This window comes from Carya illinoinensis, chromosome 12, assembly GCF_018687715.1.
Source record: "Carya illinoinensis cultivar Pawnee chromosome 12, C.illinoinensisPawnee_v1, whole genome shotgun sequence".
Taxonomy (NCBI): Eukaryota; Viridiplantae; Streptophyta; class Magnoliopsida; order Fagales; family Juglandaceae; genus Carya; species Carya illinoinensis.
Genome location: NC_056763.1, coordinates 28,515,286 through 28,586,242, shown reverse-complemented (window position 1 = coordinate 28,586,242; position 70,957 = coordinate 28,515,286). Strand labels below are relative to the sequence as shown.

The following is a 70,957-nucleotide window of genomic DNA, read 5'->3' as shown; positions in this document are numbered from 1 at the left end:
TTAAAATAAAATTGTATATGGCTTTTTGTGGATACTTTCAATAAACCAATTGAGATCACTCGGTTAGTCAGTTTGGTGCTCAGTGCCCTAAAATCAACACTTTCTATTAGGTGATCATGCTGACTCAAAAAGAATTAATAGAGTGAATATTTTTTAAAAATAGAGTGATTATGATATGTGAACATAATTGTAGGAGTAATATTAGATACAAATTTAAAGTCTAACTTTTACGCATTTTTTTATATACTTCATTGATGTGATTGGTTAAAATAATTATTTTATATTAAAAAAATGATCTAACTAATTATATTAGTGAAATGCATAAAATTACGTAAAAGTGTCTGCATGTAAAATTTTTATTTTGTTAAATAATGGACAGATAATTAATTACAAAGAACTCTAAGCAAATAATCATAGTGTAGCATGATATTATGTAAAGATAAATTAAAAAAATATATATATGTTTTGAAAGTTGGAAACCATGTCAGATTGTTCCTCATTAGCAATGAGAATTGTCCCGACATGCAAATCCCAATTCATCATTTTATTGCATAAGTGGCCTTTTCGATCGATCCATGATCAATATATATATAATACATTTCTGCCCAATCTCTAATCTCTCCTGGATATATGGACGATAGAGTTGGATTACTACCTTTCTTCCCCTATCTAGCTAGCGAGCTCGCTCTATGAATAAATATTTATAAATTTTCACTGCTCCAAAAAGGAGTTTAAATTAACGTGTCATGATGTTGATACTGTTTTAATTTATTGAATAATAATAATAATAATTAAATTAAAATATAGTTATAGAATATATAAGTATCATATAATTATATATATTTTTTAAAATAAAATTTATTATTAAATATTTATTTATTTATTTTGTTTTAAATGATTATACTTGCTTGCTCTCTTTCATATCATTTTTTAATATATATATTAAAATAGGGGGCTAAAACCTCGTTAAATGTCATGATTTGCTCTCAATTATTGCATAGGAAGTCGTCTCCTGATGATCACAAATTTCAAGAAGCAAACAAGAAGGATATTGAGGAGATCAGATATAGCAGTAGCGTGTCGAATTGATGGCCAAGTAGACTCGAATTAAATAATTAATGTATTGATCAAACATGAAGGTAATGCTGCTGTCACACCCGGTGCATCCATTGCATGCGTATTCTTGTGGCCGCAGCTACTCCACTACTTCACCAAGATTTTGGGTGGCCCATTAATTAATTAGGTGAAATAAGAAGATTCCTATGTATAAATCCTATTACCTTTTCTCAAATTAGGGTAATAATCAAGTTTAACATTGCAAAATTCACTTTTTACTCATCGGATGTTTTACAGCATTTTTTTTTTTTTAAAACAAAAAATAAAAATTAGGAGATTTGCTAAGTCCCATATTGAAAAAGATGAAGACTGATAGAACTACTTATCAGTAAATATAAATTATTCAATTAGGAAGATATTTCATAAAATAAATCAATAAATTGACGTAATCTGATATGATACGTTAGATTTTAAAATTATTTTTATTATAAAATATATTTTACGTATTATATTAAATCACGTCAGTTTATGAATTTATAATGCTTTTATCGTGTGATAGAACTTTTCATAAATATGGTCATTAATATGCATGCAATATATATAGAGTGTCTAAGTCTCACATTAATTCTTTAATAAAAATGTAAATGGAATTTTATAGTGAATTAATGAGAATGATACATGTTTTAATTATTTGCCTTTTTTTCCCTTTGTTTCTGGTTTGTTTGTTTTTCCTACCGTGCTAATATACTGTTTCTTTTTTTAAATTTTAAATTTTATGAGTCATATTAATTTGATACACCGATGGCGGGGAAGTGGAATCATATCCTATTATGATTATCACTGCAGAGAAGACAAATAATTCGAACTGTTAAGTATACTGACAAATCTAATCATAGACTATAAAACACAGATTAATGTAAGTGATCATGTGTAGGTCTTAATTAATTAGATTCTTTTACTCGTGTTGAAGATCTTGTGCACCGCACTTGTAATGAGTTCATCTCGTGACTGACCAACACGATCAGGAACATAACTACTTAGTTTATATAGGAATTAATTAAAAGAATAATGATATATGTAAAATTCTTTTTTTTTTAATTATTTATATAATTATATTTTAAATTTAGCTTTGGGTTCTTAAGTACCATATATATATATATTATATTATATAGTGTAAAAAAAAAATGCATATACAGGGAGCAAAATTATGTGACATCCACGTCAGTTGCTTGTTGGTTTCAACTTAAAAATTAAAAAAGAACTTGGAGTTGGCTGATCTACTTTATCTACAACCTAGCTATGAGAACAGCACGATGAGCAAGGCAGCACTAGGGTTAGGGATTTCCATTATATAAATTATAGAATGAAGTGCAGTGTAATTTTTTTTAAATAAATAAATTAATATAAGATTTACATAAAAAAAAAATTAATTTTTATTAATAAATTCTATTATTTTTTAAATCAATTGTATAATATTTACTTACTTTATAATTATATATAATATTATTCTTAAAATTATAGCGCTATGAAATTAAACTAGTACTACTGCTTCGATCAGACCTGACTGCAGCATCTCTATATGCATAATAAATGGAATGAAAAAAAGACTACTCCGAATATATGACACAATTTAAAAGTAATGTTTGTCTCTTAATTTATAAACAATTCATTTTGCCATCTTGATATATCAATTATCAAATGTATGTCAGATTATCAATTTCGTTTGTTTAGAGTCATGTTACTCCTTTCAAAGAAAGGAAAGAAAAGAAAAGAAAAGAGAGTCATGTTACTGTGTTTTTAATTTTGTATGTATATATATGTATATATATATATATATATATATAATTAAAAAAAAAATTGACTTTTTGCCTGCCAATTAACCTACTCAGCTGGCTAGGCTACCTTTCAAATGTGGAGGAGGGGTAAAGAGAGCACAGTTAATTCAATATTCTCTCAAACATGGTCCTCCCACGTCATCCTATAAAATCAAGAATTTCGGTTTCCCAAAAGCTAAGCCAGCTGATTATATATATATATATATATATGTTATTACCTATATATGATCATGATCTTAATTAATTCCTAGTCCGCATTTCCCAGCCTCATAATTGGAATTATAAATAATATATGCCAGACGTCACCACCAATTATTGGAACAAATCGGTGTTAATTAATCTAATTAAACAATGGGCTTGGTAAACTCTTGGCTTCCCCATCCCAAGGGGTTCGCCTTGATTGATAAATGCAATTATGTGCTCCCTCACGCTTTTTTGTTGAGATCCTAATCCCCTAGCTGCTGACTCGATTCCTAGTGTACAATATAAGATTCATTATTAAATGATAGAACCCGTAATCAGTTATTATATTATCAAGTTGATTAGTAGAATATATTATTTAAATAATAAGATTATTTGATTTATAATATTTAAATGACATTTATATTACATAAATAAAATTTTTGAAAATGAGAGATGATATATAAATGAAAAAAAATTATTTACTAGCCCGTTTATTATATAAAGGAGAAGTGTTGGTCCGTTGGATCTATTAAAAAAAAAAAAAAGGAGTACTAGCCTAGCTTAACGTCCACGCAACTTAATTTCTCATGTCTTTTTTCATGTTAAATCATTTGTTCATATTTTCTCGTAGTTCATGATCTAATTTGTAGGTTCTTAAACTTCTTACAAAGCAATTTCGTTGTTAATGGTAAAGAGGGTTTCCATGAATTGTTGGTGGTCTAATCAAATCTATTTAGATGATTGAAGCTTTTCAACAACAAAAATTAATGCTCGTACGTATCCACAACCATATAAAAGAATTAATTTCCGCATGAAATTAAATCGAAAGATCTAAGAAGATCTATTTAAAGACAGCTTTGAGCGTGCTTCTGTCACAATCCAACAGCTGTACGCGGACGTGTATAGTATAATATTGGAGGACAGTTTTTTCCTCTCTTTTTTGTTGTATCTAGTGAGCATGCAGCACTAATATTTGTAATATGAGTAATGTTATTTTTTATTTTAATTTTTATTATTAAATAATATGATGTTAGATAATTAAAAATTATTTATTATATTTTATTTGTAAACTTATAATCTAATATCATATTAAAATTATAAAAAGATTATAAAAAAATAGAAAATGAATAGAATTTTTCTTATAATATATATATCAAAAATTTTATATATAGTCACTTTTACGTATTTTCTGTACATTCTATTAATATAATTGATTATTTTATTTTTTTTAATATAAAAGAAATATTTTAACCAATTACATCAATAAATACATAAAAAATATATAAAAATAAATATATATAACGTAACTCAACATATGTATTAATATATATATATATATATATAATGATCAGAATTTAAATGCGTCCAATTTTGAAACACAAGGCCACCTGATTTGAAAGAACGCGTTTGTTTGAGATTAGACCCCGTGTAAGGCAAGCGATTTTGGAGTACTTAAAGAGGATTGCTCATATCGAATATATATATATATAACTGTACAAGATTATAATTGGCTTGATGATAAGGGACGTTGTACGGCCGTCGTGATCAAGAAGATGTCGTGGTTTTAAATCCTACAGTGATCATGGGGTAAATCAACAGATAAAAATGGCTAATTTTCACAGACGTACACTGTTTTGTTCACCCCATTTCCCAACCTACCCCAATCCCATTTATTTTCACAGTTAAATTGAGATTAAAATTAAAAATTAAATAAAATATTTTAAGAATATATTTTTTAAATATTATTTTTATTTTAAGATTTTAAAAAATTAAATTATCTATTTAATTTTACATAAAAATTTTAAAAAATTATAATAATTAAATTAGATAAGAGGAGATAAATTGAGAGAAGTTGTAAAAATAAACATAAAAGAAAGAAGGGGCTTCTTCCTGACTCCAAGGACTTTGTAGTTTCGGTTTCCTTTATATATATGAATGAAGCTTGTTGGGAAAAAAAACAAAAAAATAAAAAAAATAAAAAAGTAAAAGAAAGAAGGCAATTCTTCGTACCCAACAAGTTAAGTTTTTGAACTAAGTGATTATTTCATATAATATCATATAATATCATACTAGACGTCTTCAATTTAAACTATAATTATATATATTATCTATTTGATTGAATATTTCACTTATTGAGTCAACTTATTAAAAGAGGTTTTGACCTATATATAAGTGGAGTATTAAGATCACAAGCACATATATTAAAATTTTCATTTTTTTTATCATTTTAAATTTTTGAAATAAGTGATGATTTCGCATACAACTTTTTACTTAAGGTAATTAAACTAGCTATATATAATCTTCTTTGTAGTAGGAAATTCGGTTAATTTCTTTTCCAGTCTAAAAGCAGAGAAATCCGTACGTAAAATTGATGTTACGACCCATTTTTTCTTACTTTTCTGGCCAGATGAAGACTTTTCCTACCAATGATCTCTAGTGGCTAATTTTTAAGGAGACGGCCGGAATAGCTATGTGGGCAAAATTGACACATATGTTTAATATGGGCAACTTATGCGCATTAAAATAAAATACGAGGTACTAGAAGATCGATGACGATCGACCTGCTCAAATAAAATTCCATTACAGTGAAAGTGGTGAGATGGAGACATTTTTGGCCTCTCGTGGAAGATTAATTAACCATATTAAACATACGTGATGCGATGCGTATGAGAGTACCTTGTAGCTAGCCGAAAATAATAAAATCAGAACTTTTCCGACCTGGAGATCTAGAAAAAAACAAAAAACAAATAAATCTTGTGAAAAATATTTTTGGGTAATTAATACGTGCAACTTTGATCTATGTGGATGATGACTTCATATATATAGTCAATTAAAGGCCACGTACGTATCTAAACTATATATATTTTTTAAAAAGAAAACGGTATCTTAATTTTATTGATAATTTTTATTTATGGTGGATGAAATTAAGATTACAAATAATCAAAAAATCCAAATCCAAATCCAAAGTAAAAAAAATAAACAAAACCATGAACCAACGCACATAAAATATGCGCATATATACATATCTATATACGTATGAATAAGATCGATCACAAGGTCTTAGCCTGCAGAAAGCTGCACATATAATTACCTCAAAAAATGCAAAGAAATTAAGAATATTAAATTAAATATTATAGTTTATGTAATAGATTAGAGGATAATTAGAAAAGTTTTATTGGTTTAGAATTAGAGATGAGATAATTTTAGATGAAATATAAAAATTAAATAATATATTATTAAAGTATTATTTTTTAATATTATTATTATTTTTAAGTTTAAAAAAAGTTGAATTATTTATTATATTTTATATAAAAATTTTAAAAAATTATAATGATAAGATAGAATGAAATGAGATATTTTTTTAATTTAAATAATATTTTAATTTAGTGATACAAAGATCTGTGCAAAAAGTAGTATTACTGTTGTGATTGTAACATCGTACGTTGAAGTAAACTTAATTTGTATATAATAAATATGCCTTACATCACATACTAATAATCATGATCGCAACACTAATTACGACAGTGGAAGAACAGGTAAAGCAATTCCCCCCCCTTATTCAATCATCATTTACCACTCTACCAGATTTAACCCTTCTGTTAATTATCTGTCGTTTGATGCACTTTATATATATATATATATATGAAAAATGCTGTTGTGCCAACTGGGTAGTACCGCTCACTGTTTGAAAATTCTTTTTATTTAATAATTAAAAAATAATTTTAAATATATTGATATATTTTTTTTAAATATTTAAATCTATTAAAAAAATTATAACTGGGCGGCTATTTTCAGTTGTAAAGTAGCCTTGCCTTATATATTTATATAGGAAAATGTTATTTTTTTTGTGGCGGCTATTATTAAGAATTTTTATTTATTAATTTATTATTAATTTTTATTTATGATTAAATAGGTATTTTTAATAATATTGTAAATTTTAAAAAAATACATATAATAAAAATAAAAATAAAAATTTCACAAAATCGAGTAACTGGTGCTCCCAACTATGGCAGTAAGGAGCATTAATTTTGTTTGCTTCTCTAGAAACACGCCAACCGTACGTACCTTCACTTCTTCAATGCTCTTCAAAGTCTTCCTAAAAATTGCAAGCTATAATTACTAGCTCATGAGGTCGCATCGTATAGAAATATTGGTGGTTCGGCCATTGTCATGGGTACTGATATGGTATATATAATAGCTAGCTTTGGATGGATACGTATGAAAGATAGTCCAAAACATTTTATGTACTTTGGGAACAGATTGCAAGAGTACGTATCTGAAATCCTATGGAATGTATGCAATGTTTTGATTTAAACTCCAAAAGCTAGGAACGGTATAGGAAACCAGCAACAACAAAAACGCTATACATCGATCACTAGTACCTGTGGTACTTTTCCATAGGAGGATTTAGTATTTATCACTAAGCACTACTAGCAGTGAGATGGTGCTAGTCATGATGGTGGTGGCTTTTACACATGCATTGAGAAGATTTTGCTATAGATAAGGTACAAGTCCCCGACGGACTATGATAGCCAGGCCAATGGTGGTAATGTGCGCACACGAAGGCAAGTTTGTACATTTTGGAGTACTGCATAAGGGTGTTGGCCAGTTACCCGTACCCGCCGGTGTCTCGACTCTTGATCACCGTCTCTCTTCTTTGACTCTATCATATTCTCTCTTCGTCTATTGTCTTGTCATTGTGATCATTTACTAATCGTTATACTTGTCAATTTTATCTCCTATGTGACTCTCTGTCTTACTCTTTATTCTTCGTCTCACCATCATCGTCACCTATAATCTATTAAGGCTTGGAAAATGATAAACTTATTTCTAATTAACAACTTGTGTACAATTATGAATAAAATAATATTATTTTAAGTTTTATTTTGACTTATTTTATGATTTGATGTGTTTAAATATAATAAAAAAAATATTATTATATTTAAAGTTATTTATAAATTGTGAATGGGTTGTTGGCATATCATTACCCTATAGCGAGGCCAAGCGGCAATCAAAGACAAAAATAAAACCCTTGCCCAAGAGCTGGCTGCCCGCCCGCATAGGACAAGTATCAGCCCTAGACTATGTGTATATGTATTTAGCATTTTATCTAGCTAACTACCCACGTACGGGAGCACACTAAAAGATTGTTTGGAGTTTCTCAACTGTTATGGTATTGCTGTTATATAAATACAGGGATTTGGATATTCAGAGTCGAAATCAAATTGCTCAACATATATAAGATCAGTTTATGATCGAGTTTTGAATGATTGCAGTTCTGTACCATTGTTATATTTATATATATGTTACTACTTTCATTGGAGCCTATAATTAGTTGAGGCTAGCTATCCGCTTGGAATCAGGCATTGCCTGCCTAAAACTAGTCCTAGTTAATTTTAGCTTGAAGAAGCATACTGGTCATCATCTAGATCTAGACGTTTTGAGAAATTAAATTCAATGCTTTGAAGTGATAGCTACTGAGGTAAAGGGCGAAGTAGGTTTATACATATATATATATATATATATATAGGGTCTTCTTTTTAATTTGATGGATCGAGTTGATTAATTAATACTGGACTTTACATAATATTATTAATTGATGGACTTGTGTCTTGTGCCTATGCACACTGGACATAGATAAGCTATAGCTAGAGTAGTGATATTGTAACTAATTAAACAAGAACAGTACTGTTTGATCACGTCCGTGCTTCTATTCACATGGAGCCTTCAATATTGGATGCATGTGACGATCGATCGATGACTGTGTGCATGAATCGTCTTATTTTTGCTATTCATCATCATCAGATCATAGTATATATAATAGTAGATCACTGTTCACGAGAGTACATAAGCTGGAAGAAGATCGATCGAAGAATAAACTCGATCCTTCACACAGCTAGCTTGTGACTATTTCAACTCATTCTTCAAGATTTTCAAATATTTTTCCCATCATATATATTAATTGCTTTTAAATTAAAATGAAAACAGATTTCTTAATTAAGCTAATCAGAACCTTTCAGGCAGCCCCCTTCCGTCTAATTCCTTCTGCAGTATGAGTTACATGCATGATCCATAGAATTGAATTCTTCTATTCATTAATCATTTACTAAAAGTAAAACATTAAAAAAAAAAAAATGTGGTGTGTGCATAGTGTGGAGGATTATGAATAAATTTTTTCCTTTTATATATGTTATTGGAGGCTAATTATATATTGTTATTCATTTTCTGGGCGCGCTAGCTCCTAATTTCTGATCGATAGAATTGTAGGTAGGAAAGGAATCTATCCCGTCCATTTTTTGCTTCCCAAAATGGTAAATCCCAGATCATGATGATCGGCCCACCCTAAACAAAGGTAAATTAATTAGACAGCTGGTTAGCAAGTCACAACTCGCCGGCCATATGCTTTAAACCATAGTATTAATTACGCTAATGTACTAGAAGATGATTGGTTGAAAATGGAAGCGTAATAATAAATATAAGAAAAAAGAAGAAGTATATACTTGAGGCAAATAGTACGATTAATAAAGCAAGAAAATAATGTGAGAAGGAAGAAAAGAGGAGCTAAAGCACTTTAGGACCCATACCATGTCTCCTCAGTAGCCCCATGATGTGATCTACAATTTTTTTCACCCACTAATATTTTGTTCTCTTCTTCCTTATATTTCTTCCCTTTCTTGCGATCAATTAGAGACTGTTTAGAAACTATTTTGCAGGCTAGCTTGATGTCAAGCAGCAAAGGAAAAGATGTAGCAGAAGGATCAAGATCTTCTGCTGGTGGTGGTAGTAGTACTGGTAGTGGTGGTGGTGATCAACAGCATCAGCCACCTCAACTGAGCCGCTATGAATCACAAAAGAGGCGGGACTGGAACACCTTTGGTCAGTACTTGAGGAACCAAAGACCCCCAGTGGCACTTTCACAGTGCAACTCCAATCACGTGCTTGAGTTCCTGCAGTATCTGGATCAGTTTGGAAAGACAAAGGTTCATTTACAAGGTTGTGTCTTCTTTGGACAACCTGAGCCCCCTGGTCCTTGCATTTGCCCACTTAGACAAGCATGGGGCAGCCTAGATGCCCTCATCGGCCGACTTAGAGCTGCTTATGAAGAAAACGGTGGCTTGCCTGAGACAAACCCTTTTGCTAGCGGTGCTATCCGTGTTTATTTGCGCGATGTGAGGGATTCTCAAGCCAAGGCTCGAGGTATCCCCTATAAGAAGAAAAAGAAGAAGAGAAATCCAATGAAGGCCAGCGACGATAACTCCAACTTTCCTATGCAGTAATTTTGGTTTCCTTGCCTATCCTAAGAAGTGGTAATTAAATTTTTCCTCTTGCTTAAAATTATATATATATATATATATATATGAAACTTTGATTCGAATCTAGATCTAAAAAAAGTACAAAACTCAACATGATGATGCAGGACATAATCCAACAACTGAAGAGTTTACAGATTGTAATAAGTCTTGAATTACTTGATTTTAGTTGTTTAATTTATTAAATTCTCCAGTTCGAGATCGTAAGTAAAGAAGAATTCAAGAAACACGAAGGAGACAGCTCCTTGGCTAGCTAGAGTGTATCACAGTATTGATCTTAAGATTTAGAGCATCTCTTTCCTTTGTAATAAACCCTAGGCCAAGGGCTTTAAAACCTAGTTTTCTGCGGTTCCTACTTTGGTCCAAATAGCAATATCATTATACCAGCATCAAGTAACTTTACCTCAACATCGGTGACAATATGGGAAGTCGATCTCTCTCTCCCTTCCCGGCCCCCCCCCCCCCCCCCCCCCTCTCTCATGCCGAAGTACTACAGTTTTCTTATCTTGGGTTTTCCAAATTTAATAATCGTCATTAGCATGCTTTCTTTTACTGTCCTAGCTAGCTCCTTTATAAGGACTCTGCTTAGGATCTTATGCCTGCCATGAATGGACACATTAACATCTGATTGCCATATATATGTTTGTTTATTTTGATTATAGTATATCAATGAAGGAAACGCCTCAAAGCTGGCATAATCTTAACAAATTCTCGTCTTTGAAGATCTCAGGACAGTAGATGATGAACCAAATACCTGTTCACTTTGTTGTCGGGCTCTTATGTACAGAATTCTCTTTTGTTTATTTTTATCTTTTCTAATTCTATGAATTTCTGTCTTTGGAATGCCATATATATATATGCAACTGACCTCTGTACATCAAGTTGCCTTGTCTCCATTGGATTTGTACTGATATTGACATCATAATATACATACATAGATACAAATATATATATATATATATATATGTGTGTGTGTGTGTGTAAAAGACCTGATATTGTATACGGTCTGTAGTTGACAGCTAGCGTTTTAAGGATGAGTATCTAGATCTATTCCTTAGCGAAAATAGTCATATGTAAGATGTCATGAGCATGTTCATAGGAGTACCGTGTAGATGGGTGACCAGATTTGTGGAATAACTTCTAGTATCAGTACCATAAGTACAACATGCAGTTCAGCACGTCCAAATTATTGACAAATACGATGCTTCCTCGAAATAGCTAGCTAGCAGTACATTTATATCAATTTTTCAGTGCATGGCATTGTATACTCTTATCCATCAAATTTTCCTTGAAGTCATAAGTGTATAACCCACCCAATTTCTAAACTCTGACATATTTCAGGTTCCTAAAATAATTAACTTCGATTCCGGATGTTTTGAAGCTCTACTGTACTGGATTGCGATATTCAACTCTTCCTTGGATCGAATCCTTTGATGTTTTTTTATAGCTCAAGCACTGTATTTAATGTTTGAATCATGAGTTAGCTTGAAGTTTATGGGAGAAAAACGTAGTTATCTGGTAAGTTCCTCTATTTCCATGCACCATATTTTGTTTTCGTCGTTAAGTCAGTACTACACTATCTTCAAATGTTAATTAGTATACTTAATATATATACCGCGAATTATCTCCCAAGCTGATTTTTATTGATTGATGCATTGATAGCATTTTGCAAATCATTTGAGAGTTTTGCAAGATTGGTCGCATATAAAGCACTGCACTATTATATATATATATATTTATATGCATTTGAAGCACTTCGATCGGGTTTTTTAGAATTGGAAGGATCGACCACTGACGAACATAAGGATAAGTCTCGAAAATTAAGGAGTCATGTCACATATGATTTTATGTTCAAAGAATATTAATGATAATGGAAACCAGACTGGTGGAGACAATTTTATTTCACCTGGCCTGCAGATTCCAGCAATTGGAATTGCCCACTAATAATTGTAATGTGGGACAATGTAGTAGTTTTATTTACCTTAATATCATTGGATTCTTCTTTGACCTTCTCAATAATTCCACCATATTTCTTTGACCCAATAAGAGATTTTCCTCGATTTCCGTAAAAAAAAAAATTTCCCATCTTTTCAAAGGGATGTAATTCCCACAAGTGAGATTAGTTCCCTCTCTGATTTAGTGAAACTGCAACTTGTGATCAGCTGAGATCATGATAGTAGATGAAAAGCAGCTATCATTTTCAAGTATAGAAACATCATATTCCTTTCAAATATTAGATTTTTGTATTGTCGTGATGATCATGATCTATAGGATATTTCAAGATGCAGCATATATGTTGAAGAATTCTCTTAAGATTTGAGGATGTTTTGTGCTAGAATAGTCTAGGCAATACTATAATGCCCTTTAAAAAAATTAGAGATATGCTTATTTGTCAATTATTGATGTAGAACCAATACCTCGATTAATATAGTTCTAGATAATTAAGCTACTTATAAGGAATGGGTATGCCTCTCTTAATTCCTCTCTCCGCTCCATAATTTTCCCTTATTACCAACCACGCACGTACCCCAAAAAAATACTCAGAAGACATAAACTAAACAAGAGCTAGCACATAAAAGGGAGCTAGTATAGCTAGTTAACTCTCGACTCACTGGCAAAACTAGACCGAAGTCATGCATATATTCTACTTAGATACGTATGCATGATATGACTAATTAAGGAGTAGTACTAGTCAAATTATAGCTAGGATTTTGCAGAAACTTGTAGAACTCCAACCACGGTCGATCTATGGCTGAATACGAAGAGAGAAACCGGAAGTCATAAGACTGGTGATCGTAGGAAACGAGGAACAGATTAAAGAGCAAAATAAGGGTGTGCGACTAAGGCTAGTGAGAACATAACTATATATATAATTAACAAATTAAAAAGGGCTACATCTTGTAAAATCTCGAGAACAATTTCCTTATATATATACCCAGGAGATCGTAGTCATGATGGGCCATGAAACATCATGGCCATAACCCAACTTGCACAAAACTTATAATTAAAAATTGCAAGTACTTTCTATCAATAATGAGTAGTTCAGCCAGTTGTATTTCGTCAAAAGATAGTTAACAATCTCTTCATGAGTTACAAGCTGACTATATAACACTGGCCCTCCTTCTGTTCTTTGAGTTCTCAATTATCTTGATCTTCATTATATTGAAGAGCCCCACTTTATAACAATGGTGACTGATTGGTTATGTGCACTTGATCTGTTGCATATATTAATTCTTTCCCCAGCTAGTTGATCTCCTTGGTGGCCCAATAAGTAATCCTCACTTGAGACTTTCTTCCCATCGAAATCCATTGAAACTATTAGTATCTGATCTTCTAGAGTACTAATATTGTTATTAATTATTAGCCAATCGGCTGAACCCAAGCAAGAAATGATCGGACTTAAATCTGATTAGCCTCTACTAGCACTGCAGAACACTAGAGAAAAAAGACATTGTGTTTAACTGGCGGAGCCCTAGTTCATGTGCGTGTGAAATTATGAGCAAATAGCCAGGCTAATCACAGAGGTTTGAAGACAAATTATAGGTAGTCTCAACCCTGAATATAATATTTATGTACACATTTGGATTTAAAGATTCATGATCCACATCTCTGACCTAATAATTAAGGATGTTGCGATCGAAGCTACCTAGCTAGTTGGCTGAAAGGCTACTGATCGATCGATGAAACCGGCCTGGTCTGTCTGTGATATATATTTATATATATCTGTGTCTCTATGTGAGTGTGTGTGTGGGGGTGGATTGTGGTCCTATTAATTATAGCGTTTATGATGGCCGGCGGATCCTTTCAAATTCTAAGTTGCATTTGGCAATGGAACCCTACACACATATATATGTATATATATCTATGTATCTATATATTGGCCCATGATCTAGTCCTGGAAAATGTTCACCAGGTAATTTGGGGAAAAGCTTAGCCGTTGAAAACAGTGGAAAATCGTCCTTAATTATATTTGCTGTGCGGATGGTTGGAAAGTAATGGCAACATGCTTCATTCCCTTATACAACCTATTAATTTATGAGTTTTGTTATATACAAGTAAAGTCGCATACTAATCTACGTATCAATACTGATTCCTTCATACTTAAAATTTAAATTAATATTGTTTTCAATAAAATCTATTTTTTGACCAATCACAATAAATTAGTGTACATATTAGTACACAATTATGCTTGTAACTAGATTTTTTTCTTAATTTATTGCATTTACTTCAGTGTATGTGTAGTTTGGGTGAAGAAATCAGATCAGTATAAGAAATTAAATATGGGTTTTTCATAGCCACATCAGTCTGAGTACGTACTTTGGAAACTCAGTGTGCAAACACATGATGATCGTCAGGACGACATCATGAGTATTTCCCAGAAAAAATGAGGTTGCACATTTCAATATGTATGTGTCTGTGTGCGAGCAAAATCTTGAGTATGGCAACCAAATGAATGATGAATATGCATGCATGTTAATGGAACGTGCATGAGACCATATCTATCTTAATTCATAAGTGGATCTTGTTCCATCGGGAATTAATTAATATAAGTACCCGTACGTACGTACTGTTAGGGCTCAAATATACATTGAAATTTTACTTAATTTTATCTTTAGAGAAAGAGTACTGAAATATTGAAGCCATATATCTATATACAAGCAGCTCAAACCTGATCAAGTTTTATTTCGAACTGATCATTTGCAAACCGGAATGAAGACAGTACTACTCACCCGGATCACACACACACAAACGCACACACTAATACTGCAATTAGACATTTGGTTAATCAATTTAAAAAATTAAGAGCCTGCATTGTTAATTAATTTGAATGATCTAGCTGAAAATTAAGTACTGGAAGCTGTACGTGGGAATTAAGCCCGGAAAAGTAATTAACAAGCTAAGCTGAGCTTGTTTAAAATTATAATTAATAAGAATTGAATCCATCGTACGTATACACACACACACACACACATATATATATATATATATATATAGAGGTAGCTAGCTAGCTGGATGCAATTAATTCATGACTGAGATCCAATTAATTTAGATTTAATTACGTACTAATTCCTTGACATATATATGAAAATTGTTAGTTTCTCATTAATTTATTAGCTAGCTAGGTCGCTTTACAAATTAATTAAATATAGGGCAGGTTTCAAAGTGAGACACAGTACTGAAAATTAAAAATAAAAAATTCCGCGACGCTAGGACATTCCATAATTATCAATATCATTTCTTATAAACATCATGATTTCATGTTTCGACTATGTTTTTTTTAATATTTTCATTGTATATATATATATATATATTCCTCAATTAGGTTCGGATATCCGTAACCAAATATTACTAGCAGGATTAATTAATAAAGCAAAGCCTCAAAAATACCTAGTACTATAAATTAATTGGTGATGAGACATTTTCCCATTGATCAAATTAATTAATGTTTCCCATTTAGTTTCTTGCTTCTTATATATGTATATATATATATATATATATATATATATTTATATATGTACGTACGTACGTACGTCGTTATAATTTTGGAAATTCAAACTAACGTACTGCTGCATGGTACCTGGATACCCTTATTTGCAGTACCCGGAGGCCTAGCCTATTGATTATCTAATTCAATGAACTATATATATATATATACTCGGATGGATGCAACTACGTACGTACGTACGGCCGGCCTTTCTTTTTTGTGTTTTTAAAAAGTGAAACATGATTCTAGTTAAAAGGCCTTTGGAGAACATATTTGTTTGGAATCCATATCTTCCACATGACCATCAACGGGAATCCATATCTTCCACATGACCATCAACGTCGAATTCACTTTTTGTCTTCCGCTTAAAGAGGGAGCGAGCGAGCTAGCGGTGGCATTTGGGTCACTGATCAGACAAATTCCTGATCATCATCTACTTGGATTCTCAGACAGCAATCTTTTTTGTCCTCCTTCCACGTATCATTTTTTCTTTTAGTTGGATGTATACATTTTTACACAATCTTCAAACTCAATACTACTCACTTTAAACTATCTTAATTAATTAGCCAGGACGCTGTATTCTCAAAGTATCAGACATATAGGATCATTGTTCAGTTCTAACCCTTGTGATAAATAAAAAATAGATGATATATATACCTTAATATTGACGGCTGAATTTAATAAAAGATCAATACACAGTGCAATTTTTTAGTAGTTTGATCAGTGGCAGTTAGAGTTGAGTCATTCAGGTTTGTATCAGATCATCTAGATTCAGATATAAACTCAAAATTCAGATGTAAAATATAATTAACTCTTGAGATCCTTTATTGCATAGAAGAAACACCAACTGAAGTGGACTTTAACCATAAATATATATATTTAATGGGATTTCAAATTCCAGACTTCCATTTTGGAGGCTGTAGATTATGACAATCAGGTCACAGACCTTTGACAAACTTTAACCATATATATTGTTGCAATAGCACAACAAAATATTGGGATTGAAGTTTTGCAATTTGGTCTAAAGGTTCTTAATTTATAATAATAAGAAGGACAAAAGGTACCTATGAAAAAAATAAAAAATAAGGACAAAAGATTATTGATTAGTCAAGGGATTTTACTTTCAATCATTTTAAATTGGAAAATATTTTAGCCACAAAAGAATTATACAAAAATAATCTCACAAACTAATGTTGCTTAATATGATTCGTCATATTGTAAAATTACTTATATAATAAAATAGATCTAACAGATTAGATGAAATCATATTAATTTATAAGATTTTTTTTTGTGTGATTCATTTGTAGATATAATAATACTCTTTTAAATTATTTGAAATCGCTTAATTAACAAAATAGATTGATTAATAATGTATTTTATATGATTTCATCAATATATAGAGATAAAACAATCATTAAATATTCATTTCTAGACCACGGAAAGTTCATGTATTAAATAAACAGGTCAATCGTGTCAACTTGCGAATGATATAATGATCATAGATTTGGGTTAGTCCAGCTTATGAATTCATGGACCGTTCAAAAATGACCAGCACTTTGATAATTTGTAGTATAAAGTATCATTCCCTTTCTTTTTACACAAACTGAGCCTTACCATTCATATACATTACCATAGATTCCAGTAAAATATTAAACAGTACAAACTCGGGTTGTGGTTGCTTTACCCAACTCGGTCTTCGAGCGAGGCCGGGCAAAAACCTTAAGCCTAACCTTCAAAGAGTTCGGCTGCAAGCCCGCCCGTTGGTTGTGCTGTAGAACTTCTTTATTGCATTATCATTAGAGAGATTTTTATCTTCAAAATGCTGTGACAAGGATGAAGATTTAGTCAATTTAAGTAACCGCATCTTCAATGTTTATCTTCAAACCTGGCTTGCGCTTGATGATTATTATCATCAAGCTGCCAATTTAGAAACCTCCACCTCTTGATCGAGAGAAGGTGCATCATATATAGTTCAAGCTTCTTGCAACGTTAAAAAAATGTGCAACTTCTTCAGGCGTTCTAGCAAGAACACCATTTCCTAAATTAAGAATGTGTCCCCTTTGACCCTCACACCTCACGACCCTGAGAAACAATTCTATCAGAGCAGGATTAATCGGCAAACACAGGATTAGCATGCTGCATTAATGGATGCATACACTATACATGAACACTCCTTTTTGTGAAGTTACAAAGTTGGGCACGTCGTAACTATGTCTACAGATGAGATTCATGCTGTCCTTGTTACACAAATCTTATCTAAAACAATCCATGCTTGCACACTCAGGTGTCATTCAAAATTTTTTGCTTAGGAATTTTTGTCAAGAAATTATTAAATCTTTATCTACCCTGAGGAATAAACAACTCCATTCCTCGCGGTTCCGTGATGATGTATACCTATCCGACTCCTATTTCTTGAATGAGTAGAGGTACAATCTGTATAATCTTAGGCTACACCACAACAGGAAAGCCAGTGGCAAGCACATACTAAAGATCAAAGATGGGTCAAGAGTCAAGACCAATAACAGTCAACAATGAGGAACAGGTGAAAGAAATTTGTTAATAAAACCATCTCACCAACCTTTTATTTTCTTCCGCCAGAGTAGCAAGAGGAGAAAATAAGCAAGTAGGGTTAATGTTGCCCTGTACGCTGATCTCCCAACACAATTGTTTCCTTCCATCTTCCATATCCACCGTCCAGTCAAGCCCAATCACATCGATGCGAGTCCCTTTCATAAGCTCAAGAAGGCGACCATTTCCATTAACGTAGAGAACAAGTGTTGTCTGAGGACGCTTATTCTTTACTGCACTTACAATCTCCAATTTAGATAACCAAAGAATAGAAAGGACAAATCAATTGTAAAAAGTACAAAGCATTAGAAATCCTGCAATTTTGTCAACTATTGAACAGTACAAGGCATGGAGTATAACATATATAGCACTATTTCATTAAAATGTTAAAAACGCAGAGGAAAATGATGTTTTCAGTCTCTATGAATCACTTTTTACCTGCTACAAATTTGCTCTAAAATTTTCTTATACTGCAAACTACAATAGTAATATAGATATGATCTACAATGTATGCAGAAAAATTGAGAATTAAAAACTCCACAAGTATGCATATATCATGGCAAAATTAAGTGAAACAACAAAGTAAAAAAGAAGGGGGATAGGGATAAAGCTTTGCTTCCAGTTAATTTGTGCATTGAATTTATTGTTTTTTCAACAAATCAAACATGATTTTTTTTATAGGTAAACAAATCAAACATAATATGAAGTACAGAGTGTAAGAAAATCTTGCAGCTCTCAGATTATCATAATTAATTCTATCCATGACTACAGCAGAAAAACCATTATTGTTCCAACTCACATCCTCAATATATGGCTTTGACCAGCATTCCCACATATAAGGCGGTAGTTGTGCACCCCATGAATCAAAAGATTTGTATGCAATGAGCCCCAGCACTTGGAAAATAATGTAGTCTGATATTGCCCATGTCAAATGAGAAAGAAGAGCCCTCAATACATGTGGTGCTCTATACCACATGGTCTTTATGGTTGTGTAACTTGTATATGTGCGCGTTGTACCCCCTTCCACTATATATGTAGCTATCGTTCAAGGTACTTCTACAAAACCTAAAACAGCAGTGTGTCCACCAACCTACCAAAAAATGACGAATAAATAATTCAATAGCTTAGAGAAGCAAGAATAGTAATAAACAGTTACGATTTTAATAACCTATAAAATCCATTACTGAACAGAAAAGTTGGAATTCTTTCTAGACGCTTTATGAACCTTGAAGTTACCTCCCACCGCAATAACCTGAGGGATTCCCCTACAAAATGAAGTTTCTCTAAATATATGGGATGCAGAGTCTTCAGTCTCGCTTCAGAATGAATTAGTGTTTGGATTATAGGAACCCTTATTTCTTCTATGTCAAATGGGAATCCAAAGGCAGGCAGAGGGGTCAGTATGTCGGAGAAAATAATAACTCCATCAGGACGGAAAGCTTCCCAAGGCTGCATAGAGATTTCAACAATGAGATCGGTTGTCTCTGACCTATCCCTGAAGGAAGGATATCTCTCTGCAAGCTTTCTATCAATGGCCATATACCTTCCTGCCTGATGCATCATCCACACTGGAGGTCGACTTACAGGATCTCCTCTTGCAGCCTTAACCAAAAGCAGATCTGGAATATAAGTAAGATGAGATAGTTTTCAAGAGTGCATACTCAGCCTAAGCAGGCTTGCGACATGTAGGATAATCAACCCTCAACCATGCATTATAAGAACTGTATCCTTAAAACAATGACATTAGGGTGTTTACGGAAGGCGTAAGTTGAATCATGGACATGACAAGGCATTCACTAGGGACTCATTGATAGCATGACAGATATTGGCATCTGGATGTGGAAAGAAACCAAGGTTCCGAGTATAAACTAATTTCCAAGTACCATTCCTGCCATACGCTACGACAATAAAACTTGAGAAAGTCACAGCTTCAATGCAAACAATATGTATTAACTACTCACCAAGTTTTAGAGATTAAAAAACCAAAAACAGTTTGACCCATTGTTAAAGATTGAACTTCAGGTACACACTGGTCACTTGGTATTATCAGATAGGATTTCGGATAGAAGAAACCTTTTCTAAAACGCGCTCTCCTAGTTTTATTTTCTTATTAATTTTCAAAGATATAAAAAAATTCTGGCAACTCTTGCTTGCGCTTCTTAAGCAGTCCCATATGTCGAAGTGATATCAGAGCTTTAATCATACTTTTCCTTTCCTTTTGGGGTTTTTGAATGTCTAAGCACAATAGTCCTCGTATAACAAAAATCATAAATCGCGATTGTTTTTGGGCATTGCATTATTAATTGAATTTCTATGCGTGGTAGAAAACCCATTTCAAACTATAACACTATTTGTTAAGGAAACGGCACAGCAGTGCTTATCATCTCAACATAGCAGTGCTTATCACCTTAAGTTGAAGTGTCCTAGTGTAACTCAATTAGTGAAGTAGTTATCTACAACAGCAGCACTTAGATCTTATCTAAGTTAGTTTCTATCGTAGGTAATCATTATCTGTAACAATATGGGCTTATTCAAAAGGTTGTTAGCAAAGCTTATCAAGTGTAAACCATACGTATGTTGTAACACTATTTATACTCAATGAAAATATAAGGAATGTATTCCGCCAATTTTAATCTTTCTTTCATGGTACCAGAGCAAACCAAGGTTAACACCACTCATATTTCAATGGCAGAATCCAGCCAAGCTGCTGCAATTTCCACTCCCTCTTTTTCACTTCCTAATACTGCTCATCTTGCTCCTACCAAGCTTGATGACAGTAACTATCTCGTCTGGATATGCCAATTTATGCCTATTCTTCGATCCAATGGGCTTATGGGCATTGTTGATGGGTCTGAACCTCCTCCTCCCAAGTATCTTCACAAAGATGAGAAGATCTCTAGCCAGGATATGCTAAATCCTGATTATTTACTCTGGGAGAAGAAAGACCAGTGCATACTCAGCTGGTTTATTGCTACCTTATCTGAAAAGGTAGTTCCTATTGTGTATGGACTTGATACTTCACGTCAAGTTTGGAATGCATTAGCAAACAGATATGCATCTCCTTCACGATCTCGGGTGAATCACCTCAGGAGACAATTGCAGAATATGAAGCAGGGATCCAAAAATTGCACTTAATTTATTCAAGCTTCCAAAACTCTTGCTGATCAGCTTGCATTGGTAGGAAAACCAGTGGAAGATGAAGATTTAATTTCCTACATTATAGGAGGTTTACATCCTCAATACAACCCTTTCATTACTTCTTATTCCTTTGCTGCCAAAGATAATTGTATGACTCTTGAAGAATTCCAATCAGAGTTGCTCAGCTATGAGCAAATGCTTGAGCATCAAAATACTCCTGAAAGCACATCTTTTGCTTTGTACTCAAGCAAAGGTGGTCCTAGGCCAAGGTTTGGTTCAAATTTCTCTCACAAATTCTCATCAGGAGCAAAGAACTCAACTCCAAAGAAACATTATTCTGGAAGTTCTCAACAAGGTAAACCTTCTCATGTTCGTTTTTCTGGTAATACTAATCGAACTCCTTGTCAAATATGTGGAAAGAACAATCATCAAGCACTGGACTGCTTCCATCGTATGGACTTTGCCTTCCAAGGCAGACATCCACCCAAGGAACTTGCAGCCATGGTTTCTCAATCGAATTTCTTGCATGAAGATAATGAGGAATGGCTTGCTGACAGTGGAGCCAACAACCATGTCACAGCAAACTTGGAAAATCTGACCATTCAACAACCATATCAGGGCAAAGAAGCAGTTGCTGTGGGAAATGGTAGTGGACTCTCAATCTCTCACATTGGGTCATCCTCTTTTGTAACCAAAAATACCACTGTTAAACTCAAAAATATACTCCATTGTCCTGCTGTTTCAACCAATTTACTCTCTATCAATCGTTTCTGTAGAGACAATCATTGTTGGTTTAAGCTAACTGATAAAAATTTTGTTGTGAAGGACAAAATCACAGGGAAGATTCTGCTACAGGGGCCTAGTGAGGACGGACTCTATCCTGTGAAGCTGAAACAATTAGACATCAAAAAGACAAGATCACCTATGGCTATGACTGGAATCAAGACCACTACTTCCATTTGGCACAATCGATTGGGTCACCCTCATCATTCTATGCTACAGCATGTTATCAAAAACCAGCATCTCCCAGTGTCTAAACTTGAGTCTAGTCAGTCCATTTGTGTTTCATGTCAGCTAGGAAAGAATAAACAGCTTCCTTTTAAGTCTTCAAGTCATGTAACTACTGCTCCTTTAGAGATTGTCCATAGTGACATTTGGACTTCTCCTATTTTATCAATAAATGGCAGTAAATATTATGCAATAATAGTGGATGATTTCACTCGTTATTCTTGGCTTATTCCTCTCAAACACAAATCAGAATTCTTCTCTAACTTTGTTCAGTTTAAGTGCATAATTGAGAATCAACTCTGCACCAAAATCAAACAGTTTCAAAGTGATGGAGGTGGAAAATACACTTCTCAATTGTTTATCAAATACCTTGCTGATAATGGGATTCACCATAGAATCACTTGCCCTCATACATCCCAACAAAATGGGGTGGCTGAGCGCAAGCACCGACATATTCTTGAAACAGGTCTTGCTTTGTTAGCTCAATCACATTTACCTTCCAAATACTGGCTTGATGCATTCCAAACTGCTGTCTTTCTGATCAACAGGTTGCCCACACCAGTCCTTCAACATGATACTCCATACATCAAACTCTATCATCAAGAACCTGACTATACCTTCTTAAGAGTCTTTGGATGTGCCTGTTACCCTCTCTTGAGACCATACACAAAACACAAACTTCAATTTCGTAGTAAGCAGTGTATTTTTATAGGGTACAGTCCAAACCAAAAGGGTTATAAGTGTCTTGATTTATCCAACAGTCGTATTTATGTATCAAGACATGTGGTGTTTGATGAAGAATTGTTTCCTGCACAGGATGGATTCCACTCTACAGACTCTACAGCAGAATCTTTCCCACAAAAAGGTATTCTTCTAGACTTCTCTCAGTTTGATTCTAACTCTATGCCTACTCAGTCATATCATTCTATAGATCATTCTCACTCCAATCTTGCCACTACTCCTCAAAATAGCTCTGCTGATTCATCTATCCCTATACCAGAAAACTTGAGTCCTACCTCCTCTGTCTCTCCTACTCTTGAGACAAATACAATTGATACTGCTCCTCTTATTCCAGAGACGGGTCCTGCAATTCCCATTCCATCCTCTTCCTCACATATGGTTACCAGATCCATGGCTGGGACCTTCAAGCCTAAGTCCTTCCCAGACTTCCAATTATATCATTCAGCCAAGTCCACCAAACATCCTCTTAAAGCACTAGTTATCACCTCACTTCCTCGAGAGCCTACTACTTTTTCTCAAGCAATTGTAGATCCAAATTGGTTGGCTGCTATGGAATGTGAGTACCAAGCCTTGCTTGATAATGGTACTTGGTCACTATGTCCCAGGCCATCTAACAGAAATGTTATTCGAAACAAATGGGTCTATAAGCTAAAACAGAAACCAGATGGATCTATTGAGAGGTACAAGGCAAGATTAGTGGCAAAGGGGTTTGAGCAGAGAGATGGTATTGATTTTTCTGAGACATTCAGTCCTGTTATTAAGCCAGCAACCATACGTCTATTGCTTAGTCTTGCAGTTACTTTTCAGTGGCCTATTAAGCAGTTAGATGTGTCTAATGCATTTCTGCATGGCCATCTAACTGAGGAGGTATATATGGAACAGCCTATGGGCTTTACTAGTCCTCAACATCCAACCTATGTGTGTAAACTTCAAAAGGCACTTTATGGTTTAAAACAGGCCCCACGGGCTTGGTTTCATCGACTCACTCAAGCCTTGCTCAATCTGGGATTCACCGGTTCATTAGTTGATACTTCATTATTCTATCTTCATAAATCTTCTATGCACATTTTTGTGTTGATTTATGTAGATGATATTATTATAACTGGCACACATTTGTCTAGTTTAAATACACTCATTTGTAATTTACAAACTGAATTCAAACTGAAGGATCTTGGAGACCTTTCCTATTTCTTGGGAATACAGGTTTGTAGGGATAACACAGGGCGTCATCTCAGTCAAGCTAAGTATATAATTGATCTTTTAGATCGTGTTGACATGGTTGGTGCCAAACCATACTCAGCACCTTGTGTATCAGGGAGCAAATTGTCTAAATTTGATGGAGACCCTTTACCAGACCCAACTCTCTACAGACATATAGTCGGAGCATTACAATATTGTACTCTCACTAGGCCTGATATTTCTTATTCAGTGAATCAGCTATGTCAATTTCTAGCTTCTCCTACTACAACTCATTTCAAGGCAGCAAAAAGAGTACTACGATATTTGAAAGGGACTCCAGACTATGGCTTATACTTTACAGCAGGCCCTATACAGCTTCAAGCCTACTGTGACTCTGATTGGGCAGGTGATCCTATTGATCGTAGATCTACCAGTGGCTATGGAGTATTTCTTGGTCCTAACTTAATCTCCTGGCAGGCTAAGAAGCAACCTGTTGTATCTAGATCTAGCACAGAAGCAGAATATAGATCCATGGCAATAGTTACTGCAGAATTATATTGGCTAAGGATGTTATTCAAGGAACTTGAGGTTCCTTTGCTGTCACCTCCCTGCATTTGGTGTGATAATATTGGTGCACTTGCCTTAGCTTCAAATCCAATCTTCCATGCAAGAACCAAGCACATTGAAGTGCACTATCATTTTATTAGAGAGAAGATTTTACACAAGGACATTGTTACTGAACATATTCCTACAGCTGAGCAATGTGCAGATATATTTACAAAGGGGCTTTCATCTTCACGGTTCTTATTTCTTCGAGACAAACTCATGGTCATAGCTCCTCCCATGAGTTTGAGAGGGGCTGTTAAGGAAACGGCACAGCAGTGCTTATCATCTCAACATAGCAGTGCTTATCACCTTAAGTTGAAGTGTCCTAGTGTAACTCAATTAGTGAAGTAGTTATCTACAACAGCAGCACTTAGATCTTATCTAAGTTAGTTTCTATCGTAGGTAATCATTATCTGTAACAATATGGGCTTATTCAAAAGGTTGTTAGCAAAGCTTATCAAGTGTAAACCATACGTATGTTGTAACACTATTTATACTCAATGAAAATACAAGGAATGTATTCCGCCAATTTTAATCTTTCTTTCACTATTAACACATGCACCAATTCAAGAAAAAAAATCAGAAAACAGTTATCAGAGAGAGACCTATGATTTTAAGAAAATATGCGTATATATAATGAGAAAAGTTAAAAACGAACATACCAGAAGAAAATGAAGAAGAGCATGCTACACGGAACTTTCTAGGTGGGCATTTTCTTTTGAGGAGATATAAAGTTCCACTGGGACAGCTTGAGTTTAACCCCAAGTGAACGAAGACGCTGCAAGACTTCCATCCCGGAGAACAGCAAACCACACCGGTACTGCATATGTACACGAAAAAGCAAAGTACGAATCCCAAATGAGAAAAGACCAAAAAGAAGCGAGAGAGAGCGAGAGACAGAGTTTACCTGGTTGGGAAAGAAAAGCCCATTTCTTTCTGAAAAAAGTTAAAACCTTCAGGAAGAGAAGCGAGGGAGGTTCTCTCTCGATCAGCTCCGTGTCCAGTGTCCACTCAGAAAAGGGGATAAATTTATTTATTTTTTAAAATTTTATTCTTATTAGAGTAATTAAATTATTCTATTCTTGATCTATATACCGTTTTGATAAGATTAAAACCATATATATATATAATATATAGTGTGCGGAATGTGGGGAATGAAAATGATTAATAAAATTTTTTAAAAATATATTATTCCACACGATGCACTGTGCTAAAGAAGCAAATTTATAAAATAAAATAATTTTATAATATGTTTGATTTTATATGATAGGAAAAAAAATAATTACAAAAATATTAAGATCCAAATTGGGGGTAGATTTCAATCTTGTAAAAAGTCTTAATGAAGGTGTCGCATTTCTAAAATTTTAATTTTAAAATTTATCTTCAAATTCAAAAACAAATTATATCACGGTAATTAAACATTCTACGTGCAGTCAATTTTACATATTTTTTTATGCACTTTACTAATGTAATTAGTTGAGTATTAAAAAAATTGATCTAATCAATTATATCAATAAAATGCATAAGGAATACATAAAAGTAATTGTATGTATTATTACTTGTAATTAATAATGTGCAATGTGAAGAAGAATATTCTCCTAGTAAAAGATGCTGGTTGTGCACTTCTCAATCATTTTCCATGACCCAGATTCCATCTAAAAAAATATTTTAATTTTTATTATCTTCTTATCATTTTATAATGTGATATTAGATAATTGATAAATATTTATTATATTTTATTTATAAATATATCATTTAATGTCACGTATGATTTTGTTATTTGAAGTTGGATTAGTACAGAAAGTGCTCCCCATCTCTTGGGAAACAAAACCAGGATTACTTAGTTTTTAACGCAAAAACTTACAACAATTTACAACAATATCCACAAAACAAGTCTGTCCCGTAATGATTACGGACTACATTGCACTTTTTATGAAGCAAGATGAAGAGACTGAACTCCTTCACTGTCATCAAAGAAACTAGGTGCGTGAAAAAGGCCTCCATCTGCCTGATCGAAGATCGAAATGAGACTGCGTTCTTCCATGGCATGTGTTTCCCACTTCATCGTACAAAATAGTATAGTTCGAGCTGCTTACATTCCTGAAGTAACAGGAATCGCTATCATCATATTTGTACACTTGTTGTGTACTGCCCAATCCGCTGACTACCAAGTTGTCCTTCACAGCCATATAGCCCTGCCCATTCTGTACATTTTGTAGATTGCTCTTTGATACTTCTAAAGCAGAAGCCTCGGACTTTTTCTCATTAAATCCCAACGTGATGTTTTCAAGAGAAAAAGAAGTTTCATTTCCTTGATCCAAGTAGTTGTAGTATAAATAAAGGGAGAATTCTTTGTGTGATTCCGCCGAGTAAACAGACGAGGATGGCATCTTTGCATGAACACTGTCATTGAAATGGATGGTCTGATTCACAACCTGCAGAGTCCCATTGCTCCCCACGACCATTGAATTACTGTAACGGAGGTTTTGGATCCAATTGGTTGTGAGATTCCCATGGGAAGATCTCACCCATCCAGTCGAGGATATGGACCTGTTTGCACTAGTAAAAAACGTTCCATTCAAACCCTTGAAATTAGATACCGCTGAAACAGCAAGAGGCAAACTATCGTGCTTTAAAAGCTCCGCTTCTGTTTTAGTGCTCTTGCTGTCCAACCAAAGATGCAAATTTGCATCTATGTACCAGACATTCAAGGCATTTGTGACACTAAATCCAAACGTATGGGCCTTTCCATCCAATATCTTCGCCAAAAATGGCGTGATTTCAATATTATAGGAAGGGAGATTGAATGATCCAATGCCAGTGATGGGTCTCCATAACAGAGGATTGACCCCTCCTGTATAAACCACGGTAAAAGGCCAAACTGCAGCGACAACCTCGTCATCAAGACTAACCACAACCTCCCTAAAAGGCCCATTTCCGGGCGTATCAGTAAGATTATTTGCCTCGATGAACTCGTTCGGAGGATTCGAATACCAAGATTCATCATTCTCATGGAATGAAACATAGACCTCCAGCACAGCCCTATAAGCGTTTCGAGGAATCTCGAATTCCTTCGACGCAATATCGGTGGAATTCTCAATTTCAAACCACAACCCATCATTCAACGGCAGGTCTCGCGAAAAGGGTAGGACCAAATCAGCCGGGGACTGATACTTGGCAACTGAATTATCCGAGATCGACCCATAATCATCGGATTTTTTCTCAGCGGTATAAAAACGAATGGTTATATTCACATGGTACACCCCAGTATACGTCCTATCAATCAGATTACCAAGATAAACAGCAAGAGTTTGATTCTTCATAAGCAATGAATAATACCTCGTAATGTCCTTCTCGACGCTCCAAGCAATCCCGGTAGCCCTCGGCTCCGCCGTGCAGCTACGAAGAAGCTCAACGCCACCAAGCCAAATGCCAAAGATGCGGTCGAATTGCCTGCCTTTACAGGTTGAATTCCATTCAAGGACAATCTTGGAGAATTTTCGAGACGGGCATTCCGAGGGAGGGGTGTAGCTCGCAAGCACTGGGGACTTGCCATAAGTGTAGCCAAAGTCGTGTTGGAGGATGAGGTAAGAGCAAGGCTTGGTGTTGGGGAGTTGGATGGGCTTGGTTACTTCAAAGAAGAGAGTTGGTGGGGTGTCCTTGAGGGTTGTTCTCTGGGAGAGAGCGTCTGCTCCGATGAGGCTGCTTTTGTGGAGAATAGCTGTAGATAAGAGAGCCCGGTGGAGTAGGAGGAGAAAGAGAGAGAAAAGTAGAGAGGGTGGAGCCATCACTGGTGGTTGCGTTAGAAACATTGGGTTTTACTTGCTGCTGTGCCGGTTTGGTTTGGTAGATTGTTGCCAAGCCTTTTGGCCCTTACAAAGTTTCAATATTCGAGTGGGTCTTTTAGGATCCTCGTCATGGTAAAGCTGGCCATCTTTTTAAAAGTTTTTCTTGCAATTATTATAATCATCTAATCAAGAGGGAAAAAAAAAATCAAAATCATCTTCAGCCTATTGTGTTTCACGAAATCGTAATCTGGGACATAAGGAGAGGTCAACGATGATCAAAATCTTCAGGAAGTTGTCAACATAGAAAATGTACCAAGTGATCTCAAAAGTTTCCAAGAACGCTACTGGATTGGTGCTGCTAACAATGTCGTGTTTTTAGGATTAAAGTAATTTGGAAAGACCTTTCTGTAAACTTGTTTCCAATTTCCCAACCATCATCGACATGTAATCTTCTGCAAGGCAATCATAATTCATTTACCTGTTTTGTGAATCAAACGCCCACCCAGAGAGTGAAATCAGCAAACGACCGCAAGAGGTCCCGCCCACAACAACTCTAATTTCGTCAAACACTCGATCTTGATACAGTAACCTTCAGACTCGGACTTGGACAGTCCGAGGACGATAATGAGTGAACTGTTGGTTGGCGAGAGTGAGGGCGTGGGTGCGCAGAGGAAATCTGAATGCTTAGATTTTTGGTAATGATCATCCCGTCCGGTTGTTGCATGATTGGATCCTTATACTAAGTAGTGGAAGGCAAACCTGGAGGAGATGAAGTTGGGTTGTGAATCGAAGAGGACCGTAGGTGGTGATGCGTGTGAGAATTAGATTATGGATTGGATTGCGATTAGAATTTGTGCGTCTTAAACAGACAGACATAGACGACTGTAAAATGTATCTCCACTTTTTGGTGCCTCTGAAAGAATCTGTTCAACGTTGAGACATATACGAGAAAAAAACAATTGTTTTGTATTACAACTGGGAGACAGATGACCAGCGTAGCCATCAATCTGTAAATCCAAACTCGAATGATTATTGCATAATATACAATGTAGATTAGAAAAACCAACATGCTCACTGACAATAAAGTTTGTTTGCTACTAATAATTTCAGCGGAAGCCATGTCATAATCATAAAATAGCAACATTTACATCACAAACTCCCCAGCCACTCAAACCTATAGATATCGGTGTAAAGCAGAAGACAATTAATTCAACGTCCAAGACACCACATGTTTAATAAACATAAATACAGCAGAATATAATAATATATATTTTACTCGCACGCCAGTTTCGTACCAAAGCTAGTTAGGCAAATTGCAAATGCCTGGAAAGCTGACAAGGGCTGCCTGTAATCCATGGTGAAGGTATCGTCCCCTACCTTCCCAAACTGAAGGAGAACTGTTTCCTCATCTCCTTTTCCTCCTGGCTGACTTTGATCTGCTATTGCAACCAGTTGAAAATTCTTCACGGATGCTACTGTCACCCGGCCATGGAAATTCAAACACCAGCACTGCAAATGTTCGTGCCACCTTGGAGCTTTGTTCCTCAAAATTGTACATCCAGAACCAGTAGATTCAAGTTTCTTCATATTGCATTTGCCCAGACTCAGAGACCTGTCATAAGCAGCTTCTCCTTGCGATGAGCACTTCAGCGAACAAACCATTCTCCTTGGTCCTCTAGGTTTCAAAATGTTGAACTTATAAGAGACCTGCCCAACCTCAAAATTCCCAGCTGGAACTTGGGGACTAATTTGTTTGCTTGCAAAACGACGGCTGCTTCTGCTAATTGAGGGTTTTGCGCCACTATGTGGTGGTTGGCTGTCATAAATTGCAAAATTCGTGCCAAGAAAGTCCGAACTGCAACACATTTCAAATTAAACAGGAATACAAACATTGTTTTCTTTTTACTTGACAGATCCTTCAAACAATTCTTAACAGAATCCAGACATCACACCAGATTCTGTCATTCTACCATACAAATTAAACAACAGATTACCACTTTCAGGAAAAACAAAAAATAATAAATAAATAAATTAAAAAAAAAAAAATCAGCCAACAGAAGTTTCCAAGGCAGGCAGACAGCATAAATTAAAGGCGCATAAGTAACCATTTTGCAAACCAGACAATCCAATAGGATGATAGAGTGCTAATCTGAGTTTTAAAGTTGTTTGCAACAATCAAATTTAGCTGCATATCAGTTCAATCTCTGAAAATTTAAAAGCAAAATAGACTGCATAGAGCTGCTTATAAAGTTGGTTCTGTATTGCCTTAGACAACCTAGCTTGTTTTTGCTTATAAAAAAGAAAAAAGAAAAAAAGAAGAAGAAGAAGATAACCTACCTTGTTTTTGCTTTACTTTATAACACAAATCTACCAAATGGCCCATATACCAGAACAAGTTCGACTTGAAGATGCACAACTATAGTAAAATATTTCAAAATCCCAAAATTTATCCACTGAGAAAGTAAAGACACGTTCTATAGAACTTAAAACAAAAATAAATAAATAAATAAATAGACTTAACAGATGACTAGAGGTGTAGTCCAGCAATTATGTGTGAGCGCACGCACTCACATGCAAAATCAGAAAATTCCTCATCTAAACTGTTTTAAACAAGAATGTTTTACCTTAACTTTCCAACATAAGCATTACTTCCTTGAGATAGGTCATCAGCATCAAGTGAAATAATATATTCAGTGTGAGCACCGTTCCTATACTTTCGTGCTGCCAAGAGAAACTTTCCCTTATCCGTGAATGCTGCCAAAAGAAGAAACAAGAAAAACTCAATTGAGCCATAACTTCAAGTATTTCCACTGTCATGAAGGTCCAACAACAAGGTTAACAAAAAACAGGTTAAATCTACTCTTTAGCTTTGGCAAATCCAAAAATCACAATCATATATGGTCTAAGTTTGGATTTCTCAAAATGAAAATCCTTGATTATGTCCCTATTATCTTCATAACTTTACAATCTCATCATTGATAGAACTTCAACAATGCCACCTACTTGGCCCACGACCGTAGGACCATTTGACCTATAAATTGTTTGATTAAAAAAAACATTCAACAGTACTTCAACCCATGACCTTAGGCCATTTGACTTAGATCCCATTGGGCAATTTCTTTGAAGTGAAAAAGGTTCCATTATATGAAAGACTAATAAATGGAAGAAATCGACTCTATAACTAACATGGAATGGGTCAGACTCTGGATTCAAGTAAATTGTTGGAAAAATATGCATCATGCAAATGTGCCCATAGTTGAAACTACTAAGCAGGAAGTCAATTTAATAGGTTTGACATCTAGCCAAAAAAAATCTACTAGTTAGAAAAATTGCAATGTAGCCATTTGCTTTTGGTTTTGGTGACATAAATGTCAAGGCTCTCCAGTCAAAAAATAAACTTTTCCTCCAAAGGAAGCATAGAAGGCAGCTTTGACAGCAAACTCGATTTCATATTTCAGTCAATTTTATAGAAAGCTATTCCACAAATATACACTTAGGCGGTAATTTTTTTTTTTTTAATGAGTCAATATACACTTACACGGTGTAAGGGAAAGATAGAGGTAAAATGTTGACGTCTTCTTGTTCCGTTTTATAAGACATTGATGTGGAAGCTCTCGCGGTCCCGGCTGCATTTAACACAAAATAATAAGACCACCAATCCCAACTAGAATTATAATTTCATAGACTAATAGACGTCATGAAACCCAAAATATAAATCAGGAAGCTAAACCAAACCAAAAGCAGCTTGATCTCAAAACCACATCCCATCGAAATAATAACTGAAACAAGCACCATTGAAGAAAAAGTTTTACCTAATTATTTCTTATACACATTGAAGAAAAAAACATGCGGATACATTAATAAACTAGCTTGAAGACTATGTTCTGAAAGCACGATTTTAATTCTTGAACAAAACATGATTACCATAAAAGAATCACCAATAACACATTAGATTCCTTGTGCCCAAACACGACGCCCAATTGAAAAATTAAAATTTGCAAACCAAACAAAAAGATACGATCACAAACACCAGGACAACATACAATTCAATGCATATCACCAAAAAAGATCCACTTTCTAAATATATGTCTGTGGGATCCCAAATATGGTAATATTCTTTTATAAGTATGCTAATACTTCTACAATATTCCGTAACAATTGCATTATTGACATTGTAATCTCTCCCTTATTAGGAAATAGTGTGTAATAAATTGCATGATACTGCAATGTCTTCATTATTAGGCAATATTCTCATAATTAGTTTCCTAAATAAGCCGCAAGCTCTCGTATAAAAGGGTGTAGATGCCATATGACAAATCACGAAGGAAAACACAATTACCAAAAGACGTAAACAGGAGGCCCGGATCCCCCACGAAGTGATCAACCCTCTCTCTTCTCTCTTAGTTTTTTATTTTTTCGGATTTCCAATCGATACGACCATAGGTTACTATTTTTCAAAACTTTCAATCAGACACTAATCCCAAAATTGCAAAGGGATTTTAAAAAATACAAAAAAAAGAGAGGAAAGCAGTGATACTCCCAAGGAGAAGAACCTTTTTGAGGCAAGAAGGGAAAGTGATTATGCCGGTCAGGGAAGGGGAAGGAACGATCTCTTTGGTGATCTGTCTCCACTTCTTGCAAACGCAGGCGCAAGCGACGATGTTTTGGCGGAGGTCGCCATCACTCCTCTCCACACGCTGTATGATCTCTGCCAGTAGCTCAGGGAGCATTCCGGCCCATGAGCGGTCGGGCTGGCCCGCCCCTCCTCCCCTGCCCGACCCAACCGCCTCGTCCGAGTCGCGAACGCGCCCGCTCTTCTCATTCAGTTCCTTGAAAGACCTGGAGAATCTACGAGAGAAGAAGGACCTCCTCAGGGACATCGCGTTGCAAACTTGCAGAGAGAGAGAGAGACGAGAGAGAGAGAGAGTGGTGGAGATTGGAAAACATTAATGGCAATGGAAATAGACAAATGATAAAACTACGCGTTCGTGCAGTCTCCGGTGTCTTACTGTAGCTATCTGTACTGTAATGCATAAGTTTTTTGCGAATTTACGTATATGGCAATGTAGCGTATAGTCGTAGAATTGTAAACGTCGTCCAATCATTTTAAAAAAAAGTCAGGTTTATGATTAAAAAATTAATTTTTTTTATGTGAGTCTCATATTAATTTATTTTTTTTAAAGTGACTACACGCCGCTTACACAACTACGACTGCAAATATCAATTCTCTTACGTATATATCATTAGCTGTGATAGACTGACTTTATGCTTCGATGATGTTTGGGTTTTTTTTTTTTTTTTAGAGTGTAAAATCGTGTTAAGGGTGGTATTTGTATTGTGTCAAAGTATATATATATATTATATTATATTATATAAATAAATTTTAACCCGATATATTAAGTTTATTGTGTCAAAATCTCAAATTTTAATACGATTCATTAACATAACGAGTCGTATCGTGTTAATCCATTTTAATTTATTAGTAAATATTACGAAATAGGTTAACACGACATAATACGATCCGTTTTAAATTATTTATGTAAATAAATTAAATAGGTTTGAGATTAACCTGTTTGACCTGATTAAATTTAACATAATTTTATATAAATTTTAAAATTATTATATTTATAAAAATTATAAGACTAACTACAAGTCTAAAATTATAATCCAAATAATAAAAATATTGAAATTAAAATTTTAACAATTTTACTTTTAAGTATAAGGGTATAATTGTGACTTTAACTTTCTTAGCGTGTCATAACGGTTCAAAATAACGGATCAAAATAGGTTGACCTGTTATCAACTCGTTAAGCAATCGTGTCTTAACGGATCAACTTGTTTTGACCCAAATTCATTAAAACTAAATCTTAATTCGCTATTATTGTGTCATATTCATGTTAAGTTAACGGGTCGTATAACATATCGTCATCCATACTTTTTCTTTTTCTTTATTTTTCTTGTTAATTATGCTTAAGAGAATATTTATTCCGTTCGAATATTGAAAATATTTTATCTCATTTTATCATTATAATTTTTTAAATTTTTATATAAAAAATAATAAATAATTAAATATTTATCTAAAATTATCTCAATTAATCTCTCAAACCGCTTATTTAATGTGTTTGTATTTACAAAAAAGAGTTGACGTATTGATCACGATGGGACAAGCCTAGAGTGGTGTTTGGCACCAGTCTTGACTGTGATAGACGGTTTCAAACTCATTTTAACTCGTCGGATTTGTGTCCTATCGACAAAGCAGCGAGTGCAACTAATCTAATTCTCTAATTGATAATTTTGCACAAACATATCTTACTTGGCGTGACAAAAAAAAAATGATGCCATGAGAGGAGGACAATGATTCTACAAGAATCAAATCAAATCGTGAACAGAGTGATCTGCCGATTAACATGATTCTAGTGGTCATGGTTTGATGCTTTTAGCTGTCTCGGGCCTCGTCTATGCAGTGTGTGAAGCAAAATGGTGGAGAGAGATCTCCCCCAGATAGCTGGTCACATCCCAAAAATTCAATTATAAATACAAGGCTTTACTGCTAAGGTTTCTATGACATTATGGCTAATTATAATGGTCACAGGTCTCTTTTAAAAGAAATGATGAGGGAGGAGGAGAGTCGATGAGATTTGATAGTTCCATCTTATTTAAATGGACGGTTGTGAAAATAAGTACTACTTTTAGCAAAAAGTTTCATGGCTTTATAATCACACACACATTCTTCCAAATTGACTTTATAACATATAGTTTTTTTTTTCCCATCCATTTAATTTTAAATATGAAGTTAAAGGTTATTTTCTAGTTGAAAAATATAAAAATATCTCATAAAAATAAATATATTAAATTATAAAATTATTTTTATTATAAAGTAAATATAACATATTAAATTTATTTTTTAGGATACTTTTATGTTTGTAGATTTTTTTTTTAATTTTTTTTTAAAAAGAGAAATAAATTCTCAAAGCGCGTCGTCAAAAGAGCATAGAAATCATTTTGGGGAGGGGGGTGGATGAAAGTCATTCAAGGGAAGACTTTGGGGTTCAAGAGAGATCACTTGCCTTTTCTTTTCCTCCATTACTCTGCATTTATTAACTTGAGCTTTCTGTCGACCAACCCAAGTCAACAAAATGGACGATAAACCATGTAACAGTGCATAGACCAAAAAAGAAATACTTGTAAGGCAACCAAGAAAGTCGGTAGGTGCATAAGGGTGGTATCAAAATCTAGAAAACAAAAATTATTAAACAATTTTAAAATATAAATACAAATTATACATTCTTTTATTCTATTATAAAATATTATGATATCAAAATTATTTATAAAATATTAATTTTTAAGGTTATCTCATACAATATTTAGACGCGAATATTATATGTTCGTATTTTGAGAATGAGTAATGATTATTTCTAAAAAAATATTATTTTAAGTAAAGAGCCGAACTAAACTGGACCAAAGAGGGCCCGTTATTGTTTAAAACTAATAATCATTTTGAAAGGTAGACTATTCCAAAAGGGCCCAGAGTCAATTCAAAACCCGGCCCGTTCCGGGATAATGATACATATTCAAATGATAATAATCATTCATTTGTCAGACGCGAAAATGGGGAACGTAGTGGACTGTACATGCTTTCTTGATCCCTTTGGGCTCTTCTCCATGGCGACACATGTACCTGCACCTTTGAGAAACCCAGGTGTCGTGTTCTTCTTGTTTTATGTTTTTTTTTCCATTTATTTTAATTTGCTGGGTCGACCAAGATCATCCAGTCTATTTTCCATGGCGACGCGTCCTCTTTGGAGAAACCCAACTATCGCCATGGGGGAAAAAACAGTAAAACCGGTGTGAAGTTTAACTTTTTCCCAACAGCAGAAACCATTTTCTTTCCTTTCGGCTCAGTAGTATGTTTCTACACTGTACCAGTGATAGGTGTACCAGTAATAGGAAACTAGTTGAACCTGATTGATTATAGGAAAAAGCTTAATGCAGGCGAGTTGCGCACATCTTTGCGCACGAAGAAAGCCTGGCGCGGCCAGCTGGAGATTGATACAGTGCGTTTCAATGAGGGATGCGTCGGGAGAGAGAAATGGAGAGGTAGAGAGGAGAAATCTTCACAAAGCCCACTATTTTTCCAGCAGTTCTTCTATAGGCAGGGAAGTTGGCACAGGATTGGCGCACGAATCACTTATTATGCCACGTGAACAAATAATATAAGTAAAGAAAAAAAAAAAAAAAAAAGGGAAGATGAAGCACGGGAATTGAACTGGAACTCGAAAACACGATCAGAGCCTTCATCGTTCCCTGCCCGCTTGTCTCCCTCAATCACGTTCCTCCACGACTCGTTCCTCGGCTAGGCTACGCTGCACTCCTCCACCACCCATCCCACCGTCATAAGATTTTTCAAATCTACCTCCGCCAGTCGTTAGCGTCGAAGTCATCTCTGGGATTGAATAGACACAATACTTCAATGGGATTAGGAGTTGAAATTGGATTCTAGATTAGAAGAGTTTTCAACTGGATTTTTCAGTTTCATCTTGGAAAATGATTTAGGCCGGCCCGATTTTGATTTAACGAGATCTAACAAAACATGTGTAGTATTCAAGTCTTGGTTACTGGGAGTTTTAGGAGACGGGATCAAAAGCGGAGGCTCAGAAGCCATTGATCAGAAACCTCTCGAGTAGCAAAGTGTCAACAATCAACAAATTCATGAAATACCCAGCTAGCGACTGCAATCAAATACAGTAGAAATTTATGAAAATGTGCAGAACCCAGAACCAAATTAAACAAGTTGTGTATGTATGGGAAATTGATAGGAAAAAACGAAGCTATTAAAATATTAAGCTGGACATGCTAGACAATGTGTACAGACAGGGAAATATAGGAGAGAGAACCTTTGCTTTGTGCTAGATAAGGCTGTTAGAACTTGCTCATACACCGGGAAATGTTAGAGGGAATGATAGAGCGAGTAATGCGAAAGAAGGGAGAGAAATGGGTCTTGGACTCTTGAGACGAAGTGTTTGTTTTCCGATTACCAGAAAGAGGTATTGTAAAAGGTCAAAGGCATTGTTAGAGAGAGCGAGTGATAGAGATGCTAAGTAAGAGAGAGAGAGAGAGGTGGTGATTGCAAAGAAATGGGAAAAAAATTCATATGGGATGGCGATAGCAAATGCATCAAAAATCATATAGACAAGAATACAAAATTCCGAGTATGCGTGCATGAAGAAAAAAGAAAAAGGAAAAGTCTTTCATGGAGAAAGAAAGTTCAGATAGAGAAATTGCACTTCTAGAAGGACTGCAGAGGATGATAAATGATAAATAATTACCCGTAAAAACTAACTGCCTTGGGTCTTGGCTCTCAAGCGTGTTTCTGGGTTCTTAAACCCATCTTGGGTCTTGGTTGCACTTTGAAGATGGAGGATAGCAAACAATGGAGGAGGGAGATGCAGAGGTTAGGTCTCAGAAACATGAAAAGGATTTGGGGAAGAGAAATGCTACGCATCATTCCACACCACACACTTTATATATTAAAATATTATTTTTTATTTTTTTTATTTTTTATTTCATTTTATTCTTATTAAACTAATTAAATTATTCTATTTATCATTCACACACTACACATTTATTATAGAAAATATGAAAAAAAAATTAAAATAAGTGTGGTGTGTGAAGTGTGAGGATGATAAAAAGAATTTTCCTTTGGGGAATATCAGAAGATAGAGGAAGGAGAGAGATGGAAGGGGAAGCTTCTACGGAGAGTGAGATCTCGTTGAATGAAACTTCATGTGAAACGCACCGTTTAATTATCCACGTAGGCATCCCTACACAAAACCTACATAAAGTCTCCTGCGAGCATCATTTTCCTTTTTCCAGTCCTCAAACTTAAGTGGGAAGTGTTTGGGGGTGAGAAACATATATTACAAAGTTTTCTGAAAAAATGACTAAGGGTATGATGCACAACCAGAAAAATATTGAGTAGCAAATGGGTTGCATCGTTGGTCCTATAGATCTTCGACCGTAACCAGAATCTAATCGGCAAGTTGAGAAAAATTGCCCAGCATGCCTTTATACCCTTTAAGTCATTTTCATCAGTGCCAAGAATCTGCCTAAGCTCTTGAGCACATGAATTGATTTGCTTTCCGAGGCCCTTTGCCAGAACATGAGGCATTGCAAATAAGTGCTTTGCAATTTCAAGATCTGACAAGCCTAACAATTTGAAAAAAAATCCCACTCTGACTTAAAAATCTTTTGAGCATTATACGTACACAATGTGGGAGGCTTCATCGTCAAAGTTTTTATTTGCTTATCACTAAAACCATAAGATTTTAAAAACTCAACAACAGTGTGTGCATCACTTTCTAGCACAGCTGGGTATTTGCTAAGCATTTTGGTGAGGATAGAGCCAGAAAATCCTGAGTATTCAAACACGTCCAAGTTGGGCATAAGTATTTGATATGAGTTTGCGTTAAACCGTGATTTCTTAATAGGTTTAGAACTGAGTAGGAATTCTTGAACTTCTTCAAACGAATATAGGAGGCAGGAGACTGTTTTAGAGATTGTGAGTCCTGGAATTAAAAAGTTATTAGACAGTTTCAAATAGGAAGTTAAGAAAAAGTTCGGTTGAGTTTCTGAAATGGATTTCAGATAAGAGATGGGTTGTTGACGTGATTTGTTTTTTCATTTTTATATAATAAAAAAAATTAAAGCTGACTATCGTGTCAGCTTGGTCCGCAGAATGAGTGCGCAAAGCGCCTAAACGTAGAAGGACTCTTGATTATATTTTGTTTTGTTTTTTGTTTGCAACTTTGCTTAGTGAGTGACACACTTGATGGAAAGCATGAAATGTTAGGGGCCTTCATATTTGGAAGAACATAAATGTTCTTAAGGTACGTTTGGAAATAGCACAACACTACATTCAATCTCAAAAGAAGTTAGGGACAACGTGGCCTGCCACGTCACTAGTAATAAAACAATTTTGAAAAGCAAATACGTTTGATCATTTTGTTTATTTATTTATTTATAACTCAAAATTTGAACTTCTTTTTGGCTGAAATCAACCCACGCCACAATCATTCAGGCAATCGCTTGCAAGTCACGGCATTAACTCATCTTCGAATCGTTGTACCTTCGTTTGTTTGTCAATGAAAGTTTGGGTAATCATATATTTATAATTTTTTAAAAGTTATTTTATAATTCATTTTCAATTAATTAATATAATTATGTCATTTTAATATATTTAGATTTTAGAAAAAAGATATTAATAATCATGAAGTTTATAAGTACTACATAATCATTTAAAAAAAAATACGAAATTTACATAAAAAATTAATTTTTTAATAATAAATATTTTTTTAAAATAATTATGTAGTATTTGAGCACTTTATATAACTAGATGTAGCATTATTTTAATTTTTAATATTATAAAGTTAGTCTTCATTTTATATAAAGTTATAAAATAGTTACAAAATAATTATAAACGGACCATTTTTCATGGAGTTAAAAGCCATGACAACTTAATCATTGGAAAATAAATTAATCAAATAATTATTCTTTTCCTTTCGCATCGCCAAAGCTTGTGTTAACCTTTCGTCGGCAACTCAACTTTGTTTTGGATTGCTATCATATATTCTTGTTTTTTTAAGGTGAGGATTAAATAAAAGTGAACGTGACAGTATCTTTCAACCAGTTCAAATCAACAAGATGCAGCAACCTCTCTTTATTGCGACTTTTAGTCACAATAGGATAGTCTGTTTTATCATTCTATACAAAAATTGCTTCAAGTGACGTTTCCTAGTGGGACATTTACTTGGCTCTAGATCATTTTATTTTTATTTTTGTTATGATGTATCTGTTGGTTTTGAGATGACTATACGGACTCTCATAGCACTAACAATAACTTATTTATCTTTATTTTTATTCTCAAATTTGAATAAACTTCTCTTAAAATTATCTACATTAGTTTATCTATATTTATAATTTTGAATAATTATGAATAGTCATTATTTATCTTTGAAAATGTCATTTCTTTTTTCAAACATTATTTTTATTATTTTTTTTATGAAATTAGACCACACATAGAGTATGTGTGGATTTTTCTATGTTGCTGAATATATATATGGTAGATTAAATTTATTAGACTTGAATATTAAATTTGACTTGAATTTATTAGACTATCCAAATTTTAGAAAAAAAAATAATATTTCATTATTATTTAGTAAAAAAATATATAATCTAATATAAGAATTTTTTTCATCTTCAAAGTCAATCTTTTAAAGATATGATTTTAAAAATGAAGATGTATAAACGGTAATGCCCTCACTCCACTAAAATTTGTATGATGTAATCTTTTAATTTATCTATAAAATACTAAACTTGTTTTGAAATAAAAAAATAAAAATAAAAAAATAAAAAATAAAAAAGAAGAAGAGGAAGAGGAAGAAAAAGAAACTACGACACCGTATTTATTATTGCTGAAAATTGTCAGTCTATTAAATTGAAAAAGTGTCCCTATCTATTAAATGAAATCACGGAAAGGTGAAGCAATGAACCATTCAAACCCACTACAATTTCAACGGACTTGTTGTACAATAAATAAGAGAAATGACAAGTGAAATGGTATTTGTAGTTGTGATTGTATAAGTAATGTGTAATTATTTAAAAAAATAAATTAATATGAGACTTATATAAAAAAAATTAACTTTTTAATCGTGGACCTTACTCTTTTTCAAAATGATTACGTGACGTTTATAATTTTACGACTATATGTAGCATTGCTCAATAAATAAAATCCATCTAGGTGGTTCTAATTTGTTTGGATATTGGATTACCCTGTCCAAGATGCTAATATCAAATACAAAAATTTTATGTGCAATTACTTTTGTGCACTCTTTTGTGCACTCCAATAATATGATTGGTTGGATATTAAAAAAAAATTAATCCAGCCAATCATATCAATGGAGTGCATAGGAAGTATGCAAAAGTGACTGTACGTAGCATTACTCTATTAAATAACATCATCTTGAACAGGAAAGCGAACGTACAACCACTTAAATCTACATCCATCTTTTTTTTTTAAAAAAAAATCTGCATCTATCTATTTATATATTTATTTTAATTTCTATACTATATACATTAAATAGGTAAAGATCCTTAAGATCTAACGCATCCACACTTGTTGACCAACAAAATGAAAGCCCGTACATGAAATATGATTAACTACTATTAAAGGCTTAAATACCGATGTGTACTAAAAATATATTATGCATGCATTCTTCTTCTTACCCTTAACTGGCATGCATCTTACTTTTCTTTAGGAAAATGAGATTTAGCTATTATGAGAAGTCTAACTATCGATTATATAAAAATAATTTTACGAACTAACTTGACTTTATTTATCTATATAATTTATTTTATAATAAAAATATATAATTTCATAATTTAATAAATTACATAAAATTGTTATAAAAATTTCTTCAACCTCACCCACTACGTCAAGCCTTGCACTGTTCTCCATCTATGCGATGTCCGCTGTCCCCCATCCATGTGGTGTCCGGTTGACTTTCTCACCCTTTCGGGCATCTCGCTGAAAAATGATAGATTAACTACTATCCTATAATTTGTTTACAATTCTACACTAAAATAGTACATCTTTTGAAATTTTAGTTTAACTTTTATTTTGATTGGATGGATTTAAATTTTAAATGCTTAAAAATTATTATATTATTAAGAAGAGTAAATAGATAGTAAATCGGTTGCAAGGGTATCATTTCTCCTCGCTGATTGTTGCCACGGAAATGACTAAACACCTGCAGCCTATCTACAACTTCTAAACAACGACTTGATAATGTTGCAACTTTTCATCAACAGCGAAACACAAATAAATAAATAAATATATTAAGAACAGACAGCATTAATGAAAGAAAAGGGCATGGTTTCATTGGTACTTTGGTTGTCTTGGTGTATAGATAAATTGTTCCTTTAAACCCAATAAAATACTAGAGAAAATTAAACAAATTGAAACAGTTCTGGTAACGAGCATGCGTAGTGTCAACCACACATTGTTGATCAACGAATCAACATCCGAAATTACTACATTGGTAGCAGTGGTTCTCAGGAATTATTCTGATAGGATCGATGAATATTTTAGGTTTATTATACTTTATTTTTCTAGAATTTTTAAGAATTAAAAAAAAAAAATCTCGTAATCAAGATTCTTATTTAATTTTAAAATTAGAATCCAGTTATAGAGATTTACACGAAAGGTTATGCTTAAAAAGAGATTATCTGTCAGCGTTGAGCAATTTATAAACGATTGAGATATGGAGTCCACAAGTGCTTCTGGCAGCAATAAAAACTTCCAGGCCGGCCAGCTAGGTAATTGTGCTATAAGTCTTCTCTCCATCTTCCTTCTTGTTCCAAGTGAAAATCTATCAGTCTCTCTACACGTGTACATTACCTTCTAGTTTCAGCTTTAAATCCTCTTGATCAACTTGGTTTCTTTCTTTTCCCGGAGACAAATCAAGCATGGCTACCGAAGAGGCTGCAGTACCTAAGATTGTGGGAGATAAGTATAGGTCTTTCTTACATGATGATGGAGAGAAAATCGAATGGAGGCATGGTGGCCCTCCCACGTATGATGATGTTAACAAGCTCTTCGAAGAAGGCAGGACTAAGGTTGGTGGATACCTGGATTAATTGGATATATATATACCTTCTTTTCTTTTCTGCTTTACCCCTCGTCTCTCTCAATAATAGCTTTTTGCTGTTATTATTATTATTATTATTTTGTGCAGGAATGGCCAAAAGGATCACTGGAAGAAATAGTACAAAATGCTGTCAAGTCATGGGAGATGGAGCTCTCACACAAAACTCGCTTGAAGGACTTCAAGACTATAAACCCCGAGAAGTTCAAGCTCTTCGTTAATGGTAATCAGACTTTCTTGCTTTCTTTTTTAATTTTTTTTTAAGTCAATATATCCACGTAGTAGTTTAGGGGTGCTAAGAGCCCATACGGGTGGGTAGCACCCTCCCCCTCACACCTGCAAATCTTCATATTTAAATTCAAAAATGTAAATCAAACTTTAAATATATAGATCCAACCATAAATTAAATAAATTAAAAAAAGTGAGTAACAACTTATCCATGGCCAAATCTTGGTTGTGGATCCCACAACAATCTAAACAGCAAAGTGAGTAACAACTTATCCATGCCAAATCTTGGTTGTGGATCTCACAACAATCTAAACAACAATCTTGATGGCCAAATCATGGTTGGAGGTCATGGAAATTCATGATCACAAATTGGAAATGGGTCTCGATGCAAACCCACGACCAAGTTATAGTTGTTGGTTGCAAAAACTCACGGTCATGGCTTGACTCTGAGTCTCTAAGCAGATTCGCAACCAAGCCTTGGCTATGAATATGCAACCAAAACGCTAAAAGGAGAAAGAGAATGAGAAAGAGAGAAGGAGAATAGCATGAGTGCTGGTGGAGGAGGAGGAGGCAAAAAGTGTAGGGGAGGGAGAATAGAAAGTATGGAGAAGCATAAGATGAAGGCTGAGTGGTGAGAGAGACTAAGAGTAGGGGTATAATAAAGTCGAAAAATCGATTGAATTGGACCGGACCAAACAGGTGGGCTTGGTCCAATTTATAAGTAGTTTTGATACGGTATCAGTTCTTAAGAATCAAAACCGGTGCGATACTAGTTTTCATATTTTGAAAATCAGTTTAAACCGTACCAGACCATTATATATATTTATATTTTTTAATATTATATACTAAATTGCTAATTAATATAACATAAAATTAGTATAACATATGATATAACATAAAATTAATCTTATAATTTTTAATATAATACTTTATATAACATATAAATTTTAATCTTAAACATAAACATTAATATTAAAGTTGATTACTTTATATATATATATATCAATGGTAAATACATTTTTGACATAATAAATTATTATATATATTCTTTTTGTACTTATATTTGTATACATTTAATCATATATGCTCATATAAAAATTTTAGAATTTATATGAACTATAATTAAATTCAATACTATACTAGTATGTAGTAATTGTTATAAAATAATATACTTATACTATAATATAAATAGACTAAAAGTTTAGCATATGTAGACATCATATTCTTACTAATATAGATAATCCGTAAAATTGAAAAAGGGGACCGGACTAGAAAAACTAGGAAAACTGGAAGTTTCGGTTTCGATTATGACTTAGTTTGGTATTAGTTCTTAAAATCTGTATATATCAGTTCGGTTATAAAAAAATGAATAAAACTATACTAGTTACACTCTAATAGAGAGTACGGGAGAGAGAGAATAGAAAAATATTAAGTTTTAGGGATGGTCAGCAGAGCCCTGCACTCCACTACCCCGACCCCGTCAGCCTTGCCCCTGCATGGCGGGACAAGGAACCCCGCCCTGCATTTCTCCCGCCTCGCCCCCCCTTATATATATTATATATATACATATAAATACCAATATTTATATATATACAAAAACATAAATATATTTATATATATAAATATATATTTATATTTTACAAATTGTGTATATATCAGTATGTATATTAAGATTTGTTAGACTTGTTCACAAATTATGCACTAGCAAATTTAAAAAGTACATAATTTAAAAACTACAACTTATATAAAATATGCATTGGTAAATTTAAAAACTATATAGTTTAAAAATTATTACCCTACAACTTATACAAAATACGCACTAGCAAAATTTAAAAATTATATAATTTTTAAATTATAGTCATATTTATAAATTTAAATTTATAATTTGAATATAAAAATGTATTTTTAATCACTTTTAGACCTAAAAATAATTTTTAAACTGAATAAAATATAGTCTACATTTTAAGTGGCGGACCCTGCCTAGTGAGGCGGAGTACCCCGCCTCTAGGACGAGGGGGCGGGCGCGGGGTGCAGTGAGGGAGCAACCCTATTAAGTTTTTCCAATTTTATGTAGTATGAGGGAGGTGGGCTGGCAGCTATCCATGCCCAACCCCCCGCCCGTTTGATCTTCTCATTCTTTTACTTTTTTGTTTAAAGGAATTTGTGTCCCCATTGGGATAAATGGACGGGTGGGCTGGATTCCGGAGGCTCGCCACCCAACCCTGAGACCAAAAAAAAAAAAAAAAAAAAAAATTAAGGACTTGTAATTTTGATAAAATAACATAGTAGAAAAGAGGAGGGACTTGTAATTTTCCATGTCTGCAAAGGACTGGATGCAACTTTCCGCGCAGCAGTTTCACTCTGTGACAAAACAAAAGGAAATTTACCATTTTCTTTCTCATGAACTTCCATGCTTACTCTAATGTGAGTTGTATTTATTATTATTTTTTTCAAAAGAATTGTGTAGTAATTAAATATTTCACGATTGCAGATATTATTTCTTTAGAATAAATATGGAATCTAACAAACAATTTTGCACGAGATGAAAGACTGGGTCCGCGGAATTTCCCCTGAAGATGTGCTAGCTTCTTGATTTCTACATAAAGTGCATTTACATGGGACTTGTTAAAAGTCTGAATATACTATGTTAATCTGGTTCTTACGGTTCAAACTTCGCCATGCAGCTTATTTACTTTTCTTTATTTGCACCACATTTACATGAACCAGCAGATGATCAATTTGGTTGCAGGAAGAGAGGGGTTATCCGGGGAAGAAACTCTTGAGCTTGGGAGCTACAATGCCTTGTTGAAGAATTCTCTGCCAAAGGAGTTTCAATACTACAAAGCAGATGAAGAAACCTTTGAATCGTCTCATGATGTCTTTAGATCTGCTTTCCCTCGCGGGTTTGCGTGGGAAGTGCTCAATGTTTATTCCGGACCGCCTGAAATTGCTTTCAAATACCGGCACTGGGGTTTCTTCGAGGGACCCTATAAAGGGCATGCTCCCACTGGGGAGAGAGTTCAGTTTGTTGGATTGGCTACTCTCAAGGTAATTTTCACGTACTTCCCAACAAGTAGATCCAAACACTGCATAAAAGCATACATATATTTGCAAGGTTTCCTGTCACAATAGGAGGGGGCAAAGTTCTAGTGTACATATATATATATGTTCATATGTATAACTCAAAGCATGTGCCGATGACTATCTGATTTCCTTGATAGGTTGATGAATCTCTCAGAGTAGAAGAGGTGGAGGTATACTACGACCCAGCAGAGCTGTTTGGAGGCCTTCTCAAGGGACCACCTATCTCAGAGTCCAAGCACCATGCTGGAACAGCTGCTCATGGCTGCCCACTCTCCAAATAATTAAATCATATATGCTTTTGCTTTAAATAGGTAATTCCAGCCATCCATCGTCTCTCCTCCATTCTCTTCTCTTCCAGTGGTCCATGTACTCAATCGGATTTAAACTTCTATCTTTTTGTAACCTTGATGATGTTCAGCACTCTGTATTTCTGTAGCATGCTAGTCATAAATATCACAATGCTTCAGTAATAAAACCTTTGGTCTTCGAAAAATTAATCTCGTCTTTGTCGAATTCTAAGAAATTCTGAGTACATGCTTTAAGCAGAGGCAAATATTCAGCACGAGACAGAGTAGGTTTCAGATTACTCAGAAACGAAATAAGCTTTGTTCAGCGACCTGTCGAAGACCTCAATTGATAAAGCCAATTAAAGATGGTGATAATGCATATACCAAATGATATGCAACACAAGTAAAAATACATATTCTCTTCGGAAAAATTAAGTAAATTTGATATCCATATAAAAAAAATTATTATTTAATAGTGAACTCCACTTTTTTCAAAGAGAATACATAAAACTTACATACCCTAAACTTATAGAATTTTGCTACTTATCATCCCGCACGTATTTTTATTTATTTTTTGTTTTATTTCTCTACTAAATAATTTGGTTTTTCTACTTATCATCCATATATCATGTATTTGATAAGGAAAAAAATAAATAAATAATTTAAAATTATATGTGGTATATAGTGTAAGAATAATAAGTGAAATTTTTTACAACTATATCTAATATTACTCAATACATATAATCTGTTTTTAGCCTTTTATCATTTTTGAAATAAAAGTGGAAAGAATGATAGTAGCTTCAAACCAAAATTTCTGTTTTTCAAAATTCTATTTTCAGATCACCGCCATGTCAGAATCTATATAAAGAAAAATAATATTTGCAGTTATAAAGAGCACAATCGTCGCATACTTTTTTTAAAAAAAATGAATAAATATAGGATTCATATAAAAAAATAATAATAATTAAATAATGAATCTTAATTTTTTTAAAGCACAACACATGACACAAATTAATGAAGTTTCTGTAAATGGCACAAATCAATCTCGTAAATGCACGGTGTCATGAATTGACATATATGCAGTTTTACTCGAAGCAAGATTTTTTCGAATTTTAATCATTTTTTATTTATAACTATTTTAATCCTAATCACTATTTCCAAATTGAATGATTATGGTTTTATTTCATCGGCACTATGAAATCTTGATTATTTAATTTGAATTTACACGTTGCAGTGATTGATCCTTCAAAATACCAAAAAATATGCTTTAAAACCAATAATTGTTATATTAAGTTAAAATAACGTGTAATATTTAATTTTCTCAAACTATAACTCAATCCAATAATTCATGTTTCAGAAAAATGAATCTTGGAGAGATCTAATATCTATGCCGGGCAATCTTCGGATCCAAAAAAAAAAAAAAAAGAAATTTAGATTGATTATACAAAATTAACCTATTTCATCTCATCTCATATAATCATTACAAATTACAATTTTTTTTTAAATTCTCACGTAAAATATAATAAATAATTCAAATTTTTTAAATTTTAAAACAAAACTAAAATTAAGAAATTATATTGTAATAATATTTTATTTAATTTTTAATAAAATATCTTATTTCATCTTGTATGAACTTAATAACAAAACGAGATCTTATTTTCCATCCAAAAACGCACCTGTGCGACAAAGTTTCGATTTTTCTCTTGTTTAAATGCAAGCGGAAAACAGTTCCATTCTTCAGCCCCAATTTCGTGACAATGAGGAGAGAGATTTTTCAGCAACTGCTCGACCGACACTCGGATAACATAAAAGGTTGCCAGGAAATCGCTTTCCTCAGACCAATAGCACCTACAAGAAATGCAGGAAACGTTCTCTTCCGTTTTTATCTTTTGAATAACATATGTTGCTTACATATACCCCAGAATGGTAGTAAAAAAGAGGTTAACAATGCACGGCCTTGATTATAATAAGAACTTCTAAAAAAAAGGGATCATTATAATAGGAACTGGAAAACCATGCCGTTTTCGCGACCATTCTGCTCCTACATCTCATGCATCGATCGTGGTTTAACAAACTAAGCTTAACACCCCAAGAAAATTACCCTCTTCGGGTCCCGCTTAAAATAATATACGGTACAAAGAAGTTGAATCCAGCCGATAAAATTATGTTTCTCAGATCTAACTTGAGCAGCAACCAAGTTTTTTCAAACCATACTTATCATCATTGAGGTTTATTTTCTCTCCTTTCGTTGGAACAGATGAAGCATCTCCATTTTCTCCTCCTTCCATTTGCTTCTTGCTTACAGAGTGGTAGATTTGAGTCAGTACTTCAGCAAAGGCATTTTCTACATTTACTGCCTCCAGTGCTGAAGTTTCCATGAAATAAAGTGATTCCCTTTCAGCATAGGATTTACCTTCTTCAGTTGAAACAGCAACTAGGTGGCGTAGATCGGATTTGTTCCCAGCAAGCATCACAATAATGTTTGAATCTGTGTGGCCTCTCAATTCTTTCAGCCATCTGTCAGCATTCTCAAATGTTGCATGACGAGTGATGTCATAAACAAGAAGTGCACCTACTGCTCCACGATAGTATGCACTGGTGATGGCACGGTACCTATAAAGTGAAGAAGGTAAACAAAAACATAACATATCATCCAATAATCAGAGTTTCACAGGCTGAATAAAATAGCTCCTAACCAAATTAAATGGTGCTAGCGTTTCAACAGCGCATGATGGTTCACTAGATGTAGTTACTTAAGGTAAGGCTCAAATAACTTCATGCATCTTCAGGCCTTTTATTTTTTTCGAGTTTTCCCATAGGTAGGCCAGAAGTAGAAAGCAAAAATGAGTGTTCATGGATTATTCTTTGTAAAAGTATTAAAGCAAAAGTTAATTGGAAATCAATGCGACCAGTCCGTGGGGGAACCAGTGCAGACCATTTCCTGATCCCTCTCTTGTCTTGCAAGAACTATTCAATTATGGTGATTTTGCCAAAATCATAATGTTCTTTAGCAAAAGTTTATCATTAAATTACAACTTCCCAATTCTCAAACCAATTCCATTAAGTCATTCTAGAGTATTGGCAACGCTAGCCCTTGAAACATCCTTGCAAAGACTCTCTCCCTACATGTAATTGAGACAAATTCAACCAACCTCTTCTACCCCTCCCCCTACCTTCTTCCTTCAAGTTGACCAATCCATTGCAAAGGGTGATGATGACATGATTGGCGTCATTAAGTGCATTTCAATTATCCATATTTGATCACATACATCAAATTGGTTTCTTCTTTTCTCTATCGAGTTATTGATCTTAAGAGTGTCTCTTTTTACAGTTTTTGTGGACTAAATATATCGCTGAAACTATTTATTATACGAATTTTTTACTTTGTTTTCCCTGATTTGAATTAGAGTGTTGCAAAATTTTTTTCCATTCTCACAAAACAAGGAGTTAAATCGTCTCATTTTCTCTGTCTCAACCTTACTTCCTCTGTCTCAGACTCGTGAGAAAATTCAATATCCTTCTGTCAACGTGACTATTAAAGAAAACTAACACTTACACTTTACCTAGTCATCATTAGCACTCTCCGCAATCGTTTATATAGCCAATTGACGTATATGCACTATAAATGGAGGACTCAGGACAAGCACGCTAAGTGCCTTCATAATCCAAATCCACGCAATTTATACAAGATCTCCGACGAACAAGTAAAAGGATAGATACATGTCCACAATCCCAAGGAAGCAACCAAAGCTTCAGAAGTACGAAAACTCAAACTATAATTATTTGAAAGGGAAAATTAGCTTTCTTTCTGTGTAAGTAAAAGAAAGGAATCTAGTTTTTCCCTTGGATCTCCACAAAGAAGTAACCTATTGAAGCAAATCCATGAGACTAGATTTAAATCTGTCTAGAATTTTGTTAAAAAAAAAAAAAAACCGTAAATCCAATGAGCGCAACGAACCAAGATGGCAACCCCAAGCTTGATAAATCTCGTACCCAACTCGAAGCTAACAGAGGAGAAACCCAGATGAGAAAATAGAAAGCTAAAGAAGAAGCAAGAACCTTTCTTGGCCAGCAGTGTCCCAAATCTGGGCCTTGATGACCTTGCCATCAACGTTCAAAGTCCGAGTGGCGAACTCGACGCCAATGGTAGACTTGGACTCAAGGTTGAACTCGTTCTTGGTGAACCTGGAGAGCAGGTTCGACTTGCCCACCCCCGAGTCTCCGATCAAGACCACTTTGAACAGGTAGTCGTAGTCGTCGTCAGCCCTGTACCCCGCCATTGTTGGCTAGCTAACCAGCTTTATTTCAAAGAAATTTTTTTGGGGAAGGAGAAGGGGGAGAGGAGAGATTTGCAAGCAAACGGAGCCTTTCGGTAGGATGGTGTGGTGGGAAGCGTGAAAGTGTTAAAAAGCGCCAGAAATGATGCGAGAGTGTGAGAAAAAGATGTACAATGTGGGAACCTCCATCTGGTACAATGTTCCTAACCAACTATAAGTTTAACTGCATCATGAGGCTTGCCGTGGAATTCTCTTCTAATCTTGATTCGTTATTTTTGAGGTTTTATATTTTTATCATAAATTCTGAAAAAGTAGCATTTTTTATTCCAATTCTGACAAACTTCCTTTCACTTCACATTTGTGTAAAAATGTGATGCAATATGGTTAAGGAGCGTGCAGTCATATCACATGTTTGATATTCTGATAAATAAATGAATATATAAATCACATCCTTTATATCGTCCACAACTGCATGTGCTTTCTTTCTTCCATATGTCCTCCTGAACTGGATTACAAATTTAAGAGAAGACTATGCTAAATAATTTGTCTAAAACTAATCATTAAAAAATTCAAAATTTACAAATATTAATATAATATTAATATTAAAAAATAATATTTTATTTAATTTTTAATTTTCATTTCAACTTATTATCCAAATTGCACCTAATTTTTTAAGCTCAACCACCTATATTCTGATCTGAGCTTGAATTAAGTTATAGTCATCAATGTCGTCGGTCCCATTATTTTTCGATCCTGTTCTCATGCAACTTCATGTGTTTTTGTTAATTTTATTGAGTGGGTGTTTAAATAATATTCCATGAGTCATATGGTCCCTGCAGGCTGACCTGTCGAGGACTGTATAATGTGCTACCTATTTGGGTTTTAATTTCATTTTCAGTCTGCATATATATAACTCGATCGAGTGACCCGTATTATTGTATAAGACTACGTTACCAGATGTGTTACGATCGATATATACTACGCGTTTATTTTATATATATATATATATATAGCATGGTAACGAGACCTTCAGGAATGACACGAGGAATAACATTGTACACATCAGGGGCTTTCCAACCTGTAGTACTCCAAGATAAAGCAGCATAAAGTTTTAATGATAATGTCTTTTTGCCAAGGTATAGACCTTTAAACCAACATGTTCGATCTGCATTGTTTGTGTGATTTTCGTTAAACGAATCACATCAATCCTTAAGCTTTTTGAAACACTGATGTAGGCCAGGCTCCATGGAAACCGGACTAGGACTTCTTGTCCAGTATTACTTATCAATTCAAAATTCAAATTAATGGATTTGTTTTCCTTCCTCGCAGTAAGACGTTCTTCAAATTCCTTTCATTCAGTTCTGTTTGGCTATTGGAAATTTTCATATGAGAATTTTAAATTTTAAAATTAAATATTAAAATATTATATTTTAATATTATTATTGTTTTAAAATTTAAAAAAATTAAAAAAAAGTTGAATTGTTTATTATATTTTATATGGAGATTTGAAAAAATTATAATGATGAGATAAGAATTTTATATTGAAAAAATATAGTTGCAAGCATAGTTATGCACTAATCTGTGCACTAATGTGATGTGATTGGTCAAAAAGTAGATTTTATTAAAAATAGTATTAATTTAAATTTTAAGTATGAATAAATCAGTATTAGTATACAGATTAGTGCACAACTGTATTTATATGTAACAAAACTTTTTTATATTTGAGATGAATAATTCCAATGACCAAACAGTACACTTTCCTCAAATCAAAAGTAGAATTCCTATGCTTTTTTTTTTTTTTTTTTTTTTCTAAGCAAACGAGTAGACTTCATTAAAAAATTAGCAAAGATAATACATGAGGAGGGGGTGAGATTTCCCAACAAACGCTCCAGAACAATAACAACAATACAAAAAAGTGGATAAAAAAATAAACAAAGCGAATTTTAACGACTAATTTCTTGAAGTTCACCCATGTCCTATGCTATTTATATATAGCTGTAACAGTTTCTGCTTCTTGGAAAAGGAGGAAAAAAATTGTATGTGCTGTGGTCCCAAAATTAATGTATATATGTAATATGTACGACGGTACCCTCGTCCTTACCACATTTCCACGTTCCCCATCCTATCTTTAACTTTCTCAGAAACTTCTGAACTTTTGTGTCCTCTCTCTCTCTCTCTCTCTCCATTGGGTTTCTTGAGGCATTTCAATGTCCATTTCTGAAGGCTCTTCTCCAGCTTCAATATCCCAGAGGGAAAACTCCCCCACAGCCAGTCCGAGTATTCAAATGGTTTCGAAGTCAGTATCTGAGAGGCTGCTAGGGAAGTTCTTTGATGCATCCCAATATGACTTTGATTATGAGCAGAGTGGTTTGTGGTCTCCTCCAATACAGCGTAGGGTGTTTTTGGACACACCAGGGAGCATATGTTCCGAAGATGTGATATTCTCAAAACTAAAGAATGCAAAGAAGGCATGGAGGAGACGCATATTTTGTTTCAATTTTGTAAGTAATTGCGCGCATTTAATTTCTCTTTCATTTTCCTTCGTTAATTTCCATCTCTACATGTTGTATATTTGGTTAATTGTTCTTCCCCTCGGCCTCTCTCTCTCGCTTTCTGTTTTTCCTTTCAATTACGGCTATTGTTTCGCATATTTTAAACTCAATAACAAGCTTGATGATGTTAGGTTATATGATGCTTTTCTTTCTTTTGCAGGGCTTTTGGTGCTCTTGAAGATTATCTTGGTGCCACACCCTCACAATGATTACTTCGACAAAGCCATGTTTTGTCTCTATGTGTAGCGTAAAGGGCAAGAGAGACGCATCCAGCATCTACAAGTCGATCTTGTTGCCCCCAAGAAATAAAAAGGGGAAAAAATTAGAAATTACCTAGTCAAAATTCTAAAAGTTTCAAATCAAAATATATAGATCACCTCTGTATGTGTGTGATATCTGCAGCTGCGTACGTAGGTACATGCATGCATGTATTAGTTTTTTTTTTTGGGTGGCTTTTATGTACTCAAAGATGTGTTGTGCTCTCATTACGATATATTAATCTACTTACTTGAATCTTGTGTTATGATCTTAGTTTTGAGATTTTAAAATATCCGGTAGAACTCGGTGTTACAGACATCATGCTCTGCATGCTAGCGGTGCAAATCGAATTTCAGTCTGGCTTTGCTGCTAAGAATCTGCTTTTTTAGGTCACTGCAGCCTCTGCAAGCTGCAACGGTTCTATCTTCTTCATCTTTTGTCTGACCTGTAATTGAATTAGATTCTTTACCCAACTTTTTGGTAATTCAAAGTTTGGTTTTATACTCACTTTAGTAGTTGCTTGTACAATCGGTTCGGGCTCTTTTTCTTCTTCTATCTTCTTCTGTTGCATAAAATATTCTGGATTTGCAATTTATAGTCATCGGTCAAATGGAGAAAGATCGCCATTTATTAATGGATATATATCAACACTGTCGATGCATTTTGTTCAATGTTTTTTCTTCCTTTTTCAAGTGTTTCGACTTTCGTCATGTGTGCATACCTATTTCGAGATTCTAAAATATAAAGTCATTCAGTAGATTTGAATGGTAAAACGACCCATCAACAGACATGTTCGGTATGCATGCAAGTAAAGGGAAAAAGAAAAGGTTTCAGAATCCAGATCATCAACTGGGTTTCTGCAAAGTCCCGAGGTAGTAGTCGATCGATTGCTTGCTTTTATTTTGAGTGCCAATGTTAATTGCAAAAGGGTTCATTTAAGATCCAAAAGCAAAACCCGTCTTTTATAACGTGAGTTAGATTCCATTCTCTTCTTTTAAGAAAACTGATCGAGAATTAAGTGATCTGTGCTGAGCGATGCAACGCACTGAGTATGCATATGGCTCTCTTTTCTCTTTGGTATAATATTTTTTCTTCATGTTGGGTGGCCTCAAAAACTAACTTAAAGGGAGATTTTTTCACGGACTTATAAATTGACTACCAGTCCTTTTTACGATCGATACGGCCTTTAGGACAACTCCAACAATTTTTCCCTCACACATTAAGCCTTGAGTTGGAGCATCGATAACTTATTTTTCTTGCATACTATTAAACCTAAGACTATTAGTGAACTTGGATTCTAATACCAATGTTGGATAGTTTTGGGTCTCTCTCAATCTAAAAAATTAGTTCAAAATGTAAGGTTTTTCCTCGTACTTATAAACTAACCACCAGCCCCTTCCACAACTGATGTGGGACAACTTCAACACTTCTATGGTTCTCTAGTACTCCCCACCCCATTCTTCAAATATCGTCGAGTACTTTGACATCTATTCATATGTTTTCAATGATTTGAGATATTAGAGTACTGTATAAATCTCGTATAATCTTATGATCCATTTGGATGCAACAAATATTTCATTTCATTTTATTATTGTAATTTTCTTAAATTTTTAAACAAAATATAATAAATAATTTAAAATTTTCAAATATCAATATTTTATTCAACATTCAATTTTTCTCGCAACTCATCTCATTTCAACTCATTATTCAAATAATACAATATTAGATTTATCTACTATTTTTAAAGTAAGTGTGCAACACTTGCATACCCTAAAATTATATCTAATATAGTAGAATTTAAAATCTGAATTATTGAAAATATTTGGATATATAAAAACACCGTAAAAAATCTCAATCGGATATACCAATGTCCCTATGTTTAATTAGTCGTGTTGCATGCATGCACGTACCGTTATTAATGCATTTGAACTCTTAATTACAAGTAATGTGATTCTTTGATATAAAGAAACCTCACTACTAAAGTCTTTTTTTGCAGCCAAAAAGTATGGGGGGGATAGTGGTTCTGGTCAGAGGTCTCCTCCATGCTCAGGTGGTGGTGACGGCAGTGCAGCCAAAGTGAGGGGTGGTTATCCAGGAGCTGGTTTTGAGGCACCAAACTCGGGGTGTTCAAAAAATATGGTTAGTGACTCAAATTCTGTTAATTTTGGTTTGGGAGAGGATAATGTGGACCCTTTCAAAATTCAAAATCAGGATAAGGTTGTTAGCCTTGATCACTTTATCCATTCAAATGGTTTGATGGATTTGAATTCAAACCCTGCCATGATGAGGTTGGGCGAGAGGATGGGGCATTTAAATAATCCGATAGGATCTGTTGAGGGATTGACTAATAATGTGGAGGTGGTTAAGGAGAGAGAAGGCATATCTAAAGGCAAACACACTACTAATGGGGACAGCACTGTCAAACTTGGTGGTCACCCTGTCTGTGCTAAGACACATGATGATATGATTGGTCATGGCAATCCTATTACTCAGTATGTTAGCACTGGTACTAAAAAAGTCACATGGAAGAGGCGAGCTAGAGGTGAGATAGGAGGTTGCAGGGTCGAGGGTGCTACCAATGAAGACTCTAAGAAGAGAGGGGCAATCCAATTAGGCAATGGAGAGGCTAGAGAGTCAGAAAAGATGCAAGACTAGTAGTCACCCTGCTCACTGCAGTGATCAGGAAAAGTTGGTGGAGCTGCACAGCAGCTCCACCAACAGCCATGAATTGGTTATGTTGGAACTGTCGAGGGCTTGGGAACCCTCGGACAGTTCTTGAGCTTCATATATGGGTGAAGGTAAAGGTCCCACATTTTGTTTTCTTAATGGAAACAAAATGCAGTAGAGAGAAGGTGGAGATGGTTAGAAATTTGTTGGGTTTTGACTGCAGTTTCACTGTGGATTGCAGAGGATTAAGTGGTGGCTTAGCCTTTCTCTGGCATGGCTCGAGTAATTTGGAACTAGAATCTTATTCTAGATCCCATATTTCTATGATTCATAAGGGCTCGGATGATAGAGAAATGCTTCTTACAGGATTCTATGGATCCCCTCAAGTTGATCAAAGAGAGAATAGTTGGAACTTGTTGAGGGCTTTGAAGCCAAATAATGGTAGAGCCTGGGTCTGTGCAGGTGATTTCAATGAGATTTTGAATCAACATGAGAAGGCTGGGGCTGCTATGCGACCTTATGGTCAAATGCAGAAGTTTAGAGCAGCAGTGGATGATTGTGGTCTTAGTGATCTGGGCTTCCGTGGCAACAAGTTTACTTGGAGTAATAACAGGGAAACCAACCAGTTTACCAAAGAAAGATTGGATAGGGGCTTGGGCAATTCACAGTTATCTCTCATGTTCAGTTACATAGATATTTACACTCTTCCTGCTCAATCTTCAGATCACTCCCCCCTTTTTGTTTCCATGTCCAATGATCTCATCAATTGTTTTCAGAAAAGGCACTTGTTTAGATATGAATGCTCTTGGGACAAGAAGGAGGAATGCAGAAAGATTGTGGAAGAAGAATGGAGATCAAAAACAGCAAGGGGAAGCATACTCCACTCAGTCTTGGGAGGCTTGACACTATGCAGAAAGGCTCTCACTAAATGGAAAAAGATCTGTTATAAAAACAGTAAGGAGTTGGTGTTAGAACATTTGCAGGTTATCTCGAGGCTTCAAGAAGAGAATATGGGGCAGTCTGGGGCTGTTATCAAGGAGAAGCAGAAGGCTGTAGATCAATTACTAGCAGAAGATGATCTAAGATGGAAACAAAGAGCCAAACAAAGATGGCTACAAGATGGGGATAGGAATACAAGGTATTTTCACATGTGTGCCAATCAAAGAAGAAAAACTAATAGGATTAGTAAGGTTGAAGGGGAAGATGGCAATCTTCATACTAATCCTACTCAGGTGTCAGGACTATTTCAAGCATATTATGAGAAGTTATTTGCATCTTCTCAGCCTGCAGGAATTGGTGATTGTTTACAAGCCTTGACTCCTAAGGTTACAGAAGAAATGAACACCTTTTTGTGCAAAGACTTTGTGGCAGAAGAAGTGAGAGTGGTAGTTTTTCAGATGAACCCACTGAGCTCACCTGGACCAGATGGGTTCAATGCAGGGTTCTACCAAGCACATTGGCAGGTGGTGGGGGAGGATGTGAGTAAAGCAGTGCTCGACTTCTTGAACCATGGTAGAGGAGATCTACACACTATCAATGACACCTTTATTGTTTTAATTCCCAAAAAGAAAGATCATTCCAAGGTAACTGACTATAGACCTATTTCTCTATGCAATGTAATCTATAAAATTATCTCTAAAGTGATTGCAAATAGGTTGAAGAAAGTTTTACCTTATCTTGTATCTCCAAACCAGAGTGCTTTTATACCCGGTAGGCTTATTATGGATAATGTGATGGTTGCCTATGAAGCTATGCATTCTATGAACAATAGATTGAAGGGCAAATATGGTTTTATGGCTTTGAAGTTAGATATGAGCAAGGCCTATGATAGGGTTGAGTGGGAGTTTCTGCTTGCTGCATTGTCTAAGATGGGCTTTCATGAGAAATGGTGTGCCCTGATCAGGAAGTGCTTGGAGTCAGTTTCCTTCTCTTTGCTTATGAATGGCTCTCCTCAGCAGAAATTTTCAGCATATAGAGGTTTGAGACAAGGTGATCCCTTGTCACCTTATCTCTTTATTCTATGTTCTGAGGTTCTAAGTTGCATGCTGTCACAAGCTGAAGCTTCTGGAGCTATAACAGGAGTACCTATTGCTAGAGGCCAGATTTGCATTAATCACTTGTTTTTTGCTGATGACTCATTGTTGTTTTGTAAAGCTTCATCCTTAGAGTGGAGCAACCTGCTCTATCTATTGGAATGTTATGAGAAGGCTTCTGGTCAAAGGTTGAATAAGGAGAAGACCTCTATTTATTTCAGCAAAAACACTCCTTCTGAGATAAAGACAATGATTCTGAGCATAGCAGGTGTTCGATCATCATGTTCCTATGAGAGGTACTTGGGGCTACCAGCTTTTGTTGGAAGATCTCGATCCAAGGCCTTCTCATCTATCTTGGATAGAGTCAATAGTAAGATATGCAATTGGAAGAATAAATTCTTGTCTAAAGCTGGAAAAGAAGTGCTACTGAAAGCAGTCATCCAGGCCTTACCTACTTATTGTATGGGGGTTTTTAAACTTCCTAAAGGTTTGCTTGGTAAGATTAACAACATGATGAGACAATTCTGGTGGGGCCAACAGGAAGGTGAAAGGAAGATTAATTGGATTTCTTGGAGGCAAATAAGCAAGTCTAAATCAGAGGGGGGGCTTGGTTATAGGGATTTTGAAAGTTTTAATATAGCCTTGTTAGCTAAACAATGCTGGAGATTGCTCCAATCTCCAGATTCTTTAGTTGGTCAGGTTTATAAACATAAATATTTCCCTAACTGTTCCTTGTTTGATGCCAAAGTAGGTTCTTCTCCCTCTTTCATATGGAGGAGCCTGTGTGAAGCAAGAAAGCTGGTGTATGAAGGGTCTTTATGGAGGATAGGGGATGGTGCTCAGGTGTGCATTTGGAAGGACCGGTGGATTCCTCAACCTGACTCTTTTAAGATTCAAAGTAGGCCTACTTATGTAGACCTGAATGAGAAAGTGGCAAGTCTTATTGACCCAGTGACAAAGGACTGGAATTACTCCCTGATTAGGAGCTGGTTTTCTGCAAGAGAAGTGGACCTCATAACCCAACTACCACTTAGCACTTATGGGTGTCCTGATATGTTAGTATGGAGATGCAACCAGAATGGCCTCTTCACAGTAAGGAGTGTCTATCACCTACAAATGGAGCTACTTGAAAAGGCTAAGGGACAATGTTCAACTGCAGGGTCTGCAAGTCAGTTGTGGCTATCTCTATGGAATCTCAATGTGCCTAGATCAGTCCTATTCTTCATGTGGAGAGCTTGTTTGGAATCTCTTCCAACCAAGTTCAATCTGTATAAACGCAGGGTGGTGGACTCTCCAATGTGTCCTATCTGTCTATCAGAAGAAGAATCAAGTCTACATGCCATCTGGTCTTGTTTGGCTGCACGAGATGTCTGGTGTCAAGGTTTCAAAAAGTTGCAGAAGGCTGTTTTCGATGTCTGTGATTTTAAAGGGCTACTCAAGGCTTGGTTTTCTCATTTTGGACAAGATCAAGTGGAGGTAATAGCAGTTATTGCACACAAGATTTGGCAGAGGAGGAATAGACTTCTGTTTGAAGAGAAGTTTACTCATCCTTCTGAGTTGATGCGCCTCAGTTTGCAGGCAGTGAAGGATTACCAAGAAGCTGCTGGTACAGCAGAGTCCCATCTATCAGTCCCTTCATCCTGCACCAGTAGCTGGACAGCTCCACCTGAAGGGTTCTATAAGGTGAATTGGGACAGTGCTTTATGCAAAAACACCAACATGGTGGGTATTGGCATTATTGTTAGGGACCATGGTAAGAATGTAATTGCTGCCAAAAGGATGAGAAGAATATTCATACAGGATCCACTAATTGCAGAAGCCTATGGGGCATGTCAAGCTGTGAGTTTTGCTCAAGAGATTGGCCTAAGGAAGATTGTTTTGGAGGGGGATTCTTTGGTTGTGATCACTGGCATTAATCAGACTGAAGTCAGTTGTAGCAAAATAAGGCCTATCATCTGGGATATCAGAAATCTGTTGGCTCGGATGGAAGTTTGGGAGGCTATTCATACCAAGAGAGCAGCCAATTCGGTTGCTGACTGTTTAGCTAAGAATGCACTAGGGGCAAATGAGGATATAGTTGATTTAGAATATTGTCCACCATGTATTCATTCTCTTGATTAATTTATTAATGAAATGATTCTTTTTTTCAAAATAAATAAATAAATAAATAAATGTAACACCCGTATGGTATTAGTATCATTCATGTGATAACAAATAACGTTTTCATGAATTATGGGATACGTCAGTACGTAATGTTACGTGAATACATATATCACTTAAAATATTATCGTGTATCATAAAATTTTAAAAGGAGATCAGCAAGTATTTTTAATAAGCCATGTAACGCTTATAAATTAGTATAAATTAAGAACATAGTTACATTACTCTATTCTTAGACAATCAATAAATTAAAAACTAATAAAATTCTGATTGTTTCTTTGAAATTGCATGGAGCATTGACAATGGCTTATGCATCTTCATATTTGCATAATATCCCTCTAAATTGGTCTACATTGGAGTATGCATTTTTTAAATTTTGTATAGTTATGAATAGTATTTCTTCAAGTTTGAAAAAGTACCATTCACTATTAAAATATTATTTTACTATTTTTTCTCTCTCCTACCTATTAAAATCAACTTTGTGAAATTTGTATTAAGATGATTTTGATATATGAAATTTGTATTAAGTTGATGATACAAAGTATTTTTTAGTATATATTAATATTTATTGATGAAATTAGACATTTTGATATATAAAATTGGTAATATTTAGATATATAGAACTGATATTTTTAAACATATTGTGTTAATTGTAAAATATATATAAAAATAATAATTTTAAGAAAAAATAAAAAATAAAAAATAATAATAATTTATTATTATTTGATTAAAAAATATATAATCTAATATGAAATTTTTTTATATATAAAATTAATCTTTAAAATAGATGATTTTAAAAATACATATAAAAAAATCAATGCTAGTACTGTAATACTTCCTGTTATTCTGTTGGGCGAGATTCAGAGAAAATGTTCATAAACTTAATTGGGCCGAGAACGGCCTCGGCCTAAATCCCTTAAGAATCAAAGCAGGAGCCCAAACTTTATCTTCGTTGGAGTTCTTCCTCCACTTTTCGGGTCAGTCCGTACGATCCTCTTCTCTGAGTCTTCGTGTATATGTATTCTCTTTTTTCTTTTTTCTGTTTTTTGGTTAATTTCTACTTCCTATTTTGTGTCTGCATTTTTAGTTTTTAGTGATCTTAGCATAAAATTACAGGTATGTTATTATTCTTGAATCCTTTGATCGCCGATGCTTTATCCTTCTTCTTCTTAGTACTGGTTATCTTTATTCTCTTTTCGATTTCCGTCTTCAATTACTTTTAGAATAATTGTTCTCGAAAACTTCAATCACGGTGTTTTAGTTTCAATCATAAACATCCATGTCTGTGGTTTTCCCCTATTCAAAATCCTATGGCAGCCTGATTTGTCAAAATCATTCGCCTGTATTTGGAAATTTCTGAAGATCTCGTCCTCAAATCCATTACTGAAAGACTATAGCTTTGCTGATTCAGTGATATAAGCCTTACTAAGGATGCAACTTGTTCCTTTTCTCCAATCGGACTCTTTGGAGATTTCAAGATTTTGCTTTTAGAAAAAATTGAACATTTCTCTGATTTCTATAAAAACTTGCGTTATTCCATATCTAGTCTGTTGTTGAGTTATTGGTGTAAAACATTTAGTTCCTCCTTTTCAGTCTGCATGTAGATGATATAATCTTGCTAATGTAAGTTTCTCTGTGGACGTGTATAGGTTAAATTACCGTTATATCTTACAAGATGCCTTCTGCTCAAGATCCATTTTATGTAGTGAAAGAGGAGATTCAAGAATCTGTAAGTTGTTGGTGCATTAGTTATGGTTCGCAGCACTTTAACTAAATAAACTTTTTATTCCATAAAGATCGGACGGAGTTTAAGTAGGGTGCTCAGATTATATTGGTACTCGCTTTAATTTCAGTTGTTGGTTTTAATTTGAATTTTCAAAGCATTCTTATTCGTTGTTATGATCAGTACTGCTATGGATATCTGCTTATCTGAGAAAAGATTGATACTGTTATTCTCAATTTTAGATCTGGGTTTTGTCATGGATTAGGACTTGTTGGTGATTGAATTGGTAGTTTTATAAGAGTATTAGTTATCTAAGTTTATCTTATTATTTGATTACCTTCCTGGCTAGATCGATAAGTTGCAGTCTACTTTTCACCAATGGGAACGCATCCATTCTGATACTGGAGAGCAAGTACATCTCACGAAGGAACTGCTTGCTGCTTGCGACAGCATTGAGTGGCAGGTAATTTTAGAATTACCTTGTTTAACTCGAAATTAATTTTACATCATGTTCTAAATTCTGGGAAATATAAATTGTATGTTTCCATTATGCAACTTGCTCTGCAGCTAAATCATTGAGAGATTACGTAGGGTATAAATTTAATATATGTTTTTGTTATTCTGTTGTGATCCCATCCTGCAATGAAACCTTGCTGTTTCATTTGCGGACAGAGATCCTCTACTGAGTCCACTAGTAGTAGATCTTTTTAGATATTTTTCTGCATTTGTTCATGAAGTTAACCTTGTATGCACCTGCTGAGCCTGCTTTCTTGATAGGAAGGTGGATGAATTGGACAAAGCAATCTCTGTAGCAGCTAGGGATCCATCTTGGTATGGCATTGATGAAGTGGAACTTGAAAAGCGAAGAAGATGGACCAGCACTGTTCGTACTCAGGTATCAATCATATGATCGTCATGAATTGAATTATAATCAAATTGCCTTGGGTCGTTTACCAATGTCAGTAATTGACGATTATACAATTCAAACAATTTTAAATTCACCTAAAAAAATAAGTAAATGAATTAAAAAAAAAAAAAAAGTAAATCCTTTGATTAAAGATAAAGAGTAATTTCCAATTTATAAGGTTCAGTTTTGATCGAAAGGAATTCCGTTTTTTTCATTTAGTCACTAACTATGAATTCTAACCATTAATTGGTTGGTTCGTGCTTCAATTTGGACTGGGACACTGTATTTAGTTACCCTTATTCTTGTAAAAAAAAAAAAAAAAGTAATTAGTATTGCTTTGAAAATAGATTGACTGGTGTGCTCGTGTTAATTTTTTTTTTTTTTTATCAGTAAACAAAGAGTTTTATTAATGATATAGATAGGCATGGCCCAATTATACGGGACAGATACAAAAGTTCTAAGCTTGTCCATTGGCTGCTCATGACTCATTTTAATTTAACCTAACAAAATGAAAATCTCAAACTTTTATTACATCTTTTTATGCTTTTTTGCACAAATAACAAGGAAACCTTTTGTAGGTTGATTTATTATGAGCAGCTGCTTTTTTGTTTTTCCCTATCAGAAGAAATTTTTTTGAAAAACATTGTATTGTGTCACAAGCTTTTCCTTTACTTGTGTGGGGCTAAATGTTTGGACCATTTAATAGGTGAGCACCATGAAGAGAGCACTAGAAGCTGGAAAGGAGTTAAATGGGACTGGCACTACTAGTGTGAGTGGAATGCGCCAAGAACTAATGAGGTTGCCAGATTCGCACCAGGCAGGTAGATCTAACCTCTACAGTGCCCAAGATAATGATGACCTCATAGCATCGGAATCAGACAGACAGATGCTTCTGATAAAGTAGCACTTTTCCTTCCCCGCACTGTTACCTTTAGCTTACATTAATATATGTTTTCCTTTGAACTCTGTGGATTTTGTTTGCTGAACTTCATTCTCTATGTTGGTTGTCTTGTTAGGGCATCAATTAAAAAAGGAATATGTACCTTGCATCGAGTATTACAATTTAACAACTTAGACAAAAAGAAATCTCTGGCTTCCCTCAGGTTTTGGTTATAGTATGAAAAATCTTATACCATGTAACATTTGTATTTGATGACTATACCATGTAACATTTGTATTTGATGACTATTATAACCCTTGCAATTAATATTTCTTATTTAGCTTGCACGTTAGAGCTGTTTTAAGAAGGTTCTGTTGTCAACATTTTTATTTCCACTGTGTGTAATGTCTTTAGTTTCCTAATGCTATGTTTATTATTGCTACCACTTTAGTGATACTTTAAAGTGATGCTTTTAGGACTAGAAAAGACAAGAAGTTAATATTACTTATCCATAAAAGAAAAGACGACAATGGGATATGGGTTCACATTATATACTATATTAGAATTGGTCTCTTTTTTTTTTTTTTCTTGTTGGGGTTTTTTTTTGTTTTTTTTTTTGGGGGGGGGGGGGGGGGGGGGGGGGGGTACTTCCATTTTAATTAGGGGATATCTTGGGGTAGATCTGTGCATTTTTGAGAAACATCCTTTCTAATCTGTATTTTCACTGTTCTTGATTTTAGATGCTTGTCAATTTGGTGATTGTAGGCAGCAGGATGAGGAATTAGATGAACTTAGTGCTAGTGTGCAGAGAATCGGAGGCGTAGGGCTTACTATACATGAGGAGCTCCTTGCACATGTAAGGGCTTTTCTTTTCAGGGTTCTTTGCGATGCCTCTACCACAATTCTATGGGCAGAAAATGACTGGAAGATGATAATGGCAGTGCTTCCTTTAAGAATTTTGATGCATGAGCTACACTTTTATGACTGTATCTGTAACTTGTCATTCAACTGTTTTTGTCGAAGTTGTTGGAAGGTCGGTCTTGCTGATTTATTGGACTAAAATCTTTTAATCTTTGGTTGCCCCAGGATAAAATTATAGATGAACTGGGTATGGAAATGGACAGTACATCAAATCGTCTTGATTTTGTTCAGGTGAACCTCTGTAAGAACTATAGTTGTTTATTTTCACACTGTTAAAAAGGAGCTTCCTACCAGTGATCTGAAATTGTGACTTAAGCTACACTACATCCTGTGAAAATCAGCTTCAGATTAAATTTTATATAATTTTCTAAATCTTGTTGAATGGAATAAGAAATGAGAATGTGTTTTGTCATTTCTTATTGCAGAAAAAGGTGGCTATGATTATGAAAAAGGCTGGTGCAAAGAGCCAGATTCTGATGATATTGTTTTTGGTGGTTTTGTTTATCGTCTTGTTCGTTCTGGTCTTCTTCACTTAGGCTATAGAACAAAACACCTTTGTTATGAATGTTTATACACGGGAGACTTCAAAAGAGCTATAAGAGACTCCTTTGTAGAGAGAGAGAGAGAGAGAGAGAGAGAGAGAGGAGCTTTGGGACTGTCAAGAATAGAGATGGGATTGATATGATTCAATTGCTTATCTGATTTATTGAGTTAAAAAGACGCGGGACCAAATGAAGAATCTACCTTTTTTGTTCTTTGCAATTTCTTGAGTTGAAAAGAATTTGTTGTTGAATCACTTGCACTTGCAAATTTTGTGCAAGACGTTATAGTTTATTATTTTCTTGTTTAGTAGCGACCCATCCATGCTTCTGATTTCTGAATATGCCAAGATTCAAAGACAGATGTGGTAGCTATCATTACACTCAACTGCTTTGTTTTCAGCCCGAGGGTCATGCTTTTCACTGCATTTTGAGGTGTTTAGTTTATTCACAACAAAGAACAGATGTTCCATAAATCTGTCTGTAAACGGTTTTGGTCGAAATGCATGATTTGAATCCTCAGAGGTGGCTTCCAAACGTTGTTATTCCTTGAGCGAGTTATCCCTTCTCTACAACTACGAAGAAACCCAAATATTTGTTAGGACCCTTGGTGGGGTGTGTTATGGATTACTTAATTATGCGATCGCATGGAATCTAAATTTCGTACACTTTATCTTTCCGATTTGTCCAGTCCCTAGTTCTAATAGGTAGATAATTACCGTTGATAAATCTCTTATCCATCTTCTTCTAGCGTGGTAATAAACAGTTAAATAAAATTATTAAAACGATTAACATACCAAATTCTAAATGTTGTTATTCATTCTGAATGTTTTTCATCCAGTCACTTTTAAATATATATATATTTCATCCATTCTTATATATTGATGTTGTTAATGTCGAAAAAATTGCACAAGAGATCGGAAATGGAGAAAAAGTCATTTCCTGCCCTTTGTGACGGCTCAAGCCTCGATTAATGTGGTTTGAAACCTCCGATAATGGTCTGGTGTGGCTGTATGACATTCATACGTACATCTATTGAAGTGAATGAAAAATAAATATAAAAAAAATAAAGAGTGAGATATAGATTTATATAATTCAGCATAATGTTTAAGTTCACGGGCTTTTAGAGATGAGAAATTTATTATAATATAATTATTTACAATTTCTTATAATTTCTTATTTTTTAATATATTATAGAAGTTAGAGATCTATTTGTTGAAGGAGATATTTTTGCTGAAACTCTCGTAATGAGGTTGAAGAAGAAGAAGTCAAAGTCGAATCCCTTTACCGTATAGTTTGATCCCTTTTTAGTTCTCTCCTAGGGAGTCATGAGGGATGGAAACATTTTCTCTTGCGTGTCTGATTAGTTCTCTTTTCTTCACTTGTCTCTTTTCCTTTACGTCTTTTTCTCACTTTCCTACTAACACTTTCTTTTTCTTTATCCTCTCTTCGTTCCTTATTCCTCTCTCTTTTTTCTTTTAGTGGAAGACCTTTGATGAGCTGGACTTCATTATTTGGACTCTAATATTTTACCCGTCATCATAAGTAATATTATGTTTAGAGTAACTATCAATTTAAATAATAGTTATATTAAACAATTTAAAATATATTACGTTAACACGTAAAATTAAAAATAACAAAACTTAAAATGAATCGAGAAGCATTACTCTAATTAAAAATTATATATACAGATATCCTTTACCTCAGTGCGTCACTATCATTCACCTAATCTCACCACATCTTGATCTCTCATGCCACGTACTCTTTTGGTTACCTTCCACGGCATTACGTGCCAACAAAAAATCTACAGGGTATCATCATTGCCTCTAACAATAAATTGACGGTCCATATTTGCTACTCATTCGCTTCTTTATTTCTTTCCTTTTTAAAAAAAAAAAAAAATTATTTTTAAATTCATCTTTATGCTCTCGTTATTTAATTGACTGAATTTTCACCTGCCTTTTTATGCTAAAGCACTTATATTTTTCCCTGATATTTGAATTCCGACCAGGCCTCTCTAACTCGATTCATTTTCTCCATACAAATTATTAGTTAATTAAATTTCAAACCAAAACATATAAATAAGGAAAAAGAAAAAGGTTTTCTCCATGTATATATAATTATATATAAGAAAACTAAACGCCAGTGGGTCTCAAATATCGATCCCATGCATATAGGTCAAAGGCGCAGGTGGTAATTAGGTTCCGGTGGCTTTCAATATCGATCCCATGCATGCATGGGGGTGTTTCATGTAGCACGAAAGCATCAATAATGGTGTCCCGGTTGATCATTGTCATAATCAAGGCTTTCCTTTGCACTGATCATGATCGATAACCATTGAATCAGGAAGAGCCTTACTCCAATAAGTGAAAACAACATGTGTTACTCACGAGTGCAAGTGTAAAGATAGCAAAAGTCGAAAATCATGGTCTTCTACCTAAATAATGCTCTAGGAATGTAGGTGCAAAAAGAAAGAACTACTTGTTGATTAAGCTTTCTCCCAGGACCCATATAACATGTTTCTGAGTGCAAAGTGCCGGCGGCTTTAGTTCATACGCACCTAACTCAACTTAATTCCACTATTAGTCATTTGGAAATTAGTACACACTTCCTGCAAAACTCTTACCAAAAGATTCCTTCATGTTATCAGTCTCAAATCAACATGCATGTTTATAAATAGATCAAGATATCCCTCCAATTTGCCATACAACACGGGCCTCCTTAAGTCCCTACCTTATTTTTTCTACCTCTGCATATATAGTTTCATCAACCCTTAGTTCTACCTGCTCTCAACATTCGATATGGTTCGTTTCATGAGCTCAATATTCTTCATCATCCTCTTCGCTTTTGTTATCCATTTGCCATCAATGGATGCTCGGAGCATTCTGCGTATGTCGATGCGAGACGTGCCTTCTTTGGAGGATGGTATCGACGTTTCAGGAGCTGTAATTCCCAAGGGCCCTAACCCAGTACCATCTTCATCAGGAGCAAAGGCCACGGTGGAATATCGCATGTTGGCGACCTCAGCACCGAGTCCTGGAGTTGGCCATCACTATTAGATAGTACCTGTACGTACGTATGTACGTTGTGTCCGTTGGTCTCCGTACGTTTATATTTGGAGAAATCCGATTATGCATGGCAAGAAGAAGATATTGACCGATCAATATTTCTAGCTGGTATTGTCGGCCGGTTGGAAAGTCCAAACTACATAATGAGTAATGCCGTAGAATGAATTTTATCGTACTCTTTGATTATTTGATTGATGTAATTAGTTGTATTAATTTTTTTAATACATAACTAATCACATTAATAAAATACGTTAAAGAGTATGTAAAAATAATTATATATTAAATTTTTGTTATAATCATATATTTTAGTTGTTAGTATTCTATATAATTTATGGAGTCTATATACTAACGTGGGCTTAGAGTCTTGATTAATTTCTCTCATGTTTGGAGTATTTGTCTTATTCAGTTTTCTACTTTCACATACGTCGACATGATGTGTTTGCTTACTCCCAATTAGTCTTATTTTCTTTATGTTATTAGCTAGTTTTGCCATAAAAAAAGATTTTATAAAAAAAAATTTATAAACTAACGTATTTTGATGTGGTGTGTTAGATTGTAAAATAATTTTTATTATAAAGTAGATCTAACATATCATATAAAATCGTGTCAGTTTAATTTATGAATTTATTTTTATATATATATATTTTTTTATGACTATAATGTTTCTCATATTATTAATTATGATATATTAATATTTATGCTATCATATACATAAACGTACGGATCATGCATCTTATAGCACATAGATATCATAAATTTAAGTTGATTAAGTAGTAGTACTGGTATTAGCAGGTATAGAAGCCAAAAAACTGATATATGAAGATGATCGATCTCTACAAGTAGACAGAGGTGATCATAAGAAGCAGCTTGTAATATGAAATTAAGGAAAACAAAATTAGGAAAGAAACTAAGAAAATTAAGCAAACAAAAACTGTAGTACTCCTTCGCTTGTTTTTTCTTTTCTTTTTGTTGCTGTCAAATATGGAGTTAAGCTGAGCAGACGGCCTATCTTTCGTATCTCAGATCATGGCCGGGTAAGATAAATTTAAAAAGAAAGCTGGTGGAAAATTGGTTACTTTAACGAAAGAAAACTCCTACAAACATAAAACTGCTAGTAGCGCAGTTTAATGCTAGTAGCAAAAAGCATATAAAAATAAATTTACATATTATCGTAGTTTAATGCAATTCGATAAATGTATTTTACGATTAAAATAATTTATAATTTAACCTATTACATCAAACCCATGATTTTGTTAATAAAAACTGCTAGTAGCAAAAGGCTTCTCTCTCCTTGGTAAAAAAAGGCTGCAAGGAATGTCAATTGCTCAGAATGCAACCATTCCCAGCCGCTTACATTCAGCATGCAGTAACGTGGCCCAACACTCATCCCAGTATCCCTTTTTTTGAAGGAGTGAATTTCTAGACAATAAGTACTGTAAATCTATCTCCCTTATAAATAGATCGGTGAGAGAGCAGCAGGATGCATTCATTCAACTATATATTAATTATAACGTCCAAGGACTTGAAACATCCTGCATATATGCATGGCTCGCCTGAAATCGGAGTTTTTCGTCGCCGTGGTGAAATTGATAATATCATGCAGCTTGGCGATGGCGTCCACTTCCAAAGCAAGAAAGCTGATGTTCGCGTTGGAAGAAGAGAATAATGCTCCATCTTTGGATCAGAACACTGCTACATTGTATTCGTTCTCTCCCGCAGTTCAGCAGTCCATTAATAGAGCGGCAGTTCTTCACCTGCCAACGATGCTGCTGAT

General features: G+C 34.5%; 8 protein-coding genes across 13 annotated transcripts; 4 read left to right on the top strand and 4 right to left on the bottom strand.

Annotated features, from left to right (window-relative positions):
* Positions 1-9,632: 9,632 nt before the first annotated feature.
* On the top strand, positions 9,633-11,906 carry LOC122289424 (protein LIGHT-DEPENDENT SHORT HYPOCOTYLS 7-like). Of its 2 annotated transcripts, none has more exons than XM_043096394.1 (2): positions 9,633-10,381; positions 11,047-11,709. In XM_043096394.1, the coding sequence occupies exon 1, from the start codon at positions 9,797-9,799 to the stop codon at positions 10,349-10,351; it is 555 nt and encodes a 184-aa protein (XP_042952328.1). In that variant the 5' UTR covers positions 9,633-9,796; the 3' UTR covers positions 10,352-10,381; positions 11,047-11,709. The 2 variants fall into 2 exon arrangements, with proteins under 2 accessions (XP_042952328.1, XP_042952326.1); XM_043096392.1 differs by lacking the exon at positions 11,047-11,709 and adding an exon at positions 11,726-11,906 and having other exon boundaries at positions 9,636-10,381.
* Positions 11,907-17,294: 5,388 nt separating this feature from the next.
* Positions 17,295-26,178, bottom strand: LOC122289179 (uroporphyrinogen decarboxylase 1, chloroplastic-like). 3 transcript variants are annotated; one of them, XM_043096140.1, is made up of 5 exons: positions 26,017-26,178; positions 25,772-25,929; positions 19,663-20,056; positions 19,237-19,527; positions 17,295-18,670 (listed from the first exon to the last, which is right to left on the bottom strand). In XM_043096140.1, exons 1-4 carry the CDS (start codon positions 26,037-26,039, stop codon positions 19,503-19,505), a joined length of 600 nt encoding a protein of 199 aa, XP_042952074.1. In that variant the 5' UTR covers positions 26,040-26,178; the 3' UTR covers positions 17,295-18,670; positions 19,237-19,502. The 3 variants fall into 3 exon arrangements, with proteins under 3 accessions (XP_042952074.1, XP_042952073.1, XP_042952076.1); XM_043096139.1 differs by having other exon boundaries at positions 19,674-20,056; XM_043096142.1 differs by having other exon boundaries at positions 19,237-19,502; positions 19,674-20,056.
* A 748-nt stretch (positions 26,179-26,926) lies between these two features.
* On the bottom strand, positions 26,927-29,053 carry LOC122289176 (peptide-N4-(N-acetyl-beta-glucosaminyl)asparagine amidase A-like). The gene has a single exon (XM_043096137.1). It carries the CDS (start codon positions 28,919-28,921, stop codon positions 27,089-27,091), a length of 1,833 nt encoding a protein of 610 aa, XP_042952071.1. The 5' UTR covers positions 28,922-29,053; the 3' UTR covers positions 26,927-27,088.
* Positions 29,054-29,972: 919 nt separating this feature from the next.
* On the bottom strand, positions 29,973-33,893 carry LOC122289178 (tubby-like F-box protein 7). Its single transcript, XM_043096138.1, has 4 exons — positions 33,451-33,893; positions 32,436-32,523; positions 31,522-31,651; positions 29,973-30,752 (listed from the first exon to the last, which is right to left on the bottom strand). Exons 1-4 carry the CDS (start codon positions 33,775-33,777, stop codon positions 30,170-30,172), a joined length of 1,128 nt encoding a protein of 375 aa, XP_042952072.1. The 5' UTR covers positions 33,778-33,893; the 3' UTR covers positions 29,973-30,169.
* A 9,220-nt stretch (positions 33,894-43,113) lies between these two features.
* Positions 43,114-47,408, top strand: LOC122289099 (pathogen-related protein-like). The gene is made up of 5 exons (XM_043096036.1): positions 43,114-43,270; positions 43,410-43,570; positions 43,690-43,822; positions 46,577-46,875; positions 47,049-47,408. Exons 1-5 carry the CDS (start codon positions 43,216-43,218, stop codon positions 47,190-47,192), a joined length of 792 nt encoding a protein of 263 aa, XP_042951970.1. The 5' UTR covers positions 43,114-43,215; the 3' UTR covers positions 47,193-47,408.
* A 1,648-nt stretch (positions 47,409-49,056) lies between these two features.
* Positions 49,057-51,628, bottom strand: LOC122290311 (ras-related protein RABA1b-like). Its single transcript, XM_043097946.1, has 2 exons — positions 51,258-51,628; positions 49,057-49,811 (listed from the first exon to the last, which is right to left on the bottom strand). The coding sequence occupies exons 1-2, from the start codon at positions 51,476-51,478 to the stop codon at positions 49,376-49,378; spliced, it is 657 nt and encodes a 218-aa protein (XP_042953880.1). The 5' UTR covers positions 51,479-51,628; the 3' UTR covers positions 49,057-49,375.
* Positions 51,629-53,561: 1,933 nt separating this feature from the next.
* LOC122290088 lies at positions 53,562-54,550 on the top strand. The gene is made up of 2 exons (XM_043097624.1): positions 53,562-53,976; positions 54,188-54,550. The coding sequence occupies exons 1-2, from the start codon at positions 53,683-53,685 to the stop codon at positions 54,203-54,205; spliced, it is 312 nt and encodes a 103-aa protein (XP_042953558.1). The 5' UTR covers positions 53,562-53,682; the 3' UTR covers positions 54,206-54,550.
* A 7,509-nt stretch (positions 54,551-62,059) lies between these two features.
* Positions 62,060-66,338, top strand: LOC122290446 (syntaxin-61-like). 3 transcript variants are annotated; one of them, XM_043098128.1, is made up of 8 exons: positions 62,060-62,122; positions 62,795-62,874; positions 63,218-63,331; positions 63,650-63,763; positions 64,482-64,675; positions 65,421-65,511; positions 65,742-65,807; positions 66,002-66,338. In XM_043098128.1, exons 2-8 carry the CDS (start codon positions 62,821-62,823, stop codon positions 66,110-66,112), a joined length of 744 nt encoding a protein of 247 aa, XP_042954062.1. In that variant the 5' UTR covers positions 62,060-62,122; positions 62,795-62,820; the 3' UTR covers positions 66,113-66,338. The 3 variants fall into 3 exon arrangements, with proteins under 3 accessions (XP_042954062.1, XP_042954064.1, XP_042954061.1); XM_043098130.1 differs by having other exon boundaries at positions 62,111-62,163; XM_043098127.1 differs by lacking the exon at positions 62,060-62,122 and adding an exon at positions 62,127-62,261.
* Positions 66,339-70,957: the final 4,619 nt, after the last annotated feature.

Bases quoted from the DNA above. Each gene is read 5' to 3' on its own strand.
- LOC122289424 (XM_043096392.1), top strand. From the start codon at position 9,797: ATGTCAAGCAGCAAAGGAAAAGATGTAGCAGAAGGATCAAGATCTTCT.
- LOC122289179 (XM_043096139.1), bottom strand. From the start codon at position 26,039: ATGGGCTTTTCTTTCCCAACCAG. The intron at 20,057-25,771 runs GTATGTTCGTTT...CTTATATTCCAG, and splicing joins CTCTTCTTCATTTTCTTCTG to ATCTGCTTTTGGTTAAGGCT. The intron at 19,528-19,673 runs GTAACTTCAAGG...ATTTTTTGGTAG, and splicing joins TCAGGTTATTGCGGTGGGAG to GTTGGTGGACACACTGCTGT.
- LOC122289176 (XM_043096137.1), bottom strand. From the start codon at position 28,921: ATGTTTCTAACGCAACCACCAGTGATGGCTCCACCCTCTCTACTTTTC.
- LOC122289178 (XM_043096138.1), bottom strand. From the start codon at position 33,777: ATGTCCCTGAGGAGGTCCTTCTTCTCTCGTAGATTCTCCAGGTCTTTC. The intron at 32,524-33,450 runs GTTCTTCTCCTT...TGTTAAATGCAG, and splicing joins TCCCTTCTTGCCTCAAAAAG to CCGGGACCGCGAGAGCTTCC. The intron at 30,753-31,521 runs GTAAAACATTCT...AATGTGTTGCAG, and splicing joins GCTTATGTTGGAAAGTTAAG to TTCGGACTTTCTTGGCACGA.
- LOC122289099 (XM_043096036.1), top strand. From the start codon at position 43,216: ATGGAGTCCACAAGTGCTTCTGGCAGCAATAAAAACTTCCAGGCCGGC. The intron at 43,271-43,409 runs GTAATTGTGCTA...CTTTTCCCGGAG, and splicing joins CTTCCAGGCCGGCCAGCTAG to ACAAATCAAGCATGGCTACC. The intron at 43,823-46,576 runs GTAATCAGACTT...ATTTGGTTGCAG, and splicing joins GTTCAAGCTCTTCGTTAATG to GAAGAGAGGGGTTATCCGGG.
- LOC122290311 (XM_043097946.1), bottom strand. From the start codon at position 51,478: ATGGCGGGGTACAGGGCTGACGACGACTACGACTACCTGTTCAAAGTG. The intron at 49,812-51,257 runs GTTCTTGCTTCT...TTCACTTTATAG, and splicing joins GACACTGCTGGCCAAGAAAG to GTACCGTGCCATCACCAGTG.
- LOC122290088 (XM_043097624.1), top strand. From the start codon at position 53,683: ATGTCCATTTCTGAAGGCTCTTCTCCAGCTTCAATATCCCAGAGGGAA.
- LOC122290446 (XM_043098128.1), top strand. From the start codon at position 62,821: ATGCCTTCTGCTCAAGATCCATTTTATGTAGTGAAAGAGGAGATTCAA. The intron at 63,764-64,481 runs GTATCAATCATA...ACCATTTAATAG, and splicing joins CCAGCACTGTTCGTACTCAG to GTGAGCACCATGAAGAGAGC. The intron at 65,808-66,001 runs GTGAACCTCTGT...TTCTTATTGCAG, and splicing joins ATCGTCTTGATTTTGTTCAG to AAAAAGGTGGCTATGATTAT.